General features: G+C 46.4%; 1 protein-coding gene across 1 annotated transcript; it reads left to right on the top strand.

Moving 5' to 3' along the window:
- The first annotated feature begins 17,781 nt into the window (after positions 1-17,781).
- XKR5 (XK related 5) lies at positions 17,782-51,159 on the top strand. Its single transcript, XM_075556430.1, has 7 exons — positions 17,782-17,864; positions 20,032-20,215; positions 27,985-28,169; positions 29,437-29,646; positions 31,488-31,657; positions 40,228-40,339; positions 44,742-51,159. The coding sequence occupies exons 1-7, from the start codon at positions 17,807-17,809 to the stop codon at positions 45,914-45,916; spliced, it is 2,094 nt and encodes a 697-aa protein (XP_075412545.1). The 5' UTR covers positions 17,782-17,806; the 3' UTR covers positions 45,917-51,159.
- The last annotated feature ends 20,930 nt before the right edge of the window (positions 51,160-72,089 follow it).

The raw sequence follows: 72,089 nt of genomic DNA, 5'->3' as shown, positions 1-72,089 counted from the left end.
CAACTTATATGCGCTCAATGATACGGCAAGTTGAGGGAATGTTTAACAGGCTTGTTACAGTGAACAGGGCTTCCACCATGGGACAAGTGAAGCGTTGTTCAGAGAAACGGGAAGCGTCCTGACACTCCCTCGAAGCCTCGGGCTGCGTGCCTTATCTAAAAGGCCTTGCTCGAACAGATGGTTTTCTTCATCCAAACCTACTGAACTAGAACATTCTTAAGTGTAAAAGGTACTCTTACTACAAGGAAGGCCGTAGCTGTTACCTTGGGTTTTTCTGCAAACCAAGGCTTAAGCAGACCGGATCTCCAACCAGGTCGCATTTCCAGCACTGATTAATAGCAGACTCACTCTATTTTCCCCTGTCTCAAGATGAGACTCCACAAGTCAGAACAGCAACGGGTGGTTTTGTAAGGTCTCTCTCTCTCTGGGCTAAATTCCAACCTCGAAGCCTGGCTCGTGATCCAAGTGAATTTAATGAAAGTTAAAAGAAGCTTCAGGTTTTACGCGGCACCCATAGGATTCCTTTTGACCCTGCGGCCTGGCAGAGACTGCTCAGGGTCACGCAAAGATCTCTCTCCCAAGTTTCCTCCGAAACAAGATGACCAGATAAGCCCCTACTCTCCCTCGCAGTCCCTGCCTTTTCAAGGATTCCTGGGGGAGGCTCAGTGGATCCCATTGGCTGAATTGCAATCACCTGGCCCAGGTGGGCTGATCCAGGCTTAATGCCCATCCTTGCCCACCAGCGGGAAAATCCAGCTTTGTCCTATGTTGGCGCTCCTGGGCATGTGTCAATGGACATCCCAATCCCCAGCCTAAGCTACCTAACAGTTTTGCTAATACTAAGAAGCAGGACTGAAAATAAAGCATAAAGCAAACACAGGGAAAATCAACTGGATTCTTGGTGACAAAATGTTTGTACTGGATTAAAAGGACACAGAAAGCAGACCATCCAAATATTCCCCCCTCCACCCCCATTTTTAATCCACTTTGAACGGAATTTTCAGTTGTTTGAATTGCAGGGTGAGAGATTTGGGGCCAGCAGAACCCCCTGCCCTTGAGTTCCTGCACTTGGTTTTGGTTTCCTGACATGATGACAGGGGGCTGTGCACCTTCAGGGGCGGTCTCTGCACTAAGAAGCTATGCCTTCCTACTGGCCGGGGAAAGGAATCATTTAGAATTTGATGGGGGTATGGTATGGTTTCAAGTCCCTCTAGGAATCTCAGGAGTCCTGGGACTTCTCCCCTCACCCCAAACCATTTTATTAGGACCTAATCCAGACACCATACTATTCTATAGTTCAATCACATCAAGCAGTATTGTACAATTGCCACCAAAATCAATTTCAAAACATTTCTTTATTCTTGAACTCTTTGATATCAGCTCCCCCTTAACCCACCCCTCTCCCCCACAGTAATTCCTCCCCAGGAACTCTTATTCTACTTGTGTGTATAAATAAGTTCATGTGTCCTGGGTTTCATATACTAGAAAATACATAACAAAGATTCAAGAAGGCTACCCACAATGAAAAATTACAAAAGAGATAAACCCCAATATGAAAGAAAAAAACATTAAAAACCACACAATATATTCAAACCCAAGTGTATCAGAGGGGAGAACAAGTGACAAGGTTTCCACCATTCAAGCATTTTAATCTACTCTAAGCATCTCTGTGATACTCATCTAAGAACCAAGTTATTCCCATCCTTCAGTTATGGTCAGAGGGAAGTCGCCAGAGGTATATTCCCTGTATAGATCCTGCACATATATTTTGGGCTTCAACTGTCATCCATAGCCTTCTGCACACCAGGATCTCACAATTTAAACTCTGATACAATTCCCTCATTCTGATTTAGATTACGTATATCATTTATAATACTCAGCTCACCGATGTTGGTGTGCTTCTTCCATGTGGACTTAGTGGATGACTCACTTAGATGGCTGCTTGTTTGGAAACAAGCTTTTAATACCCCAAATGTGAGGGGAGGTCAGATGCTCACAAGCATCTTCCCTGAGGACCATCAGTTGCCAGACTGCATGGGCCCCACTCCCTGCTCTAAGGACAATGGACTCCTGCAGTCATTGATTTGGTTCCTGTAGGTGGAGTTCACACCCTACTGATAATGGTTCCTATGGAGATCCAGAGAACAGGTCAAAGTTAAACTGCCATCCTAAATCTAGGATCCGCCCATCTTGTCACATGTATACCCCCAATCCCTTCTCTTCCTATTGCATGTATGTCCCTAGAAGACCCCCTTTCATTGTTGTAATATGTATAATGTAAAAATAACTCAGAGTTTTATATTAATTTTGTTAATTTTACGATGTTAAACTTTAATAACAAATAATTATTGAGAACTGATTATAGAGAACTGCTTATCAAAGTTCGCATTGTTGATCAGTTGTTAGAATCCGACCACCATTGTTTGGACTTAATGAACAATGGCATTTTCTGGCATTGGCAACGACGAAAACATTTTGTAACTGTCTCTCAGACGATACGCATCGTACTGCGTGCTAGTGCTAGTTAAACAAGTGATGCCAACAAATCAGCCATTCAGATCATTTATTTCATAAATACATAAATCTTCTTGAATTTAGCAGACAGTACTTGTATTATTTATATTTTATAGTGGCAGCAAAACGTCTAGCACCAGCCTTGAAAGTGACACTTAAGACTTACATTACGGCAGATTCAGAGAAAAAAATAATACAAGTTAGTGTCGTTATTATTGAGAAAGAAATATAGGATTAAAATTAAAATAATTTAAAATATATAGTTACTTTATAACAATCAAATTAATTTAACTTATAAACTAATAATAAATTATGTTCATGTAATTATGTACCTACTTGCTGTGTTTTTAAGCAACATGTATATAATAATTTATAATATAATTTTAAATTATTTTTTTAGATTTTTAACATAATGAGTAAGAAAAGAGGATGCAAATTAATTCAATGATTATCTAAGAAGTGAATTTCCTTTTATTAAAACCAAAAGTGATTACATGGTAAAATGCGAGAAATGTAATATTGAATTTTCTATTTCACACGGCGGGAAGAATGATATTTCAAAGCACTTAGAGACACAGAAACATAAAAGATATTTAAATACTGCTGCATCTTCCTCCAAAATACAGAATTATTTTCGGAAAACAACTTATGGAAACGAAGAAAAGAAATTAGCATTAGCAAAAGGACTTAAGCTTTTTCATGCTATTAATCACACTCATTCCTTCAGATCTATGGACTGTAAATCACAAGTTGTCAAAAAGTTAATCAACAAAAAATTTGCCTGTGCTAGAACAAAATCCGAGGCAATTGTATGCAATGTGCTTTCCCCATCTGCATTTTCAGAATTAAACAAAAATCTAGAAAAAATTAATTTTATATCCATATATCCTGATGCAACTAATCATAAGGATATAAAGTTATTTCTAACCATTATTAGACTTTTGATTCGGAAACTGGAATAAAAATTAGAATTTTAGATTTCATTTCTGTGCCCTGCGAAACTTCTGAAATAATTTTCAGTTCCATTATTAATATTTTGGGAAAAATTTTTAAACATAAAATGATTGCATATTGTGCAGACAACACAAACGCAAATTTTGGAGGACATGCGAGAAGAGGTAGAAATAATATTTTTTATAAATTAAACAAAAATCTTAATCTAATTATGCAGTGCACATAATACTTAACACCACTCAAACAGCTGCTGATTTATTGCCTGTAGATGTGGAAAATATTGTTATTAAAATATATTTTATTTCTATATATACACTGTGCATGTTGAAATGCTTAAAGAATTTTGTGAAACTTGTAGAAGTCAAATATCAGAAAATACTTGGATACAGTAAAACATGCTGGTTAGTTCTTTTGCCAGCTGTTGAAAGAATTTTGAAAATATACGACATTTTGAAATCCTACTTTCTATCACAGGATAAATGTCCTAGAATTTTAGAAGAGTTTTTTGAAAAAGAATCTTTAAAAATTTGACTAGAGTTTGTACACAATCAAGCAGCTCTTTTTTCAAAATGCTCTAAAACTTATTGAAGGTGACAAAATTTCAGTAATCAAAGTAGCAAATGAAGTTAATAATTTAAAATTTCAGTGTCAAGAGCGGTTAGAAAATAATTTTCTTCCATTAACTATCCATAATAGTATAAGCCAGCTAGAAGAATAAGGTGCCATAAATCATGCAGATATCATGAATCACATTACAAAGTATATAGTATATAGTAACTATAGTGCTATAGTTTATTGTGCCAGCCTGACCGATAAACACAAGTAGGATTAACTGAAGGGCAGAGGGATAAATGGCTTGCTTGTTCTGTGCCTCAGTTTAAAGGGGTACACTACCTGTGGGATGCCTAGCCTGTGGACTGTGTCGTTGTAAGTTGAGATCCCTTTAAGCCCACACGATTGGAATGTTCATCTCTGGAGCTGGGGACTGACAGTTGATGACAGCTGGGGACCTGCCTTGCAGTTTGCTGCCTGGGTATATATAGCCCTGCTCTCTCTACAGAAGGAGACTAGTAACTGGCAGCTCTCAAAAACTTGAAGGACTGCTAGTGTCTCACTGCTTTATAATTTAACTGTTACTTTCTTGTATTATCTATCTGTATATTATTTAACGGTTTATTTCTTGAATGATATATCTATCTTTATAAATATATTTATATATAATTACTAGCAATCGGGTTTGTCTCTCTAGAGAACCCTGTCCAATACATATAGTAACTATATAGATTACCTATAGTTATCTATAGTAACTGCATAGATTATTTAGAAGAGTGGACAGTACATTACAATGATATTGAACATTTTCATTGGATTACATTAAAACAAGAACTTAATTGGAATGATGTACAAAAATCATTTGATCATATTATTCAAAATTTCCCATAAAGCAATATTTCTGAAAATGATCTTTATAATGAGGTATCATTATTTTTAAAATATATTGATAAGGAAAAGGTTAAATCTTGAGCATCAGCAAAAATCACAATAGAGAACAAATGGTTAGAAATATTTCATCATTTTGAAACAAACCATGTTCCATACAATAATGCAGTAAAAATCGTGGAACATGTACTGTCCTTGCCAGGAACTAATGCTGCAACTGAACGTGTTTTTTCTATGGTTAATAAAGTGTGGACATCAGAAAAATCACAATTAAGTGTTGAGACTTTGAAAGCCATTTTATGTGTGAAATATAATTTAACAAATTCTTGTGAAAAATTTCATCACCTTTTAAACAACAGCAATCTACTAAAAATAATTCACTCAAATGAGAAAATATGCCAAAGAATAAAATAATACTATACATAATTTTTAATGTATTATATTTGTAAATTGTACTTATGTTGAAATTTTTAAAAATATTACAATACTATTTTTGCATTCTATGAAAATTTTTGTTGCTCCATATAGACCAAATTTTAAATCAAGAACACACACACACATACACACCCCGTCAATGGTGTCCCGCTTTACCAATGTTAAAATCTGGTCATCTTACCTATAGTGCAACCCCTTCCCGTGATGTATGTCTTTACCTGTAATTAGTGGGCTTTCACGCCCCCAAAGGTATATAAGCCTGGGTTAGTAATAGAGGCTCTCTCTCTGGTCTCTCCCCACTCTCTCCTTGGCTCCCTCCCCTCCCCTGTTTCCCTTTCCCCTTGTCTTCCTTCCCTTCCCTCTCCCTCCATGTGGACCACCAAGCAGGCCTGAGATGAGCAATACTACCATGAAATGTGTCTGACTCCATTACTTCTATCTCTCATGATCTTGATGACTTTAACATAATATATATACATCTGTACAATTGTGCTTACTGAACTGTGATCAGTGGTGGGGGGCTAGCACCCCCCCCCACTCATACTACACTCAAATACCATTCTATCTGATAGCTGGGCACCATCTAAATTCTTCACCACACTGTGTTCTAGCATCCATATCAACCGTGTTTCCTTCATGAGGGCAAGTATCAAGTAGGGCCATATTGTAAGAACTAATGGTTCTTAGATTGGAGCCAAGATTAAGTGTGAGCCCAAAATCTACTCCTGATTCTATGTTTTTTATCTGCCTTTAGCTTACATTAGAGACATCATTGCTAATTTATGGTAAGGAATTTCATTGATCATCTTCCCTGGAGAATAAGGGCCTCCTCTTTACAGTATCAGTGACTAATTTAAAAAGCACTATTGAGATGGGGAGATTAAACAAATATAGTCAAACTACATATGGCAATACCTGAATTATTCACTTATCTTTGAGTGACTGGATGCTATTTGCACAAACAATGGGAGTTGGTTGTCAGGCAGAACTTACAGTAATATTCATGGACAATGACCCTCACAGGTCTGCCAGAATAATACCTATCTTAATACAGAAAGTAGGTCACTGAAGGAGTAAGTCAATGTTCGCCCTCCTATGACAGTTCAATATTCTTGGTATAGCTGTCTGCTGCTTCTTCTCACGTCATGTCATTTCAGTCTTAAGTCCTCAGGTTACAGTTGTGTTTGAAGTAGAGTCTAGTTCATCTAGAGGGGTTTCCACAATGGATCCCTCTAGTCTGACTTTTGGAACACATTGTGTGCTCTGAAGGCATAGGATTCAAGGTCCCAGTGTTCTATGGCACTGGGCCTGGGTCCCTGAATCCTGGAGTTTCTTTTTTCTTTCTTTTTTTTTTTACATTTTATTAGGGACTCATACAACTCTTATCACAATCCATACATATACATACATCAATTGTATAAAGTACATCCGCACATTCTTTGCCCTAATCATTTTCAAAGCTTTTGGTCTCCACTTAGGCCCTTTGCATCAGGTCCTCTTTTTTTTCCCTCCCTCCCCGCTCCCCCCTCCCTCATGAGCCTTTGATAATTTATAGATTATTATTTTGTCATATCTTGCCCTATCTGGAGTCTCCCTTCCCCCCCTTCTCTGCCGTCCGTCTCCCAGGGAGGAGGTCACATGTGGATCCTTGTAATCAGTTCCCCCTTTCCAACCCACTCACCCTCTACTCTCCCAGTATCGCCCCCCACACCCCTGGTCCTTAAAGTATCATCCACCCTGGATTCCCTGGGCCTCCAGCTCCTATCTGCAACAGTGTACATCCTCTGCCCTATCCAGTCCTGCGAGGTAGAGTTTGGATCATGGTAGTAGGGGGAGGAAGCATCCAGGAATCCTGGACCTTCTTGAAGGGATGTTTGCTCTATTTTATGCCAAGTGTCCATGCACACTGATGTGGGGTTCTTCTGACTTTTCAATCAGAAGTAGAAGCAAGTTTGTTATGTAGTGGTCATCACCAGAGAACAACAAAGGGGTTACCTTTGTTATTACTCGCTCTGAGATGTACCAGACAGCACTTTGGACACAAGATGTGAATTTGCTGCTTTCTTTGTTGACAGCCAGTATTCCTCCCTGAGGCGCTGCTGTAAGAAAGCACCACAAATGGATTGGCTGTTAATAGCAGATCTTACTGTGGCGTTGCTTGCATTACATCAGAGCTCACCCTAGAGTGACTACAACATCACAGTGAGATTCATGGCCCAGCCAGCTGACACCTGGCCTTAGCTATCCCTTACACGCTCCAAACTCTTCCACCAGGAAGCGTACCTTTGAGCTTAACTTCATTTAAGATTACTCCTGGAGGCAGAACCCTAGCCTGGATTATTCCCTTAGCACTTTTATAGCAGTTTAATATTATTCCCCTTTTGGGAATATATCCATTTAACTTCATCAGCAACTCTCTGCTTATGACTACAAAAATAGCTTTAAATGAAGTTCAGTCAGAAAAGCCATGAGGAGTTTAAGAAAGTCTTTAAATGGGAGATACACGAGCAAAATATGAATATTTTAAAAATAACCATTCATTAGGATCATTCCATTAGGGCTATAATTCCCATAATAAAACAATGAATCATGTTAGGCATTCCAGAGAAGTAGTACTCAAATTGCTCTATAAAGGCAGAAATCTAAAATTAGTGAAAACTTCAAAATTGTCTCCATTTTTTTTCCTTCCATTTGTAGTTTTTCAGCTCTCCAGCAAGCACTATCTCTGCCTTCCTTTAGACTTTTATTGTGCTTGTAGAAGACTTATAGTTAGTAGTCTGCAGGTCATTTCCTAATTCTGGACATCGAAGAGGTGACTTCTTGAAACCAAGATTAAAAAGCAACGAGATTCATCAGGTAATTTTTTCACCTTTAATACTCACTATTATCAAGTTGATTCAGACTCATAGCAATCCTGTTAGAGAGAACACAACTACTCTAGTAGGTTTTGCAGACTGTAAATTTTTGCAGGAGTGGAAAGCTTCACCTTCCTCCCAAAGAGTGGCCGGTAGGTTAGAATTGCTGACCTTTCCGTTATCAACCCATTGCATTAAGCTACTATGGCACCAGGGCACTTTCATCATTGGTATTTAAGTCACAGTTTGCAAAACATAAACAAGAAGAGGATAAGATTACTAAGCACACCCACCTAAACCCACCTTATTCCCGGGGAAACACACTTTCAAATTAAGACAAAGTTGGGTATTCTTTATCCTCATCCTTCAACTCTCTGCGCAAAACAAACAACTTATTGTGAAATGTGAGTTTCTCTAGTCATTGAAAGATAGAGTGTACTTGATCAAATTTGTAGGATGTGTAGAAAGATGTGAACTATAAGCATTTCCTCAAGATTTACTCCCCTAAACTAGCTTAGAGGTGGTAATGATCTTCTCTAATTATGTCCATAAACACAATACCATTTAGGACTTCTAAATGTCTGCAATCCAGATTAGCCTAGATCTTGTCTCAGAAGACCATGGATCCTAGCTAATGGTCTGACAGCTGTAACAGAGTTAGGGATTCTTTTCTATGATTACTTTGTGCAAGGCAACATTGAATTAGAAATAGTCTTTGAGTACCAGAGTTGTGAGCATTGTAAACTGATCAGTCCAATCAGAAAAATAGAATCTACACTAGTTATTTCAACTAACACATGGAATTTGTTAAATGAGTGCTAGAGAAATAAAGATGAAAGAAACACTGAGGTAACAAGTGTCAAAGTGAAGTTGAGAGCAGATATCTTGTTTTGATTGGGGGTTGGGGGAGTTCAGGAGGTGGTTTCTTACTCATGAAATCAAATCGTTACTTTACGTAAATCCTCGACAGGACTTCCATCCAGCAAGATGGCAGACTAGGTAGGCAAGACACCAGGGCCTCTACAACAAAGACACAAGGAAAAAAATGAAACAGAGGCAGATGATAATTCTCGAATCCTAAACTTCAGAGGGGAGGATACAAAAGTGGATTTGATATACAAGGAGGTACAAACACACACACACACACACACACACACACACACACACACAAACCAGCAAAAAGCTCCACTAGATGGAGCTTTTGAAGTACACATTTTTCCCACTTGGCAAGTATTGAGCAAGTCACTGTGAGTTAGGGCACCCAGTGGCATCGCCAGGGAAGATTCTCTCTGGCCACAATGAATTTTTTTCATAAAAGCAGTTTCACTCACCCATGGATAGGGGAACAACTATGAAATTAAAATCAATGGCAAAGAGGGGCAAGGGGACTCTAGTGGTGTTGGACCAACAATAATCTAGCTGAGATAAATTGCTCAGGAGCAAATGAAGGGTGAGAGTAACAGTGGGGCATGAAGAAGGTATAAGGAAACAGAGGAAAGATCGAAGAAGCAAAACCATTGATAGAGGTAGAAACATAGGTATGTACATATGTAGATATATTAATTCCTAAAAATAGAGGTACTGAACGGCTTATGTACTTATATTTATATGGCAATATACTGAGGAAGTGAACAGACTTTGGGTGTCTACTCAAACCCTCCCTCAACACAAGAAAACTTTGTTCCATTAACCTGGAATTCTGTAATGTTCACCCTCCTGACACAATCACAGAAGATAAAATGGGTGCATAAGTAAATGTGGTGAAGAAAGCTGATGGTGCCTGGCTATTAAAAGATATAGCTTCTGGGGTCTTAAAGGTTTGGATCTACACAAGCGACCATCTAGCTGAGAAGCAACAAACACACATGGAAGAGGCACACTAGTCTGTGTAATCACAAGGTGTCAACAGACCAGGTAACAGGCATCAGAAGACCCAAAACAAACAACTATTTTGATGAGAATGAGAGGGGTCAGAATAAAGACCCAAAGCCCATCTGTAGACAATTGGACATCCTCTCACAGAAGGGTCACAAGGAAGGGACAAGCCAGCCAGGATGCAGTATAGCACCAATGAAACACAATATTCCTCTGGTTCCTTGAGACTTCCTCACCCCAATATCATGACCCCAGCTCTACCTTATCAATCTGGCTAGGCCAGAGCAGGCACACTGGTACAGACAAGAGCTCTCAACACACAAGCTAGGACAGATAAACCCCTCAGAAACAGAAATAGGAGTAAAGATTCCAAGAGAGTAGGAGGAAGGTGAGGGGAGAAGGGAAAGGAAAGGGGGAACCGATCTTAATGATCGATGATGTATATCCCCACCCAGACCCCAGAAGGGAAGAACAACAAAAACGTGGGTGAAGGGAGACAGTGGTCAGTGTAAAATATGAAAATAAAAATAACTTCTAAAGGGTCATGAGGGTGGGGGGTGGGGGAAGGAAGTGAAAAGGGGAGCTAATACCAAGGGCTCAAACTGAAAGAAACTGTTTAGAAAATGATGATGGCAACATATGTACAAATGTGCTTCATACAATTGATGTATGGATTGTTATAAGAACTGTCAGAGCCCCCAATAAAATTATTGTGTTTTTTTTTAAAGCCGTTTCGCTCAAACTTCATCTGTTGTGATGGCTGATTTAAGAGAACAGCATGGGGCTGTGAAATTTTGCTTCCTGCTTGGGAAAGATGGCACAGAAACTTGTGTTGTTTAACACAGCTTACAAGGACAGCACTAGGGGACAAACTCAAGTGTGCAAGTGGTTTTCTTGTTTCAAAAAAGGTGATATGTCGATTGATGACAAACTTTGTTGGGGACTTCCGTCAACTTCCTGAAGGGATGAAAATGTCGACAAATTCAGTGCTCTTGTTCTCAGAGACCAACAAAGGACGGGAAGTTATCTGCACTATTTTGTAGTGCGGTTCAGCAAACTTCAGTGGAAGATTTGTGAATGAGAAGAATCGATCGGAAATTTGTGTCTAAAGCTCTGAGTGACCAGGAATAAGTGGAAACATGCAATGCTTTGAAAGAACAACTCTGGTCTAAATAAAGGCATTTACATATGTAAATATATTTATATATGAGGATGGGGAAATAGATCTATGTGCATATATTTATAGGTTTAGTATTAAGGTAGCAGATGGACATTGGGCCTCCACTCAAGTACTCCCTCAATGCAAGAATACTTTGTTCTATTAAATTGGCATTCTATGTTGCTCACCTTCCCTACACAATCGATAAAGACAACGCAGGTACATAAGCAAATGTGGTGAAGAAAGCTGATGGTGCTCGGCTATCAAAAGATATAGCATCTGGGGTCTTAAAGGCATGAAGGTAAATAAGTGGCCATCTAGCTGAGAAGCAACAAAGCCCACATCAAAGAAGCACACCAGCCTGCATGATCACAAGGTGCCAAAGGGATCAGTTATCAGGCATCAGAGAACAAAAACATCATATCATTGTGTGATCACCTCCCTGATAATGATCACTGAAGACAAATAGGTGCAGAAGCAAATGTGGCGAAGAAAGCTGATGGTGCCCAACTATCAAAAGATATAGTGTCTGGAGTCTTCAAGGCTTGAAGATGAACAAGCGGCCATCTAGCTCAGAAGCAACAAAGCCCACATGGAAGAAGCACACCAGCCTGTGCGATCACAAGGTGTCGAAGGGATAGGTTTCAGGCATCATCAGAACAAAAATTCTTACCATAGTGAATGGGGGGGGGGAGTGCAGAGTGGAGACCCAAAGCCCAATTGTAGGTCACTGGACATCCCCTTATAGAAGGGTCTCGGGAAGGAGATGAGCCAGTCAGTGTGCAATGTAGAAACAATGAAAAATACAGCTTTCCTCTAGTTCCTAAATGCCTCCTCCCCAACTCCCACTATTATGATCCCAATTCTACCTTGTAAGTCAGGCTAGACTAGAGGATGTACACTGGTGCAGATAGGAACTGGAAACACAGGGAATCTAGGGCAGATGATTCCTTCAGTACCAGTGGTGAGAATGGCGATACCAGGAGGGTGGAGGGAGGGTGGGGTGGAAAGGGGGAACTGATTACAAGGATCTACATATAACTTCCTCCATGGGGGACGGACAACAGAAATATGGGTGAAAGGAGATGTCTGAAAGGGCAAGACATGACAAAATAATAATTTATAAATTATCAAGGGTTCATGAGGGAGGGAAGAGCGGGGAGGGAGGGGAAAAATGAGTAACTGATGCCAGGGGCTTAAGTGGAGAGCAAATGTTTTGAGAATGACAAGGGCAACGAATGTACAAATGTGCTTTACACAATTGATGTATGTATGGATTGTGGTAAGAGTTGCATGAGCCCCTAATAAAACAATAAAAAAATTTTTAAAAGAAAGAACAACTCTGAAGTGACCCAGACTTTTTTTCCCAAGGTCATTACTGGTGAGCAGACTGGGTGCTATTCTTAGGACCCCAAAAGCAAACATCAATCAATCCAGTGGAAAAAGTCATCGTCACCTCACCCCCTAAAAAAGTTCATCAAGTGAAATCAAAGATAAAGATGATGCTCATTTGTTTCTTTGATGTGAGGAGGATAGTGCATTTGGAGTTCATTTCACCAGGTCAGACTGTTAGTTCAGCTTTCTGTATAGAGGTTCTGAAAACAACTACATCACAGCATGTGACACAAAAGGCCTGATTTGTGGCAGACAGGGATTTGGTTTTGCTACCACACAATGCACCTGCTCACACGGCCATCTCAGTGCTCCAGTTTTTTGGGGGAAAAAAACCAGCATGACTCTCTTGTCCCACGCACATTACTCACCTGACCTCGTTCTCTCCATGCAACTTCTTTTTGTTTCCATAAATGAAGAGGGCCATGAAAGGACAGAGATTTGATGACCTAGAAGAATTAAAGAAAAAAACGAGGGAGGTGCTGTCAGAGATCCAAACCTATGAGTTTGAAAAGTATTTCCAAGAATGGAATCGCAGATTTGACAAATGTATTGAGTGTAATGGGGAGAACTTTGAAGGTGATACAATTGTTTTGCAAAAAAATTTTTAAATACATAGCTTTGAAAAAATTCCATTTTAAGGGGGTATTCTCTCATATACTGGGGGGCTCCTGAACAAAAGCACTCAGCGGGACACAGGCAGGTGAACTATTGTCTTTGTTGAAGCAAGGTCATCTTGACCTTTAGCAAGCAGCTTTCCATTGAGAAAGGAGCTCTGGTGGTGTAGTGGTTACACATTCAGCAGCTAGCTAACTTAATGGCCAGCAGTTCAAAAGCACCAGCCACCCCTTGGGATAAAGATGAGGCTTTCTACTCCCATAAAGAGTTACAGTCCAAAACTCCACAGAGAGAAATCTACCCTGTCCTATAGTGTCGCTATAAATCAGAATTAACAGCGAGTTTGGGGGGATTTGGGTTTTCCAGGGAAAGAGTGCCCTGATAATCAGCTCACTTGCTCAGGGTCAACCCTCGTGGCTGGCAGTGAGAAAGGAAATATATGGTGGGTGCTTACGATCACGCCAACCAACAACCATCAGGGTTGGATGCAGGATCCGGTGTTTACACCCTATCAATGCACATTCTTTAGCTTTAGGGATTTCTAAACCATGCCTCCCCACTATACCATCTGTGCTCCTGGTCTGTTTGTTAAACCCCTTGTTATGATTGTGGATAGGAACCACTGCTGTCCGAGCTGAGGCTATTCTTTGGGAACAGCAATCCTCTCTTCCTCATGGCGTTTTTCTCCTTCTTTTCAAAGCCTCTCCCCTAAGGTCAAGGCAGAAAACACTATGTGTTTATTCACATTGCTAAGGGCCCACAACAACAATCCTCTGCCGCACTTTTCAAATAATGGAATTTCCCCTGCTAACTTCTGGGATATTGGATACAGACCTTCCAATAACACGCAGGGCCAGGTAGGGTAGTGGGATGACCAAACTTTAAATAGAGAGGAAGAGTTCCACGATGAACTCTTCTCAACTGTGAGCAGCCTTTATAGTGAATTCTAACATAGATAAGCTTTCAGTTGCATATTCTCTTCCAGTACACAGAGTGTTGGTTTCACTGTACATGAATTGTGACTTCCTTTGCCAGTGCAACAAGGGAAAGATGGATCTGGGGATTAAAGTCAATATAAAGAGAGAGAGAGGATGTAGTAAGTAGCATGGAGTGGGAATTCTGGGGGAAGGATTTGAACCTAAAAAAAACAGAACCCAGATCTCAGAACTGCATCTTTTTTTTTTTTTGCGGCTTTTTTATTTCTTTCTTTTTTTTAAATCTTTTTATTGGGGCTCATAAGGCTCTTATCACAATCTGTACATACATCAATTGAGCAAAGCACCCTTATACATTCGTTGCACTCATCACTCTCATAATTCACCTTCTAATTGGGTTCCTGGAATCAGCTCGGTTTCCCTTTTTTTTCCCCATCCCCCTCCCTCCCCGATCCCACCCCTGGTCCCTTGATAGTTTATAAATAATTATTATATCTTATTTTACACTCCCCGGCGTCTCCCCTCACCCGCCTCCCCCTTGCCAACCTCCCAGAGAGGAGGTTACACATAGATCTCCGAGATCGAGATCGGTTCTCCCTTTCTACATGCCCTTCCCTCCTGGTGTCGCCACTCCCACCGCTGGTGTTGAGGGGTTCGTCTGTCCTAGATTCCCTGTGCCTCCAGATCCCCACTGCACCGCTGTACATCCTCTGGTATAACCAGGTCAGAACTGCATCTTTTTACCCTTGTATTTGTTCAGAGGGAAATAATTGACAGGCTTATAAACGGTTTTGAGAGAAAATATGTCAGCGTTCCTATAGGTAGTGGTGAATCGAGGCGATTAGAATCCTCAGGCGGGCCTTGAAAAGCACACGGAATATTGTGGATAGGGAATGCTTTCTTATCACTGACAGCATCTATAGGAATCACAGTAACACTTCAGGGAGGAATCAAATACATTGACTGTATAGTTGTTGTTGCTGTTGTTGTTTTACTTTCATAAATATCAAACTAAAAGTAAGAATTGCACAGATTCACTTATCACTGTGATTATTGCTGTAAATTGCTTCGAGTGCCCTCAGACGCCTGGTCACCAGCATTGTGCAGGGTAGAGCTGCATCAGGGTGTGCAAGGCCATCACCTTTCAGGAGCAAATGATTAGGCCTGTCTTGAGAGCTACCTCAGGTTGGCTTCTGATGGCTCAGTTAGCAGTTGAGCATTTAATTTCTTGTCACCAAGCAGCAAAGCCCACATGGAAGAAGCACACCAGCCTGTGCGATCACGAGGTGTCAAAGGGATCAGGGATAAGACATCATCAGAAAGAAAAAACATCTTACCATAGTGAATGAAGGGGGAAGTGCAGAGTGGAGACCCAAAGCCCATTTGTCGGCCTCTGGAGATCCCCTTGCAGAGGGGTCTAGGGGAGGAGATGAGTCAGTCAGGGTGCGATGTAGCACCGATGAAGAATACAGCTTTCCTCCAGTTCCGAAATACTTCCTCCCCCTCAACTATCATGATCTGAATTCTACCTTGCAAGTCTGGATAGAGCAGAGGATGTACACTGGTGCAGATAGGAGCTGGAGGCACAGGGAATCCAGGGCAGATGATACCTTCAGGACTAAGGGTGTAAGGGGCGATACTGGGAGGGTAGAGGGTGAGTGGGTTGGAAAGAGGGAACTGATTACAAGGATCTACATGTGACCTCCTCCCTGGGGGACGGACAACAGAGAAGGGGGTGAAGGGAGACTTCGGACAGGGCAAGATATGACAAAATATCTTGGGCTCATGAGGGAGGGGAGAGCGAGGAGGGAGGGGGAAAAGAGGACTTGATGCAAAGGGCTTAAGTGGAGAGCAAATGCTTTGAAAATGATGAGGGCAAAGAATGTATAGATATGCTTTACACAATTGATGTATGTATGGATTGTGATAAGAGTTGTATGAATCCCTAATAAAATGTTTTTTAAAATTTTGCCACCAAGCCCATACCAAACTGTCATATTGTCCATGCTGATTCATGGCTGGCCTAAAGGACAGGGTAGAACTGCCCCTGTGGGTTCCCAAGACTGTAAGTCTAGCCTCATCTTTCTCCCGCTGAGCCCCTGGTGGTTTCGAACTGCTGACCTTATGGTGAGCAGTGCAACAGTAACCACTATGCCACCAGGGCTCCCAAAGCCCTAAAACCCTTCATCATCCCCATGCTTAAGTATCATTTGTGTGATCATAGGTGTGATGGGATAAGGTATCAGAAAATGAGAAACAAATAATCATATCGTTGTGAAGGAGAGTGGTCAGAGTGGAAACCCAAAGCCCATCTGTTGATAATTGGACATTCCCTCAAGGAAGGGACGACTCTTCCAGCGTACATTGAAGCACCAACAAAATACACACACAGCATTCCTCTAGTTCAGCGGTCCTCAACCTGTGGGTTGCAACCCCTTTGACCCCCCTTTCACAGGGGTCGTCCAATTCATAACAGTAGCAAAATTACAGTAATGAAGTAGCAATGAAAATAATTTGAAGAACTGTATTAAAGAGTTGCGGCATTAGGAAGGTTGAGAAGCACTGTGTCTAGTTCTTCAAAGCTCCCCCCCACCCCACTAGCATGGCCCCAGTTTGAGCCCCAATCCTGATAGATGGGCTTATGTACACTGGTGCAGATAAGAGCTTTCGACACATGGAATCCAGGAGAGATAAACCCCTCAGAAACAATAATGGAAGTAACAATTCCATGGGGAAACAGGAAGGGAGAGGGCAAGGGGAAGGGGAATTATAGCAATGACGGATGCATAACATACCTCAAGGGGGAAAATAACAGGACTGTGGGTGAAGGGAAACATTGGAGGGCGTATGAATATATATATATTTTATTAAAGGTTCACAAGGGTGGTCGGGTGGGATGGAGGGAATAAGGGGGAACTGATATCAAGGGCTCACACAGACAGAAAATCTTGAAAATGATGATGGCAGCATCTGTACAAGTTCCTTTGATGCCATTGATTTACAGTGTTATACTGTCTGTAAGAGCCCCAATAATATGATCAGTAAAAACAACGAAACAAACTCTTTAAAAGCCTAGAGAAAATGTTTACACTTGGTGCATACTGAGGCCTTGCTGAAGTCTTAAGACAGGTTTCTGAGGTGGGAGATGGTGATGGATTTGTAAGTGACCTGCAGCTCACATTCTCTTTATTGTCCAGGCCACAGAATGGTTAGCTTTAGAAAGTCAATGAGCTATTGTAATCCGACTCCATATTCAGAAACAAACTCCGCCGACCTTTCTGCGGGCCCTGGGGCAGACATCCAGAAATACTTTCCGGGGGCTCCATTACTGGCAGTGGTGAGCAAGGCAAAAACCAGCAAGGCACTTAAGACCAATCAGATCAGACCACAAAATCCCGCGGTTGCCGGCCCCCCTCCCTTCGGATCAATTTGGTCAAAAAACGAAAAACCAGAAGCAAGGAAAAGGGCGCCGAGCAGCAGAACAGAGACGTTGAGGTCTCCCGCCGAAACCTCCCGTCCGCGGCCGGCCGGGGGAGGCGGGGCGAGAGGCGGGGCTGGGCTATGGGAGGTGGGCGGGGCCGGGGCGCAGAGCGCGGGCGCGGGCGCGGGCGGCGCTGTGGGCGCGGAGGATGCACGCGGGATTCCTGGGCTTCTCCGCCCTGCTGCTGGCGGCCGAGCAGAGCGCGCGTGAGTCCGGGCACCGCTCGAGGCGTGGGGCGCCAGCCCCTGCTCGCCTCTCCTGCACTAACACCCCACCCCCCGGCGCCCCAGCATGCAACCTCCCCTTCCTGTGCTGGGCGATAGCACCCGCCAAGCGTTGGTGGATCCCCACGAATGTGTGATCACCGCGCCCCAAGACTGGAGGACGTTTATCTAGCTCTGCCTTCCGGAAGACTCTTCGCGCTCAGCATAGGGCTGTGGGGGTAGATGATGCTGAACGATGGCTGGCGGACGAACCAGGCCAAGGGCCGCGGCGGTCGTTCCCGACCTCCTGCTGGAGGAGAAGGGGGAGGGGGTCAAGGGGCTGTTACTCACGTGCCGCCGCACTGGGGGAGGTGGCCTGGCGCGGAGTTTAAAATAGGGTAGAAAGAACCCGCGGGGAGGCAGCTCTGTCACCTGGGGACCTGCCCTAGAAAGCCGAAGCGGAGCAAGATGGCAACACTTTTTAGTGCCCTTCTGGTTACACTTCTTAACTCAGTGAACGAGGAGAACGGCTGTGCCCACTTCTGCCAGGATGCCAGCAATCTAGTCCTGTGCTGCGGAATAAATTGAGCTGCTCCCGGGGACGAACTGGTTCCTTGTTTCCTCCGCCCCTCCCCCACCCCGTTCTCCCGCGCGCTTTTTCAAGGAAAAGAAAGGCAGTGCTTGGCATCCCTGGCCCAGAAGAAGGAGCTGGTATTAAATGCTTCCAAAGCAGGCCTTGGACTCAGGACTGGGTGGGGAAGGGCCAAGAAATACAAGGCTCCCTGGGGCTCAGACACCCTCCCTTACAGCCAGAAGACTACCAGGTCTTCAGCAGTAAGTGGTCCCACGGTTCTGTTCCCAAGGTCCAAAGTTGCGCAGCCAGTAAGGTCCCCCATTTGAAATCCCCCTCAAAGACAGCTGCTATAATACATGCAAAGCATACCGCGCAGGCACGGGCGTGTAATGACAGTTCAATAGTGTTATTGATTAGCAAGTGTAGCTCCTACCTGAATTTGTCTCTTCCTTACACTACTCAGCCCTGCCATCCTCAAACCACACCACGCTTCCGTCCGTGTGTTTCAGTGTGGTGACCTGTTCGTTGCTGTGAGCATTACAAGTAAGGGCCAACTCACCCGGGGTGGACAGCCTTCAACAGAGCTTGCAGAGTAAGACAGACTAGATAAAGAGGCCTGTTGATCAACTTCCAAAACTTAGCCAGTGAAAACCATATGTACCACAACAAAAAAATAATACCCAGTCTAGACAGGTCATTAGGAAAGATAGTTAGAAAAAGACATATTTGGTAGCCGGCCAAGAAAAACCAGTGAACTGGATGTGCTTAATGGCTGTGATAACGGATTCAACGTGCCAGGCAGCATGAAAAGGACCTAGCGATGTTTTGTTCGGTTATACATAAGGTTGTCCTGAACTAGAGCCAAGAGCAAATACCACCAAAAACCCACTGCCACTGAGTGGATTCTGATTCATAGTATCCTCAAGGACAGAGTAGAACTCTGTTTCAAAGGCAGATAGCTTTATAGAGAAGAAAAGGTTTATGGTCAGAGCCATGGTGGGATAGTGTGCTACACATTGGACTGCTTACCTCCAGGACAGCAGTCCGAACCCCCCAGCCGCTCTGCAGAAGGAAGATGAGGCTCTCTGTTCCCATAAAGTTAACAACCTCAGACGCCCTGGGCTGCTGTGAGTCCGAACTGACTCGGAGGCAGTGGGTTTAGGTTGAACTTCTGCAAGCAGACTGCCACATCACTCTCCTGGCTTCGAACTGCCCAATTATTGGTTAACAGCCCAGTGATTAACCACTGTGCCAGTAGGGGTCTTACACCGCCACCACATCATCAAAAATAAGGGGATGGAGAGTCCCCAGAAGAGTAAGCCTAACAACTTTTTCTTTAAATATACAGTAAGTGCTAGGCATTTATTAGTGTATCTTATCCAGTAGCCCCCTTTTATGGACCATAGTGCCTGAGTTTTTGAGTGTCCTGGGGGCAGCCCTAGAGCTTGCATTTAATGTGGACTATATTTCCAGTTGGCTCAAGCCATCGAAGGTGCTGTGTTTAGCAGAAAGCCCTGCTGGTAGATTTCATATTGGCTAGCCAGCCTCGCCTTTCCTTCCAATAACCCAACTCATCTGCCTTCTTTTGTCCCCCAGGCCTCTGCACGGTGGTTTATTATTTCATCACTGGACAGCTTCTTTGGGGGTGGCTGGCCGCCTCTGTCCTATTGCCTGGCTTCTTGGTCCAGGGCCTGAGCTATCTATGGTTTCGAGCAGATGGACATCAAGCTCATTGCTCTTTGATGATTCTGCACCTTCTACAGCTTGGTGTTTGGAAACGGTAAGAACAGGCAACATCCTTTCCACCTGTGAGTCCCAAAGATTGAATTGTGAAGCATGGCTTCGTAGGTGCAATAGAAGTGCCTGTGCACACGTTTATCCTCAGAATGAGCCAAGTTCAGAGTTGGGACAAGGTCAGCAGTTACCACTTGTAACCTCTGCTCTGACATTTGCATCCTCCCTTCCAGCCTCTGCTCCCTTAATCCTCACTAACATCACGGAGTTTCTTCCAGGGGCAGCTTTGACCTTGATTTTGGTTGTTTTCGCTTTTGATTGTGCTTTGGGTGAATACTCACAGAACAAATTGGCTTTGCCTTCAACAAGTCACACACTTGTTCATTCGGGACATGAACTGACAATCCGCACCTGATACCAACACTCTGCCCAGTTCCTCCTTGGGTAGTTCCATCTGTCTTTCTTTCCTGCCCCTCCCTGCCTTCTGAGCTCCGTCCTGAGCAAATGCTGCCCTTTTCATCCCATGTGGTGGATGCAACTGTGACCTTCAGAGAGCTCTTCCTTGTCTTCAGCCAAATTCTGCATTCTTCCTGCTTGTTCACTGGTCAACCCTTTAGAGCCTTGTGGAGGGACTCATTTAAGGCAGTTCCTTTAGACACCATAGATTAGCATGGTTAAGGAAGGAGTTCAGAAGATGTGTCCCCAGACTACACGCTGGGGTTGGCCTAGTGGCCTTTGCATCAGGCCTTTGTTGTGGGAAAAAGCCATTCAGGAGCCAGTTCCGGCTGCTTTTTCCACTTAAAGAAGACAGCGGGTAGGGCAACTACCTGGTAGACTTACTGACTTGCCTGTGGTCCATAGGCAGCATGCAGGTTTTCTTTTTACTTGGGATAACAGAATCCAAGGACTGTCCGGAGCAATGTGGCAGTAGGTTTACCTGGATGTCAAACGTCAGCCTTCTGCTGCCTCAGAATCCCCGAGGGCTGCTTGGAATCAAAGTAGGAAACCCCAGAGACCCAGTGAGGGAGGTCTTAGGGCCCCGTGTTCACTCAACCAGAGGACAGGAAGCTGTGTAAGAAGGAATTTTCAGGTTTCCGATCTTGGGGTTGTGCTACTGTCTGTTCTTAGCAGTCTATGCCTTCAAGGTCTTAAGACCTTGTTTGACAGGATCGGAAATGAGTTTGCTGATTTCTCATCTGCACTTGAGGGGTAGGCCCTGTGTGCAGAACCAGCCTCAGAGAGGGGCCGTTCCCTTCCCACCTGGAGGAGAATCTCAGGTGGGAGGTGGCAGGTGCATCTGATGATGAAATCAAGCAGCCACCCTTGAATGTCATTTGGCCTCTCAGAGTTGGAACCCTAAATCTTTAAGGTCACCGCAAGCACATTTTCTGCTACAGTGGCTTTGCCCAGATCGGCCTTGTGTTTCCCCCAATACATAGGACTCATAATACTGGATGGGGAACCAAGAGATGTCTATTCTCTAGCCCAGTGGTTCTCAACCTTCCTAATGTCGCGACCCCTTAATACAGTTCCTTATGTTGTGGTGACCCCAACCATAAAATTATTTTTGTTGCTACTTCATCACTAATTTTGCTACTGTTATGAATCGGTGACCCCTGTGAAAGGGTCATTCGACCCCTAAAGGAGTCACGACCCACAGGTTGAGAACCGCTGCTAAAAGGATCAGAGCACCATGTACCATTTTCTTCTCAGCCTTCCCTTCAGCCCAGCAAAATAATAAAACCATGAGGGTGGGGGGTCTGGGTTTAACTTGGAAGCTCCTGTCAGGAAACACTTACTGCATCTTTGTTCACAGTGGGCGCCCTTCAGGAAAGATCGTCGATGGCCATGGTGACTTGAACATGCATTTTACCTCTCCAAAGAATCATTACCTAAGTATCAGACACTTAAGAAATGTATAATAGTAATTGTCAGAAAAATGGTCCTTCTCATCAGAAGACCCAAAACAAACCAAAAAAAACCATATTGTTGAGAACGAGGCGGGTCGGAGCAGAGATCCAAGCCCATCTAGACAATGACATCCCATCACAGAAGGGTCTCGAGGAAGGGGTGTGTCAACCAAGGTGAAGTATAGCACCAATGAGGCACAGGCTTCCTCTCCCCCCACTATCCTGACCGCTGTCCTGCCTTTCACTGCAGGCTAGGCCGGAGCATGTACACAGGTACTGATAAGAGCTCGGGATACTTGGAATCCAGGTCAGATAAACCCCTCAGGGACAGAAATGGGAGTAGTGATACCAGGAGGGTAGGGGCATGATAGGGAGAGGAGTGGGGAAGAAACCGCAGGGGAAGGGAGATCGTGATTGGTGTAAGATATGGAAATAATTTATAAAGGGGTAGAGGGCAGGAGGGAGGGTAAAAAAAAAGGAGCTGATACCAAGGACTCAAATAGAATGTAAAGATTTAGAAAATAAGGATGACAATATATATACAAATATGCTTGATACAATTGTTATATGAATTGTTATAAGAGCTGTAAGAGCCCCCAGTAAAATGATCTTTATAATAAAAACAGGACGGGGTCTTCTAAGGCTCTGTGAGGCGCTCTGGGCCCCCTCAAGCCCAGTGTCTCCTCCTGGGATGAGGAGGGACGTCCAGCAGCACTGCCTTATCCGAACTAGTACCGCCAGTTTCCGACAGCAGATGGAGCAACCTTCCTCCTTCTTCAAAGACTTCTTTACTTTGCTGTAGACATTTTAAAAATCAAAACGGTTGATGAGTGAAGAGACAATAGCTAGTCATCTATATCTGTCTTTTTGTTTTTTAAGAAAGTAGGGTGACATCATGCATAGTTGAGCGCAAGGCCAGGGCAGAAGAGGAAGAGGCTCCAGGAGATGGGTTGGCGGCGTCTGCAGCAAGGGGCTCCGATGTAACCATCGTGAGGACGGCGAAGAACGGTCAGTGGATCGTTCTGCTGCATTTTGGGTCGCAAGGAGCCGGAGCTGACTTTATAACACCCAACAACCCCACATCAAAGTACGCATCATTGAAAGGGATTAAAAAGGGAAATAAGTGAGAAAAGCCAAGGAAAGGAACCCAGATGCTTAGAAAACAAGATAAAAGTCGACTGGACCGTTGAAGAGAGGTAGAACACGGGTGCCCCCGAATTCTCTGGCGGCCCCCAGTCTGCCGGGAGACAGGTACTGCAGGTACTGTGTCCGTGCTGTTGGATGGAAAGGCCGCTTTGAAAGCGGGGCTGGAAAGCCGCAAATCTGTTCCTCCGCCTGCACCCAGCACAGAGGGCTCTTCTCGCCAGGCACACACTGGGTAGTGTAGTGAACGGCTTTTTACTACGTGCTTTTATAGTGAATTCTGAAAAACTCATTCTCATAAGGAGCCCTGGTGGCTAAATGATTCACCGTTACCTGTGAACAGAACGTCTTACACTCACACGCACCCGCCGCTCCGAGGGGGATTTGCGTGGCAGCCCGTTGCTGCGAGATTGACAGCCTGGGAGACCCTCTGGGTGCTGTGTGCCAAGTTGGAATCTACCCGAAGACGCAGGCTTTGTTTCTGGGTCTACAGTGGCGGGAGTCGCAATGCAGCAATGCACCTGCAGGTGGAGCCAAGCAATTGTGTTTTTCACAGCCCTGACTTGGAGACTGAATCGCTTCAATTGACATTTAAGAGGATTCACACGATTTTAATGATAGCAAAACCAATAAAATGCAACCTTGTGAGATAAAGTAGCTTATAAAAAATAAGGAATTTGAAACAAAAATATATGTCATATTCTAAGAAAAAGACAGAGTTTTCTACTCCCTATGAGAGTTATTGTCTCGGAAACCTACAGGGCCAGTTCTGCCCTGTCCTATAGGGTGGCTATGAGTCGGCACTGACATGATGAATGTATCGATTTGCGTCTGACTCGTCAATGGGAGGAATGCTGGTGGTTAGCGTGCTGAAGTCCTAGCAGAAAGGTCGGCGGCACAAACCCACCAGCCACTCCATGGGAGACAGTTGTGGCAGTCTGCTTCTAAAAGAGGCCATTCAAGGCAGGACAATCACTTGCTCTGTCTGGAGCAAGACTAAGGAGAATTGGGAAGAGGAGGAGGAGATGGAGCATGCGGTCTTTGCCTCCATGAATGGCTGCCTCTGTGCTCTGAGACCAGGAGAGCTGGATGGTGCTGACCATTTTCAAAGATTCTGTGGAAAAATCCTTCTCAAAAGGGAGAGCATACAGAATGGAATGTGCATTGCTCATAGACTCCAGGTTTTCTTCAGGTTGGATAAACTGAACCTATTGCTCTGAAATAATCTTTAAATTTCAAGCAAAAAATAACCCTCAAATCTTGTTAAAAATACATAATACTCAATACCGTTGAGTCCAATCCAACCCCATAGGACAGAGTAGAACTGCCCCTGTGGGCTCCCGAGACTGCAAAGCTTCACAGGAGCAGAAAGTCTTATCTTTCTCCATGGAGTGACTGGTTGTTTCAAACCCAACAAGTAACCACTGCCACCAGGGCTCCTAGAGACTCATTAGTAGGACATAAGCAAAGGAGTGCTTTGCTTTGCTATGGGTAAATTTGGACCTTAGAGAGAGCATTACAGAGATAGGGAAGGGAATGGGGAGAGACGAGGCTGGGAAGCCAGCCAGGAATCCAGATAACAAATGCCAGAGACTTGAAATGATTTAGGGATGAATCCAGCAGAAGTTAGTGACCTGTCAAATATACTTTTCGTTCTTGCCTCTTCTCACCCATCACTGTCCACCTGGGCTCCCGTGTCACTTCCCAGCAGCTTTCTTCTGTAGGAGGCCCCATCCACTGGAGTGGGATTAGTCATCTTCCAACTGATATCCATTTCTTTCCAGGGAAGTCCAATTACTCCCCAGCCTTACATCGCACCCAGCCATTCAATGATCTGGTTCCTTATCCCATGGACCCCATTCACACTCCTTTATACATGGCTTCCTCCTAGAGGTCCTCCTCCTGTCTACCTACCCAACGCTCGCCTAGTCATCTCTTTCTAGGAAGCCTTCCCTGACATGACCCTCTCCCCAGGACTTTCATCTCACCCATCCAAGCAGCTCATTTGAAACTGTTCTTCATACTTAACTTTTCATATGTACATGTTTCTTTCCACAGCTGGAGTTTGTGCTTCTAGAGTGCATCTTGAGCAGCCCGGGTGGCATAGTGGTTATCCATTGGGCTGCTAGCCATAACGTCTACAGTTTGAAACCACCAGCCACTCCCCGGGAGAAAGATGAGGCTTTTTAATCCCATGGAGACTTACAGTCTCCAAAACCTACAGGGGCTGTTCTCCCCTGTGCTATAGGGTTGCTAAGAGTCTGCCTCGACTCGATGGCAGTGAGTGAGTGAAAGAGCATCTTTAGTGTCCCTTGTTGTCTTCTGTAATCTCTGTTGCTGTGTGTTGTCATCTGCCATAAGATCAGCTCTTACTGATAGGGACTGTGTGTCCAACTGCCAGTGCCTGCTGCCACCTTCACTGTTACTAAGTGTGAGCCCATTAGTGCATCTAGAAGGTGATCAGAGTCCACTAAAAGTGCCCACTGGACAGAGGAAGCCTTCTGGGTGGCTCAGAGATGGAACTGCCACCTCTTGAGGACAATTGATTGAAGAGTAAAAGGAAAACTACCTTTCCAATGTTTTACATTTTGGAGGGCTTTAGAGATTTATTGCTGTTTTTGATAACTTTTTGGGGTGTTTTCAGTAAAGGTTTGCACAACAGTGTAGGTTCCCGTTTACAATAACAATTTCTACACAAATTGAGCAGTGGGCACATTGTTCACCTTGGGTGCACAGTCTTGAAGCTTCCATTCTGATTGTTCTTTTCCTATGAATCTGGATGCTTCTCCCCCCTCACATTCTCCTCTTTGTTCTAAAGAAGCTGCTGGCCTTTTGGTCTCAGGTATCTGATTTTTTTAAATACAGGAACTCAGTAGCAATGGGTAGTAGGGTTTGTTTTCTTAGCCCATCTGTTCTCTAGCTACAAGGTGGCCTTGGGGGCTAGTTTCAGGTCAAGGTTTAAAGAGCATTTCAGGTCAGTCTTCTGGGGGAATCCTCTGATCTCAAGTGGTCCAGTAACTCAGATTTGTTTTATTCTATGTTTTAGAAATGTGAGGTTCTGTTCCATATTTTCCTTGCCACTCTGTGCGAGTTCAGCTGCAGTGGCTATGATCAGACTTGTCAGTGGTGCTAGCCAGTCATCATCTAGTTTTTCAGATCTCAGAGTACATGAGACTGTTTATAAGTCACGTTTTACATTAAACTGCAATCTGAAAGCATGGTTTCAAAGCCTTGAGAAGAAATCCATTCCCTCCAGGATGCCAAACTGGGAGCAAGGAAGTTGCTCAGAAATCTCTCCTAGGCCCTAAGCACCAGGAGTAAAGCATCAACACACCCTTCTCTTTTGGATACAGAAATGTTGGCCACAGAGCAGACTTCAGCGTGTCCTTTGCAGAGCCAGGGTCTCTAGGGATGACTTTAAACAGTTTTACTGAGTGACCTTCAAGCAGTATCAGTAGTTAGCAACATAAAATGTCTTCCAATTTCCTTTAACTTAGACTACTAGGTAAAGCTTCACAATCCTGGGTGGATTTACTAGGCACGACTACCCATTAAGCAAGCATGTATTATAATGACCTTGTTCCTGCTGAGGAGTAGACCAGTTGGTAACCCATCAATTCCTGGAGCCTTATTGTTGGCTAAAGCCTTCAGTACAGCTGCGACTTCTTCCTTTGGCACTATTGGCGCTTGCTCATGTGCTCCCTCCTGAGATAGTTGAATGGTGACTACTTCTTTTTGGTACAGTGACTGTATATATTTTATTTTCCTCCCCATCTCCTCCTTATTAGTCATCAAATCCTAATCTCCTTTCCCCAATCATTTCTGTATCTGCCCCTTTCTTTCCATTTCCAAGCATCTTACCCAATTCAAACGTATGTAGTTATTGCTTCAACGATTATACAAGCTTGCTTTCTGGTCCTTTACTGTGCACGTGCATGCGCGGCGCGCGCACACACGTTCCTTATTCCAAGATTGGATATACTGTGGGCCCGCTGACTGTGTTTTGTTGAGTAGGATTATATGGGACGGTACCCTCCAAAATGGATTTTTTTTCAAAGCTACGTTTTTAAATTTTTTTACAAAATAACCTTACCACCTTCGAAGTACTCACCATTACACGTAACACATTTTTCAAATCTGCGATTCCATTCTTGGAAACATTTTTAGACTCATCTGTTTGGATGGCTGACAGCACCGCCCTCATTTTTTTTCTTCACCTCTTGCACATCATCAAATCGCTGTCCCTTCATGTCCCTCTTCGTTCTTGGAATCAAAAAGGTCAGGTGAGTAAGGTGTGTGGAGCAAGAGAGGCATGCTGGATTTTTGCCCCAAAACTGGCACACTGAGATGGCTGTGTGAGCAGGTGCATTGTCGTGGTGGCAAAACCAGTCCCCTGTGTGCCACAAATCAGGCCTTTCTTGTCACACGGTTAGACAATATTTTCAGAACCTCTAAATAGAAAGCTAGATTACCAGTCTGACCTAGTGGAACACACTGCAAATGAGTAGGGATACCTACTCATAGACCACACCCCGACCCTTACATTGGTACTGAAGTCTTTAGCTTGAAGTAAGACTTACTGACAGCCTTGTTGGTGACTGTTAAGTTTGTAAGTTATTCCTGAGCGCCTCTGGAATCCAGTATGTTTCTGGGTTATCCTTAGGAATGCCACAATCTCAATGATAAGACAGGAAAGGAGGATGTCCTGTTGGAGCCAGGCGCTGTCTGGCTCTTGATCATGGAGCCCATTGTTCTCCCGTAGGCACTGGGATGCTGCCGTTGCTGCTGTGTCTAAGGACTGGGACGGCCCCCGCCTGGGCCAGCTGCTGCTGCAGGAGGCTGACCTGTCAGCCCTCCGCCTCTTGGAAGCCCTTCTTCAGACTGGGCCCCATCTGCTGCTTCAGACATATGTGTTTCTGGCTTCTGACTTGACAGAGATCGTGCCAGGTGAGGAACTTTGACCACGGAGCCCAGAGGGACCAACTCGCTGAGGGGGGCAGAAGCACGTTCCTTTTTCAGCAAACCCCCGCAATATGAGTCTCCCTGCTTGGAAGAATCGGGGTGGTGCAAATGGCTAAGTGTTTGACTGACAGCTGCAGGTTGGTGGTTCTGAGCTAGCAGAACCCAGCAGAGGTGTCTCAGAACAAAGCCATGATCTGCTGCCTGCAAACTCTGTGGAGCAGTTCCACTCGCCGCCACATGGGGTCGCCATGAGCTGGCGTGGACTCAATGGCCACTGAGAGCAACAAGCAGCCGCGTGGCAGCATACTGGGATGCTGAAAATGGGCTTTCATTTGGGCTGTTTGGTTCACGAAACGTTGCCTCTTCTATGAAGTTTGAGTTCTGAAGTCTGCTCATGGGCAGAAAGTCTGTGTAGCCACATTTGCCTTCAAAAATGGCTTGGGGTGCTCTTGCCTTGGCTTCTGAGTAAGATCGATGTGCTAGTTCTTCCCAGAGTCAATGGGCTGGCTCTCACCTCAGCCCGAGCCTCGTGGAAACTGAGAACCGCTCTGTCCCTGTAACTGGACACGTTTCCCACTCCCGCTCAGCTTTGTCTTCTCCTCTTTGTTCTGTCGCTGCTTCGTTTCCTCTCTCCTCCCTTCTGTATGTACTCTTCCACCTCCCTCCCACCCTCACTCCTCCCCACCCTGCTCCTCACTAGCCCCGCTGCACCGCTCTGTTCCCTTTCTCCCCCCCCCCCCCCCCCCCCGTGGGGAGTGTGGCCCACTGATAATCGCTCGAGGTAAAAGCATACACGACGTGACTGACTGACTGACTGCACCACCATCCATCACATATCAAAGGACCAGTTTGACCTTCTGGTTTTATTTTACTAAGTCTGTTTCATATGTACTGAATTATAAAGGATGTCTGGGCAGCCTCCCCGGGCTCAGAAGACTGCATGAGCCGCTTAGTTAGAGACAGAGCTGAAATCAGAGGAGTAGCTGATCCGTGAGTTGGTGCTCTCACTCAAGGGTGTAGGCAGAGAGCGTCCGGCTGATTGTGGGGGAGCTCGTCTACTACATTATGTGGTAGTGATCTTCCTCTCTCCGTGTCGACACGCGTGGTGTCGTTGCAGGATTGTTATGTTCCCACAGGTGAACAGGCTTGGTTAGGGATAGTCCCTGCGAAGTTGGTGTCCCTCAGAAGAAATTCAATGAATGACTCTTGGTGGGGTGCTGTTGACCTTATGGTCTGTGTCCTTCCCTTCCAGGAGTGAGTGCCGTGTTCTCCTGGTCCTCACTGTCCTGGGCCCTAGTGTCCTACGCTCGTTTCATGGGCTTCATGAAGCCGGGTCACCTCTCCATGCCATGGGCTGCCCTCGTCTGCCAGCAGCTCTGGAGGATGGGCATGTTGGGCACCCGCGTCCTGAGTCTGGTTCTGTTCTACAGAGCGTACCATGTCTGGGTTTTAGTTGTTGGAGGTAAGCCAAGTTCATGTTCTAGTATTTTATTGCTGCATAACCAAAAGGAAGGAAGGAGAAGGGGAGGGAGGGAGAAAAAGAGAAAGAAAGAAGAAAGACTCATTGCTGTCCAATCAATTCCAAGTCATCGTGACCCTATAAGACAGTAGAGCTGCCTCTGAGGGGTCCTAAGGCTATAATCGGTAGAAAAGCAGACTGCCACATCTTTGCCCGGTGAGGATTCAAACCACCAACCTTTGCGTTTGGAGCCACATACTTAACAGCTGCTTCCCGGGGCTTTTCTGCCACATAACAAACCACCCCAAAAGGTAATGACTTAAAATAACCATGTAAGCTCTTCTCCCCAGCTTTGGCGTGCCACGCGTGTTTGTGGTACCATAGCTGGGGTCTGGACTCATGGGGGCCCCACTGCGCTGGACACGCAGGAAACCTTCATTTATGTGTGGGACACTGGAGTGGCCTTTCTTGTCACCAAAGTAGCTGGGACTTCTGTGCCCAACAACTGTGAGCGCCGAGGGAAAAGCAGTGGACACAGCCAGGCCTCCTCAAAGAGAGGCCCAGCAGAACTTCTGCCAGATCCCGTTGGTGAAGCCGCCCCGGCCAGCGTGGGTTTGTGGGACAGAAGGAGAGACTGCAGCTCCCCATGAGTGCACAGGGATGGCAGGGATCCATGGTGGCTACTTTTGACGAGACGCTTCCCGAGCTCCGCTATCCAGCCCTTCAAAGCCCCAGCGGGGTTTAGAACGTAGCATCTGTGGCCGTAAGGAACTCTTTCGTAACAGTGCCAAGTTATCTGTCTCGTGGACTGAAATCTCCTCTTTGGAAAAGTTGTCACTCACCCAGGCAAGAAGCCCCACCTTCTCTGACCCAATGCAAATATATACAATAGATCTATGATTTTTCTCAAAGTCTCCATGGCTTTGCCCCTTCATGTAGATGCTGAACCAGAGAGATCTGATTCTAGTAGAACAGCTGTGCGGAACCAAACCCCTCCGCTGCCCTCCGCCTGACAGAGCACAGACGTGCTGGCAGTGACAGGACTCAGCCTGACTGCCGGACAACTGAATAGGGCCTGTGTGCCCTTGCCAGCTGGGGCCGCTTGGGTCACCCGTGGGTGCATGCCACAGAAGGAGCAGTGTGCGCCTGTTTTCAAGCGAACTCGAGAAGCTGGAACTGAGAAGCCCGCAGGCCGAGCACCAGTGGTAATGCTTTTATTGGCAGAAATGCCCAGGTGTTAAGAGAGCGCTCCTAACGCAAAATCGTGCTGTCGAGTTTTAAACAATTCAACTCGCACTCCAGTCGGATATGATCCATCTTAACATGTAGGACCAAAAACGGTGGCCGGGCCTCAGAGAGTTCTTGCCTTCCAGTGTGGAGAGGGTTCGCTCCCACTGCGATGGTGGAGTCGCTCCTGAAGCACTCTGGATCCGGGCAGGGTGCGTAGATGGTCTTGGTGAGTGTGATGGAAACGTGCCTTTGGTTTCTCAGCTACGTTAAGAAGAAGCTTTAGAGGACCAAATGAGAACATAGGCGAGGGGGCTTCAAAAGCTCATGGGAAAATTCCATTTTCCTATAATCAATGCCATTTCCCACAAAATTTTTGAACACACCCGCCCACCCTGAACACCCACCCCCTTATATTGTGAAGGGAAAGCTGGGGGTTTTCTTGGGCCCTTTCCTGGCCTTACCCTGTCTTCTGGGTCAGGGCCCTGAGCAAGGCGCTCAGAGGGGCATGTCAGTGTCACAAGCTCAGTGTCTGTGTCCTTGCTGGATGCCCCCTCGCTGGGTCTCTCTGACTTCCACTGTGCCCACTGACCTCCCTGTGCTCTCTGACTCCCCAGGGTCCCACTGGCTGGTGATGACGTTCTGGCTGGTGGCACAGCAGAGTGACCTCATCGACAGCACCTGCCACTGGAGGCTGTTCAATCTGCTCGTCGGGGCTGTGTACATCTTCTGCTACCTTAACTTCTGGGACAGCCCTTCCAGAAATAGGATGGTCACGTTTTACATGGCAAGTGCCAATGGGTTTGTCAAAAGTTAATGTTGACTGTACAGACAGTGGGTGCAATGGACTTGTGCGCGCCCCTCTACTTAACGGTGGATAGCTTCATTTTAAGAGCATCCCAAAAGGCATTATCATCTTGAAACGTAAATGTCAGGCTCTGAAAACACTAAGCTGATATCTGGTTGCTCCCTAGTCACTGTGACAATGATAACTGTCGCCTATTTGGTGATCTCTCTTCTTTGTGTGTTTAACCGCTCTATCTCACGCCACCTTTTAAATGTAAGTAGAGCTCAACTCCATCGCACCAAGCATGCAATGTCCATTTCACTCAACCCACTTTTTTTTTAAGGAGCTTTTAGAGAGCCCTTTTATTTATTTATTTATTTTTTAATCATTTTATTGGGGGCTCAATAGAACTCTTATCACAATCCATACATACATCAATTGTGTAAAGCACATTTGTACATTCGTTGCCCTCATCATTCTCAAAATATTTGCTCTCCACTTAAGCCCCTGGCATCAGTTACTCATTTTTCCCCCTCCCTCCCCTCTGCCCCCTCCTACATGAACCCTTGATAATTTATAAATTGTTATTTTGGCATGTCTTACACTGTCCAATGTCTCCCTTCACCCACTTCTCTGTTGTCCGTCCCCCAAAGAGGAGGTTATATGTAGATCCTTGTAATCAGTTCCCCCTCTCTACCCCACCCTCCCTTCACTCTCCCAGTATCACCACTCTCACCACTGGTCCTGAAGGGATCATCCGCCCTGGATTCCCTGTTTCCAGTTCCTATCTATACCAGTGCATATCTGGTCTAGCGGATTTGTAAGGTAGAATTGGGATCATGATAATGGGGGGGGGGGGGCGGAGAGACGCATTTAGGAACTAGAGGAAAGTTGTATGTTTCATTTTTGCTGCACTACACCCTGACTGGCTCTTCTCCTCCCCAAGACCCTTCCATAAGGGGATGTCCAATTGCCTACAGAAGGCCTTTGTGACCCCACTCCACACTCCCCTTCACTCACAATGATAGGATTTTTTGTGTTGATGATACCTGATAACTGATCCCTCCGGCACCTCGGGATCGCACAGGCTGGTGTGCTTCTTCCATGTGGGCTTTGTTGCTTCTGAGCTAGATGGCCACACTCAACCCAATTTTTGAGGGTTCATCACTGAGTTCAAGGCATTGTCCTAGAGAGTATAGGAAACACCAAGCTGGCACAGAGCCTCCAGCTGCCCAAAGCACCAAAGCGCACAGTAGAAGAGGATGCATCCCTGCTTTTGTTGTCGTTAGATGCCGTCTGATCGGTTCCGACTCACAACGACCCGTGTGCCACAGAACGAAGCACCCACCCTGCACCGTCCTCACGGTTGGTCTTGTGTGGCAGCCACAGTGGTCACCCGTCTTGTCATGGGTCTCCCTCTCTTTCACTGCCTCTCTGCTTTACCAAGCATGTAGCGCTTCTCCAGGGACCAGTCTCTCCTGACAACATGCCCAAAGTCTGAGACAGAGTCTCCCCACCCTGACCTCTCAGGAGCATTCAGACTGTCCTTCTTCCAAGACAGGTGTGTTTGTTCCTTTGGCAGTCCCTGGTGCCTGTCTGTCAGTCTGTCGTACCTTGGTGGCTTGTGTGCTGCTGGCAGCTGGGTCACTGGGGTTTCACATGCCAGCAGGGCCACCGAAGCGAAGAGTTTTCAGCAGAGCTTGCAGACCACGGACAGACCAGGAAGAAGGCCTGGGCTGCCCACCTCTGAGGAGCTAGCCACCAGAGAGCGAAAATGTTCGGTGGGCAAAGGACCTGCCCACAGCACTTCCTGGTGGGATGACCAGAGACCTTGACTTGAACGTGGAATTCGAGCGAGGTTGAAGAGCGCAAAAGAGGGCAGATGATAGAGCCCAGCGGTTAAGAGCCCAGATGTTTGAGTCAGACAGTGTTGTGTTAGACACCAGCTCTGCCAGTGAGGCCCTGTGGTATGTCAGCCCAGAGCTTAAAGTCTCTGGGCCTGTTTTGTCATCAGCGCACTAAGGCAGAGTGCCACCTACTTCTCAGAGTTCCTCTGAAGGTTAAAGAAGGTCGCCCGGTTTTGTGAAGGCTCAATAACGTACGTAAATAATGGCACGACGTCAATAATAAGCAGTGGCTGTTGTTCACATCACAAGATAAACAGACCTTCAGCTGGCACAGGCAGTCCAGGATGGCGACAGGAGCCACGGTGGGGGCAGGAAAACGCACTGCTCATGGAGGAAAGGAAGGGCTGCGTGGTCCTCTCCCACATTCAGAAGAACTGTGGAGCCAGACAGACCGTCCATGGCACTTGGGATGTTGGACAAGTGACGGAGCCTCCTCACAACTCAGCTTCCATGTTGGAAAACCAGGAGTCGTAATGCCCCACTCAGAGTGACTCAGAGTGGGGACTGAAGGTGCTAACGCGCTTCCCTTGCCCCAGGGTGTCGATGGAGCGTTGATGTTCCCACCCACTTGCAAAAGCAGTTCATTCTTAGTCCGGTGGGCCTGTCCGGGCACTGCTGAAGCAGGAATAAAATGATGAGAGGCTTCACAAGGGGTGGGGTGGGAGGGTGGTAGTTTTCATCACTGTCACCCTTGTCAGCAGATCTCCCCTAAGGGGTTCAGCCTGTTGCATGAAGGAAGAGAAGCGGAGACTCTTCCCAGCTCAGCCACCAGCTCACTGTGTTGTGTGGTTAGGTGCTGTCGAATTGATGCCAGCTCGGAGCCACGTGGCAGAGGGCCACACACCATCCTCACAATTGCCGTGTTGTTTGAGCCTGTGGTTGCAGCCCCCATGTCTATCCATCTCGAGGTGGGGCTTCCTCTTCTTCGCTAGGTTGCTGAGCTTAAGGCCTTGACGAAGGACGACAAGCAAGCAGGTGCTCTGAGTGGAAAGAGAAACAGTGGCCCTGGGATCCCATCACACATGTACAGCCAGTCTCCCCAGCCACCACCTCATTGGAAAAATCACATCTCAATGGCCTAGGTGCCCAGTAGCAGCGTGAGAGGGGAAAACAGGATTTTAGGTTTCGACAGCCAGCCCGTTAAGGTTTGATACTCAGAGCTTTTGCTTCTGAGTTCTTTGAAATAACGTATTTGCTGCTTTTTCTATCCCCGTGTCTCTACCACTCCAAGGGTTGTGGATCGGGTGGGGTGTGTAAGATAATAGATGTCAAGCACAGAGCCCAGTGCCGAGCACCACATGGCAGGTCGAGATAAACAAGCATTAAGGACATCCATAGCCAAGAGGGGAATGCAAAGCTGTCAACCATTGCCACGAAGAGGCGGAAGAGCTTCCAGAACCACCCAGACAGCTAGGAGCCCATTTAAGGAAAGATTGTGGATCCCATTTGGGGGCGGAGACGAGAACCACAGGGATTACAGCCGTGGGAGTGTGGAACGGGCGGACAGATAGAAAGTCGATGGTGTCCACTCGGGCACTGCACAGAGGATGGGCGGACAGGACAGGAGAGTGCACGCCCCGCGGTGGGCAGGGCTGGCTGATCCCGGTTCCCTGACGCCGGTCAGCCAGTGCATGCAACAGACTCTCTGGACCATTATTCAAGAATCCCAAGCACCTTCTGATCCCATTTGGCTACGTGGCAAGACCCGAGGACTATACATCTGGGTAGATGACTGAAGCCCAGCGTCTGCACCTACATGCCTGAGAGCCAGCTGCTGCAGGGACCCACCATCTCCATGTGGAGACCTTCCTATGCCTGAGCAGCCTGAGATCTGCCCTGCGTCAGACGAAAACCGCAGTCCCACACAACGCCTGCCGCAGCCCTCAGAAGAGCCTGAGAGGCCCAGGCCCGAGGTTCTCAGAAAGTCTTTTGCACAGAGGCCTCAGTGCTGGGAGGCCGGCTCAGGGCCAAACCAACCACCAGCCCTTGACTCTGCGCTTACTCGTGAGCAATTCCGGAGAAAGAGGAGGCTTTCTATTCCCATGAAGAGTTTCTGTCGCTGGAACGCACAGGAGCAGTTCTAGCCTGTTCTGCAAGGTGGCTGAGTTAGGGTGGGCTCGATGGCAGTTAGGGAACACACCGCCCACCCCCATGGTCTCACCAGTGACCACAGGAAATTGTCAACGGTCTCCCATTCTATCGGAAGAACTGGGCCTCTGTTTTCCTATGGACCAGGTTTCTAGTGAACAATAAGTAGGAAAAGGGAATTGTGTTTCCCCAGATAAGAGTTGTAACTTGTGGAGTTTGTTGGCATTTTAGTCGCTCAGTTCATTTCTTCAGTCAGTGAACGTTTTCCCTCCAGGGAAGCTCATGATGACTTCCCTGTTCTTACCTTGAAATCCTGGGAATGATAGCAAAAACAATAACAGACAGCACGTGGGATTTGGGCCCTAAATTCACCATCTTATTCCACCTCCCTCTCACAAAACTAGAAGATAAAACTCAGCTTTACAGGATGGCACTGAGGCTCGGGAAGGTCCAGAACCTCGCTCACAGGCATGTAGTGAATTAGACAAACGAAAGCCATTGCCATCAAATGCATTCTGACTCACAGCCACCCTCGGGGACAGAGTAGAAGTGTCCCCCTGGGGTTTCAAGGCCATAGAATCTTGACGGAAGCCAACGTGCACATCTCTCTCCTTTGCAGCTGCCGGCGGGTTTAAGCCACCCGCCTTTCTGGGCCGCCAGTCGCCTAATCTCTGGGACCCTGTAATCAGACAGAGGCGAGATTGCAATGAATGGCTATAGACCTAGTGCTGCTGCGCGTGCCTCTCTGCCTGGTTCAGGGAATCCTACCTCGTGGACTTAGGATCGAAGAGTGGGAGGCACCAGCACGGCTGTTTCTAAACCTGGCTTTCACTGGTTTCACACGCAGGCAGTTTTCCCAAAGAGAGATTCCCAGGCCTCACCTCCTGCTATAATTCGACAGGCCTGAGTGGGAACCCCAAGCATCCACGCCGACTCATAGCGACCCCAGAGGACAGGCAAGTTTCTGCTACCATTGCACTTTAAGAGAGTAGAGAGCCCCCTCTTTCACCTCCGGAGTGGGGCTGCTTGTTTCGAACGGCTGGCCTTGCGGTTAGCAGCCCAACACAGCACCACTGCAAGATGGCGCCTAGGAATCCGTATTTGGAAACAGGCTCAGCTGAGTGTGATTGTCAGCCACACAGTGAACCGTGCATCTGTCCTAACCTTCCTCGGAGGTGGGAACGGGCCTCTAACTGTTTCCGTTTAAAGTGAAACTTGAACCTCTTTCACTCATTGATTGATCCACTTAACACACATGGGCTTCTTTGGTGCCAGAGAAGGAACTAGATGCCAGGGTGTGAGAAGGTCACACTCTTAAGTGTCTTCAAAGACACAAACCAATTAATGGAAACTGCTGAGATAAGAGAAGTGATATTATCAAAGTCCCCGAAGAATACACAGGCAGAAAGAGAAGCACGTCCTGGGAAGTCACTGTTAAAGGTGACCCTTCCGCTAGCTCTGTGAGATCAGTGAGATCTCGCTCCCGGAGGAGGCACGGTGGGGAGGTGGGGCTGGAAGGGCATCTTAGGTAAACTCACTGCTGTAGCGTCAGTTCCCACCCGTGGCAACACCAAGGACAGGGTAGAGCTGCCTGTGGGTTTCTGAGACTGCAACTCTTGACTGAAGGAAAGCTGCCTCTTTCTCCAGTGGGGCAGCGGTTGGTATCAAACTGCTGACCTTGCTGTAAGCAGTCCTCTGTGAGGCCCAGCTGTGAAAACAAAGGCATGGAGAAACTGGGATTTCACAGGAAGGAGAGTGCGAGCGTGGGGACTTCGTGCTGGAAGATGGCCTAGAAAGGAAGGTGGAGGTCAAATAGCGAGCAGGTCAGCTTGCACAGGCAAAGAGCAGGAACTCGGTCCTGAGGTGAAGGTGCTGTGAGGAGCTCAGCCCTGCAGTAAAGGGATCACTCTGGTGGCAGAGGAAATCGCCGAGAGATGGTGAAGAGGGTGGGTGCACACAGGAGCCCGGATAATAACTGAGCCAGAGCGTGAATGTGAGTAAAGATAAGAGAGAGGGCCGATGAGGTAGTTAGTTTATTGTGCCAACCTGGCCAATAAACACACGTGGGGTTAATTGAAGGGCGGAGAGATAAATGGCTCGGTGAGCCTCACCTTTCTAGTTCTCAGGTCTCTTGCTTTCTGGTGGTCAGACCAGGATGTAGCTCCCTTAGCCAGATCCCTGCTTCAGCTTGCAAGGCTCACTTCCTGCAAGACATCCCTGAGAAGAAGCCACATGGACCTACCCCGATGCAGCCCTGCGTGCTGGAGCACCCGTGTGGGGACTGCTGCCAGCGCTGAGATGTTTACACATTCACTGACTCGGCTTTCCTCCTGCAGTCGGCATCATTGCGTCTGTTTTGTGAGATGGAGGAGGACCTTATGGACTGGTATCAGACATATGGATTAATGGGTTAATGTTGGCCTTGTGGGTTTGGGCAGCACTGGGTTGGCATGTTTTCTTGATGTGCATTTAACCTTAAAAAAACTCTTATGCCTGAGTTTCTGTGGATTTGTTTCTCTAAAGTACCCAGACTAACAGCCAATCACAGTGATCTACTTATATGCCCCTCCCAGAGGTACAGAAAACAAAAAAAGTGGGTGAAGGAAGACATCGGTCAGTGTAAGACTTGAAAAAAATAATAACTTTTAAATTATCAAGGGTTCATGAGGTAGGGAGGTGGGGAAATGAGAAGCTGATACCCAGGGCTCGAGTAGAAAGAAAATGTTTTGAAAATGATGATGGCAACAAGTGTACAAAGGTGCTTGATACATGGATGTATGTATGGATTGTGATAAGAGTTGCCGAAGCCCCCAATAAAATGATTTAAAAAGAAAAGATAAACTTATTTTAGAATCCCTAATACCAGACAGCTAATTGGATGTGGTTAATTGAGAAGCAGAAAGAGAATGCCAAGTTTTCTGGATTGAACCACTTGGTAATGCCACTTAATACTGATGTAATACTTGTTGAACTTGTAAATAATGCCACCCAGAGTTCAAAGACATAAGCAGAGTGGATATGGTTAGGGAGAAAGATGGGGCGTGCTACTCCCGTAAAGAGGTAACGGTCTCAGAAACTCCCCGGAGCAGTTCTTCCCTGTCTATTGGGGTCGCTAGGAGTTGGCATCGAGACCATGGCAGTGAGTTTCGGTTTGGACCTGGCTGGAGCTGTGACTGTTGTCAGCTACCACCGAGTCGGTTCCAATTCCTCACGCCCCTGTGCACAAAGCCCTGCCTGCGCCTGCGCCAGCCTCACAGCTGTTGTGTCTGAGCTCATTGTGGCAGCCACTGTGTCCCTCATCTCCTGTTGTTCACCGGCCCTTTGCTTTGCCGCGCTTGATGTCATTTTGCGGGCCCGGTCTCTCCTGATCACATGTCCAAATTACATGGAGACGGAGTCTCTCCATCCATGCTCCTAAGGAACATTCTGGTTGTATTTCTTCCTAGACAGATTGTGTTTGTTGTTCTGGCGGTCCCTGGACATTCAGTAGTCTTCAAGAGTGCCCTGATTCAAATGTCCCCATTCTTCTGGGGCCTTCTTACGTCCTTGTAAACCTTCCACAGGCAGGCGAGGTCACTGAAAAGACCGTGGCTTTGAGTTGTAAAGTATCTCCAAATACAGTTTTTGATCTCTCTTCATTTGAATTTTTGAGAGATGAAGTGAGTCATTAAATTGCCTGGGCTTTAGACCAGTTTAGAGTAACACTATTAGAGTTTACACAATGTTTGCGTGTCTTTCAGAAGTAGTTCATAAACCAAGAACCTAACTCACTGCCATTGAGTGGATGCCAACTCATAGCGAGCCTATAGGACAGGGTACAAGTGCCCCTGTGGGTTTCTGAGACTTTATAGAGCAGAAATCTCGTCTTTCTCCTGCTGAGCAGCTGGTGTTTGAACTGCTGACCTTGCGGATAGCCGCCCAGTGCATAACCACTACGCCACAAGGGCTCCCTGAAGTATTTTGTTGACCGTATTTAAATATAGCATCTTTCAAGGGAGTCACGTTTGCTCACATAATGAAGAAACAGAGAGTGAGAAATTAGTAAGCCAGGCTGGGTCAAAAGGACAGTAAGTTTTCTGCTAGAGCTGTGCCCTCTGGACTTTAGAGAGGCCCCTTATTCCCCAGCAAAGATCGCATGCCTTGCTGCCACCTGCTGGTAGCACACCAAACAGCTTTGAAGAGGCAAAGTGTTGGGGAGAAATGGCAGAGTTGTTCATGGACATTCGTATTGAAATAGTCTCTTGAGGTAGTCTGTTGGAATCCTGTGACACTTCTGAATCTACAGAAATGGTTAATTATTCTGTTATGAAAGCAATCCATGAGGATTATATGAAATGGAAAACAATTCTTTTGTCTTGCTTCACCAAGGGCAGCCGATACTGCAGTTTGGTCTAAGTCCCTGTGCATGTGGGATTCTGCAGACATTGCAGTGAGCCATGTGGACACTGAGGAAACTCCCTCTCCCGTTCACACTAACCCTGCTTCGGGGGCCCGGGGCGATGGGATCCCCCTGGTGAGGCGCGCTCCCTGCTCCGTGCCCTCACAGGTGAGACGGCTCTCCCTTTGGTCTCGTAGGTAATGCTCCTGGAGAACATCATCCTTTTGCTGTTGGCCACGAATGTCCTCCAGGAGGTGTCGTGGAGCCACCTGTGGAAGATAGCGGGCATCATGTCTGGATTTCTGATTGGTAAGTCCCCTTTTGTTCCTATCTGGTTTTCCCACCGGGAATTCCATCGGCAGGAAACCTTACACTCCGGCTCCGTTTCCTAGAGGCCAAGGGCTGGGGCTCACTGCTCCATGGTCGGTGAGGCCATCACAGACCAAGGGAAGAGACCCTGAACTCAGGCTATTTCTTGACTCTGAACAAGCCTTGCTAGGCTCTGCTCATACCCTTCAGCAGAGCTAAGGTTGCTTGCTTCCACCTGCATTGCCTGCGTGAAATCCCCAGGTGAGGTGCCGCCTGAGCGTCTCATGTAGGCTCTATAACCCGCTTTCTTCAAGTCAGTTTTGACTCAGAGCGACCCCGTGTGAACTGCCCCATAGGGTTGTATTGGCTATCAGCCGAAGACCAGGCCTATCTTTCATGGTGCCAGCAGGGAGGGGTGGAGGAGGGCGATTCAAATGGTCAGCCTTGCAGTTAGCAGCCACTGTCCCCACCCCAGGACCCTGCCATACTGTTGGGTACCATTGAGTCGGTTCAAACTCCTAACAACCCCATATGACAGCTAGAACTTCCCAATAGGGTTTTCTGGCCTGTCATCTTTATGCATTGTTGGGCAGCTTCAAACTACCAACCCTTTGCTAAGCAGCTGACTAATGGAGAAAATGGTGTGAGGGCCAGGCCTGACCTCCTCTGGCTACCGTAGGGAGAAGAAGGATCCAGATCGGTACCAGCCCAAGGCCAGTTGCCACAAGGTAGGGGCCAGATGTGCTTCCACCCTCCAGCCTTCTGCACCTGTTCTCACACCAGCCGTCCGACCCACAATGTTCTACTTTTGTGCTGGGTTTAATAATTCACTGCAGTAGCCACACAAAACGCACAGGCCGTGCTCACGATTATGGGGGGTTATAAGTGAAGTTAACAGGCTACTGAAAGCCAGGATCAGCAAAAGGATACAGGCTTCGGTCCCGAACAGTCAGTACCTCTTCTCTGGCAGCAGCCAAATTACCCTCAGGTCCTCAGCTTCTCAGCTCCAGGGTCCCTTGGCCTCTGCCTCCCTGGGCCAGGAAGCCCAACTGCCAGTCTGCCGCACTGACTCGTGGTCTCAGCAGTATGGCCCCCCTGCTGCCTCTGTCCGCCAGGTCTGGTAGGGCAGGGCCCTGGCAGGTGCTCCATTGGCAGCTTGTCCAGTTTCTCGTTTCCTGTGTTCTCAAACCAGGGTGATGGGTAAACCAAGCCCCTCTCTTAGAGCTTCACACACCCTGTTTCCATGGTCTTAGCCAAGCATTTGGTTGGAGGTATTGAGACATGGATTGAAGAGCCTTACTTAAGCAATTTCGCTTCACCACAAAACTTAAACTGTTCCACCAGCAGGTCTCCTTCGGTGGGTCTCAGAGCCTTGTAAAACATGTATTTCACTCTAGTTGTTTATAGCACCTCACAATCTTTACCTCCTGCCTCACCCCCAAAGACTTTTTTTCTAGTCACCCATATCCTGAAGGAGGCCCTTAGGAGCAATGGGAGACCACACTGACCACTGGGGCTACTCTGGAGGCCCAGGGGGCTCTCATCCAGAAACAAAGAGACAGTTGTCTGCCTAGTTGGCTTCTTCTATAAGTAGCGAGGGCTTGGCCTGCCATGTGCTGTTGCATTTGCTAGGCAAAGCAAATTACCTTGAGCACCAGGAACCCTGAGAGACATAAGTATCTGTGCATGGGCTGGGAGTGATTCCTGAATTGTCTTACGAGCCACCTTGTCCTTGAAGCTCTGTCCCCGTTTCATTGAAGAGTAGGAATGTGGCTTGTTTGCATTGCTCAGCCAGGCCCGCAATTAAAATTCTTCTTTTGAGCTGGGAAGAAGGATACAAAGACATTCCTGTGCCCTTTGGCCAGTTTCCAGTTTTTCCAATGGCAACCTCTTGCAGCGTCCCGGCCAGGATATTGGCAGCGATGCAGTCAGGATAGAGAAAGAGCATCCCCATCACCCAGAGGAGTTCCAGGTTCGCGTTTGACACCCACACCCCCTCCAGCTGACACCCCCCCTCACCCGATCTCCCCCCACAGCCTTCCATTTACTCCCAGCAGCCATGACCCTGTTTCCCTTTCTAGAACTACATCCTCTCACAGATGCTATGTAAATGGAATTTAGAGTACGTAACCTCTGGGGACTGCCTTTAACACCCAGCACAATTCTCTGGGAGGAGAACTGCCCATTAGTGGCTACCTGCACCCCTGACTACCAAGTGTCCCTTGCCAAATTCTCCCTCTGTTATCATCCAAAAAATGTTGACTCTAAGGCCCAACAGCCCTAGCTAAAATCCTGGCTCTTCTGCTTTCCGTCTTTCCTGAGTGCCTCCTGCGAGTGAGCCTGGGACAGCGGCCACAACACTTGCAAAAGAGGTGGCCTCGGGAAGTGCATTTGTGTTGAGCAATGGTACTTAGTGCTTGTCTGATCATGGACAGCTGGGTTTATCTGTCTGGGCATGAGATTGTACAGAGTAAAAGGAAGAGGATGAGAGTTGGCTCCCAGGGAGATAGTAAGGATTTAAAACGAGGTGTGAACAGTGCCTGCTTCCAGGTAAAGACTGAGCACACAGTAGCTCCAGCTCTATTTCTCAAACTTCCAGCCCTGCCAGTTGTGTGACCTCTTCCCCCGTGTGAGACACAGAGAGCACCCAATGCGGTCAGCTTTGAGCTTCCTTTAGCTCTTTCACAGGCCTGCAGGCACAATAGTTAAGTGCTCCGCAGTGAACCAAAAGGTTGGCAGTTCAAACCCACCTAGAAGCTCTGTGGTGGAAATGCTGGTGGATCTGCTCCCATAATGATTACAGCCTGGGAAACCCTATGTAAAGGCTTTTAAAAACCTCACTGCCAGAAGGAGGAATGGAGAAGTGAAAGGCAGGGATAAAGTCGGATAAGTAGTGTTACGTTTGTAGGGATTACAATCAGTGACATTAGCAAAACTTGTAGAAATCGTTGGGTGGGAACAGGTTTGCTGTGCCAACCTTCTCCCGTCTCACAGTGAGAGGGAATTGACTGGGCTGCACAGAGCAGCAGCAAGAGCCCTGGTGTTACCCTGATTTGCAATTCGTATATGAAATAAACATCTATTTTTTTGTTGCTGACAAAAACAAAAAATTCAATTCTGACTCATGGCAACCCTGTCAGACTGGGTAGAACTGCCCCTGTGGGTTTCCAAGACTGCCAGTCTTTCCCAGATGGAGCAGCTGGTTTCGAACTAACACCTTGGGCGTGGTAGCAGCTTAAAGCATAACGCAGTACACCACCAGAGAAAACCTTAGAGCGGTGGGTCTCAGCCTTCCTAATGCCGCGGCCCTTTAATACAGTTCCTCATGTTGTCATGACCATAAAATTATTTTCATTGCTACTTCATGACTGGAGTTTTGCTACTGTTATGAATCTTAATGTAAATATCTAATATGCAGGGTGTTTTTACATTGTTACAAATTGAACATAATTAAAGCATAGTGTCTAATCACAAAACTGTATGTAATTATATATTGTGAAATATTGATGTGTTTTTCATTGGACCCCGAGGTGAGAACCGCTGCCTCTGTCACGTGGGGTCACTGTGAGTTGAAATCACTCAGCAGCTCTACCAGCCAGACTATAGCGATGGCTCTTTCACGGCCAGGTTCCTGACCCACTGGCTTATTTTCCTCAGCACTTACTTCAGGCCTCCTGCTGTTTATAACAAGCACCCTGGACCAAGGCACTGCATCCAGTAAAACAGGAAACTGGAAATAACGTGGGAGGATTACTGGAATGCTCTGTTAAAGAAATTATTGCCGTCGTCAACACTTCTGATCAAAATAAATTAAACTGACAACAATGTGATTAAGGTGTTTATGTACAAAGGAAGTGTTGTTGTTGGTCATGGAAATTCCTTGATCTGGGTTTTTGATGAGCATGTTTAACCTCTGTTTAGCTCTTACTTGTTTTTGAGACGACTTCCTATCCACCCCCACTCCCACCCCACCTCCCCTTTGGACTCTATCAACCAGTGTGTGGATGGTTGAAGTCTGAGCAGTGAATCCAGATCTTAGAAAATGAAGTTGATTCTTTCAACAAACACCGTGCCCTTATGCACCCATGCTGATCCCTATGCAGAGTACTTGATGGGAGCATCCTCAGGGAGGAGTTCATAGGATCAGTAAATATAGACTATATGTGTAACTGTTTTTTATTTTTTTCAAGTTTAGAGATTATTTTCATATTACAGAAGCTGGGTCCTACTCAGATTTCTCCAAAACGTCCTGTTCTGATGTTCTCTCCAGAGCCCTGTTTTGGCTGATGATGCTCCTGTTCTGATTCTCTGCCTGCAGTGGCCGGCGCCTGAGCATCTGCCAGCCGCAGGAACCACGTAAAGCTTCAAAGCCTATAACCTTATGCTCCTCGTTCTTTTCCAGGCAGCGTCTCACTGGTAATTTATTACAGCCTGCTCCATCCAAAGGCCCCAGACATCTGGCAGGGCTTCATCAGGAAGTCCTGTGGCATGGCAGGTGGTGATAAAGCAGAGAAAGGATCTTCTCCCAGGCCCGCGGCCCCAGCTGGGGAGAAGTTGGAGAGCCCCGGTGTGTGCCAAGTGGAAGACCCTGAGTTGGCATGTCTGGGCCCGTCCCCCCGTCCTTCAGAGTGGAGCCCCTCACAGGCGGGTCTGGGAAGCCAGGTCGCCGACGAGGACCCTTCCCTGGGACACCATCACTGGCTGTTGGTGAAGCTCGCCTTAAAGACTGGAAATATGTCCAAGATCAACGCAGCCTTTGGAGACGGCGGCACTGACTGCTTTTGCCCCACTGGGTGGCCATCAGGTCAGCCCAGCAGCCACCGCGACCACCCGAGGAAGCAGCTCTTTTTCCAGCAGGAGTCCCCCCCATCGCCCCAGAGCACCCACGCCTTAGAGAACGCCTCTGAGGTTAAAGGTGTCCCGAAAGCAGAACCCGAGACTTGGGACACGTCCCGTTACCTCTCTTTCGCCAGCAGTCATCACCACAGCACACCTACTCAGAACCTGTCAGGCGCCCAGCGGGAAGACAGCCCCGGGACAGGACCTGGGGCTTTGCCTGGTGCGGCCCTGGCCCACAAGGGCCAGGGCAGGGCTGGGAGTGGGCAGTTCAAAGGAGGGGAAGGACAGGAGGACTCCTCACTCTACTTCAGTGCCATCGTAGAGGGGCATGCATCGTCACCCCAACGAGGCAAGCTATCGCCACGGACGCCCCACTTGGGGAGGAGCTCCGTAGAGAGCAACACTGCCCAGGCAGCCTCCCCTCAGCCAGCTGCAAAACCCTTTCCGGTCACCCTGGCTAATATGAGCCCCATCCTAGGGAGAAGCCCAAGCAGAAGCTTCTGGCCTGGGACAGGCCTGTCCGGAGGGACCCCTGGACACTCAGAGTGTAGAGATAGGCAGGAACCCTCCATCGGGCTAAGCCTCCCGGCCTCGGTAGGCACAGGGGTACCAATGCCAAAGACTAGACAGAGGCTGGGGGATGAGCCATGCCGTACATCCACCCCCAAGTCTGCATCCATCCAAAGGGACGTCGGCTGCAGGGGAGGGTGGAAGCCAGAGACAAGTTTCTTCGTCTGATCGGAGTCATGGTGGAGCCAGGGAGCAGACCGGCAAACTCAACAGTTAAGGTTGGCGTGTGATAAGAGAAGTCATCTAGGGTGTCACAAACCCCCACTTCGGGCACTCCTGGCCAAGTCACTTGTCTTTATCTCCATCATGAGGGTGCATGATTAGGTGACTCCCAAGATCCTCAAGTGAACAGCACACACCATGGAGAATCAGGTCCGACTGCGTTCTTTCCAATGCAGCCCAGGAGGAGGGGGAAGACTTCTGGTCAAAAGCCTTTTGTGAACTCTGTTATCCTTTTTGCATCTTTTCTCCCATGGGGGAAACTCGGAGCTAATACCAGGAGGGAACTCAGAGCAAAAACCCAGAGTTCTCTTTTACTCTAGGTTCTTGTGAGCTAGGCTAGCTTCTCATCATACTTAGTGGTTATTAACTTCTCAAAGATGAAATCCCACCGCAAGAGAATACAAATTCCTGTTTGGGGAGTCAGTGAGAAATGTATGATTGTGATCATAAACATGAATGACACTAAAACTTCCCATGTCACTTTGGCAGGGCCTAGATGATATTTATTTTCCTTTTAAAATTCTCCATCCTGCTCACAGGCCAGCCAGTGGTTCTTTGGTCCTTTCTCTCTGCTGCTGATGTTCACTCCATTTCCTTTAGCTCCAAACTGACCCCCGCCACCCTCAAGGCAGTGTGAGGTGCTGTGGTTGATGTAACCCATCCTACAAGACTGGGAAAGGGCCAGTCTCTGGAAAAGACCATCATGCTTGGTGAAGTAGAAGAGCAATGGAAAACGAAGAGCCCGGGTGAGATGGGCTGACAGAGCGGCTGCAGAGAATGGGCTCAAACACACCAACAATTATGATGATAGGGCAGGGTTTCTGTCCATACGGCATACGTCCAGGCTAACTTGATGGCCTCTAACGAGGGACATAAATGCCCCTTTCTCTGGTGCTTTCCTGCTCCAACTCGTGGCCTGGAGGTCGCCCTGTGTGGTTAGGTACTTGCATCTTTTGGTCAAGCCTTTGTCGTTGGGCATGTAAGAGCGCTCCAGAGAAAGGCAATCAATATACAGAAGGTTGGGTGCTGCTTGGTAGTGGTCATTCTTACCCTCTCCCAACACCTTTGGGTTGGGGGCAGTACGGCGTCCCTACAGGGTGCGCAAAGAGCCCTGGTAGAGCAGTTAAGGGCTTGGCTGCTAACCCTAAGATCAGTGTTTTAAACCCAGCAGCCACTCATGGGAGAACGATGTGACAGTCTGCTCTTGTAAGATGTCTACAACTTTACAAGCCTTATGGGACAATTCTCTGTCCACAGGGTCACTCGGCTTGGAATCCACTCCATGGCAACAGGTTTGGGAAGGAGGCCACAAAGTATGCGTTCTAAATGCTTTGAATTTGCATTATGCTTTCAGGTTATCAGACTCTCCGATTTGCAGCCATTCTGGGAGAGTAAGTGGATTGTAGAGTCCTTTTAGTGCCTCTCCTTCCGAAAGAGCAAAGTTTATTAACAGCAAAGTCTTTCCGTGGCTCTCACGCTACTACAGTGGTTTCTCCTCTACCCATCTTTCATTGGGCTAAGAGCTTGGCCCTCTTCCTTGATTCCTGACGGACCCTTCCATTCTGCCCCCGGTTTTCTAAGAGGTGATGCTCAGGAGCCGGCCCGCCCCATCCTCTGGCCTGGCTGTACTCCATAGCCCACCTCTGTGATAGAGTATTTGCCTTCTGGAAATGTCTTCCTCAACTGAAATGCTGGTCCCTTGAGGTCTCATTAAGGGTTACAAGTCCTGACTTTGAGCTTTCTAGTGCCAGCACATGCAGGCACTGGGGAGTTTCTGGGTGAGTTAATTAATTGGTGACTGATGGAGTCATTAATTGCTGTTTTAGTGCCTACCCTGTTGAAGCATTTGTGCCAGGAGAAAGGCAGGAATGCGTTATAAGGAAGCTGCTCATCCTCTTCAAGCTTTCTAACCCTAAAATAGGCTGGGGATTAGAAACGCTGCTGTTACTGTGCATTGACGGCATGAGGGCCACAGAAGTCAACAGGGCCTGTTCTAGTCTCCCAGGGGCCCCTAGAGCAGCCAGGCCTCTTGATGGCTCCTCATTTCATGCATCCAAAAAGTGTGCCCTTGTGTGGTGGACAGGGTCAGGTAAAATTCATTTATTAGAGAAAATTAACAAAGGGGCACCTCATTGACTGCCTATCACAGGGTACAAAACTAGGACTATCAAGCAACACACGACTGTGTACCCATGGCACTCAGCAGGGAAGTATATCAACATCACTCGTCCCGTCTCCTCTGAGCTCGATGGCTGTTTTGCCTTAGCAGCAGTGACACGATGCCATCGCTAAGGACCTGTGGAGGAGAGCTCTGACTCTCCCTGCCCACCTCGGATCGCCACAGAGAAACAGCAGGACTGGGCGTTAGATCTGTAAAGCTGGTCTCTATAGAGGTGGGCAGGCCGTCGCTGGAGTTCCTTGCAGACAAAGCTGGCGACCACTGCGCCGCAAAAATACTTTGGCGGAAATCTTAAGGTGGGCAACCTTCAGGCCAATGGTTTAATGTCCTCGCCCAGTTGGTCAAATGGTTGTGCATGAGCAAGGCATGGGGGTCTTTGTGGTGAGAAACGTAATCATTGGTTTTATAGAATGTTCTTTCAGGCACTTCAGAAAGAGAACCCGAGAAACCAAACCAGATTCTCACCTAACCCAGGCCCGTCGAACCCAACCCAAGGTCTTACAATGCAGCACTTCACCCCACAACCCTAAACCCCAGCTGAGTGGCAGGACCACCAGCAACTGTGCCCACTGCCCAGCGCAGTAGAAAGGAGCCTTGTATGAGCCAGAGCCCTGGGTCTTTCCCCTTCGAGTCAGGTGCGCCAGTGCCTGACTGCTCCTTTGCTGTCTGGGGACAGCATGACTGGACAGAGCATTATGCTTTTACCCCTCGATGTCCTCTTTGTGGTCAGGCTCATGGCACACAAACATGGCCTTTGGAGAGAGCAGCGTTAATGGGCTTCACCCAAAAACCAGAATCACACCTGTAGTCGAAGAAGGTGGGCTTATGACTTGCAGCAGTGAACGAATCCACATCGTGGGCACCCGCACCATGGTGTGTCTCCGTGAGAGGGTGTGCTATGGATTGAATCAGGTCCCCCTGCAAATACGTGTGGTAAATCTGACCTCTGTGGTTACAATCCCATTTGGGAATTCCTTGTTATGTCAGTGTGGCAGGCATCTCTTGAGATGTGGAAGGGATTGGAGAAGCAAGTGAGCAGAGCTGGAGGAAGAGTGATGCCACACCCCATGAAGGTCTCCTTAGGCCCAGGGAGCAGAAAATGAAAAGAGAAGGGTCTTCCTCCAGAGCCCACTGAGAAAGCCCGCCCTTAAAGCCCAGCACTATGACTTTGGACTTTGAGCCTCCTAAACCACGAGAAACGACTTTGTGTGTGAGTCACCCACTTTTATTTCTGTTATAACAGCACTAGATATCTTCCCAGACGCAAGTTTAGAAAGAACTGATGATAGGCCTTGGGTGTTGGTTGTGTGATTTGGGAGAGGGCCTAGGAGAGCAAGGGTTTGCGCCAGCTTGGGTGCAATTCTATGATTGGGTATCACGATGAACCCCCTCTCTGGGAGTGCGGACTAGAACAAGGATAATATCAGCTGTCGTTGGGAAAGCCACGGAAGTCATTTGAAAAGTGGGCCTTGGGTATTTTGTGAGCTGCCCAGCAACATCGTTTGCTCTTGCTTTGCCACGCTCTGCTGGACTATGGGATGGTCTGGGTCCACCAGAACAGCGTGGATGAATAGAATGTCAGACCCTGTGGTAGTTACATAATCTGGTGTCAATTTGGGACTTGAGAGGATTAAGCGTGAAGGGGTGGAGTCTAGTCTGTCAATCGGGTCATAGCCAATGAGGCCTCTGTGGGCATGACCTTTCCCTGAGGAGTCCGAGATTTCCATCTTGAAGGTGGAAGACACTCTCTCCCTGCTCACTCCCTGAGACTGCTCTACTGACAAGACACATGGTGCTACGCCCTGGGAGCTGGAGAGGCCACATGGAGCTACCCTGATACAGCCCTAGAAACCAGAAAAGCCACATAGAGACCCGTGCCAGCACCGAGATGCTTATGATGCCCTTTATCCAAAGACCTTCTCCCCACTGCCCTCTGGTCATCCTGCATTTGGTGTCATTATAGGTGTTTCGTGAGTCTGAAGAGGACTTTATAGATTGGTATCGGGAATATGGGCTGTATATCAGATTGATGGGCTTGAACTAGACTGGGTTGGGATGCTTTCTTAATGTACAGTTACCCTTTATATAAAACTCTCATACACATATGAGTGTCGGAGGATTTGCTTCTCTAGTCTACCTGGACTAACACAGACTGGTTCCTGGATGGGTGGTAGGGGTGGTTGTTTTCCCAGAAAGTTAGTAATAGTTCTGTAGCTATTTGTTAGGTTTTTATATAGTGTATCAAACCAAATATAACAAGATCATATCTTTTCTAGGGTACTGCTAACAGTGTGATCAAACGATTACAGTTGTGTGTTTGGGTCGGTTTGCCTTTGTGAGTTGGAATTGGGCCACCTGTAAGCAGTTTGGATTTTCTACGGCGTAAGTGCAACGTAAGAGAACTTGAGGAAGACTTTGACTGTTTGACAGATGTCCAGCCTCATCAGACTGTGGCCCAGCCACCAAAGGTTGACACGACAGTGCCGGCCTGGCTCTGCGTATTCCTCAAGTTACCTGTGAAGTGCCTTCATTCTGCTTCATGCCTCAGGTGTATAGAAAGCCTCTACCAGTGTTTCTGTGAGTTGGGATGTACTCAATGCCAGTGAGTTAGAGAGTGAGACCATGTTACAAGATATTCAAGTTGCATAGCGACTAAGCGAGAGGCTGTGAACTGATAGGTCAGTGGTTTGAACCCACCACCTGCTCTGTGGAAGAAAGGTGTGGCAGTCTGCTTCTGTAAAGATGACAGCCTGGGAGTCCCTGTAGAGCATTGTGCTGTGTCACATCAGGTGATCATGAACTGGAATCCTTCACTGCTCCTTTCTCAGGCCACATACACACACACCCCGCCCCACGGAATAGCCCCGCCCCATTTCCAGGATGACCCACACCACGCTGGGGAAATGTTGTCTTGTTAATGCCCCTACTTCAAGACATGACCTGCTGCCCAAGACTTGGAAATGCTCCCATCACGCTTGTATTTGCCTGAGGACATTTATATCTGTTGTAGCTGCCTGATACTGTTCTTGATTAAAAACAAAAAAATCTTCCTTGGTTTCCGTTTTCTTTTTTTTTTTGTGGGGGGGTATCTTACAGCTCTCACCACAGTCCATCCATTGTGTCAAGCACATTTGTACATTTGTTGCCATCATCATTCTCAAAGCATTTTCTTTCTACTTGAGCTCATTTTTTAACCTTCCCTCACAAACCCTTTATAATTTATAAATTACCGTATATACTCAAGTATAAGCCAACCAGAATATCAGCAGAGGCACCTAATTTTACCACAAAAGCTGCATTAAAAATGTTCTGAAAAGCTTGGCTTATACTCGAGTATATATATATATATATTTCATGTCGTACATCAATCGCTGTCTCCCTTCACCCACTTTTCTTTGTCCCCCTGGGGTGGGTGTTATACATCAATGTGATCAGTTCTCCCCTTTCTCCCCCCCACCTTCCCACTACCCTCATGGTATCACTCCTCTTATTATTGGTCCCAGGGAGGTTATTTGTCCTGGATTCCCTGTGTTTCCAGCTCTTATCTATACAGTGTACATGGTCTAGTTTAGCTGAATTTGTAAGGTAGGATTGTGGGGGGGGAGAGCAATAAAAAGCTAGAGGAAAGTTGTATGTTTCATCGGTGCTATACTGCACCCTGACTGGCTCATCTCTTCCTTGTGACCCTTTTGTAAGGGAATGTCCAAATTGTCTACAGATGGGCTTTGGATCTCCACTCCACACTCCCCCCTCATTCACATCGATATGATCTTTTTTGTTCTAGGTCTTTGACATCTGATACCTGATCCCATTTACATATCATGATCACACAGGCTGGTGTGCTTCCATGTGAGTTTTGTTGCTTCTGAGCTAGGTGGCCGCTTGTTTATCTTCAAGCCCAGATGCTATGTCTTTTGATAACCAGGCACCATCTGCTACCTTAATACTAAACCTATATATACTTGTAAATCTGCATACCGGACAGAGAGCATTCTGACTCATGATCAGCGTTTGTCGGATAGAACTGTGCTCAATGGGGTTTTCCGTGGCTGTCAACTGTCACAAGCAGACCACCAAGTGGTTCTTCCCAGATGTCCCTGGAGAGGGGTGGGGGTGGGGGTGACTGACAACCTTTGAGTTGCAGGGACAGTTTGGCCCTGCACTTGTAGGGTGGCTTTGTCTCAGCAGTGAGTGATTCAATTAACAGGCTCACATTTAACATGGTGGGCCATGCAATGATTCCCTAGAACCCCCAATCCACTGTCATCGAGTTGATTTGGGGGTTTCCAAGTCTAAATCATTACGGAAACAGAAAGCCTCCTCGTTCTCCCACAGAATGGCTGGTGGGTTTGAACTACAGACCTTGCAGTTAGGAGCCCGACCAGTAACCCACTACTCCACCAGGACTCCCTGTAGGGAACAACAAAAGGACACCTGGTATCCGTAAGCACCACCGACTGCACACATTGCCGCCACGGTCACCTTGACAAAAAGCATGGGAGCCGCTGCTCTGCTGAAGCTCCAGGCAGGTGGGGTCCATGTCCATCAACTGACAGCCATGTTCTCTAACTGACAGCCTGCCTCCTGTGAGGGATGGCAGAACGCCTGAGCATTCCTCACTTCTGAAAGCTTTCATTGTGGTTAATAACTAGAGGTAGTGCTTTCTAAAATGATTTACACCCTTCTCTGCTGTCTTAAGACAGAGGGCTCCCAAGTCTCAGATGTGACTGGGCTGTAATTGAAAAACAGATGCAATCAGAAGCTTAATAAAAGGGTTGTATACGAATTGATGGGACTGAGCTACAGAAGCCAACAAGGGCGGTGAGTGGGTGGCACTATTGCTGTTCGCACCTGTCGGGTGAGGACAGGGAGCTGCTACTGAAACCCGGAGAGAGGCGCAGCGGGGGACACGGGAGCCGCGCCTCGGCTCTTGGGAAGGACTGCAGCCACCCCATAATGGCCTGGCTAAAAGGACTCCAAGGAAATAAATGCCTTTTCCCAGACTCACTGTCCTCGTGTCTGCTGACAGCAGCATGGGCAGGCCGCTGGAGGAAGCCCCAGGGAGTGCAATCGTGGCATGGAATAATAAAATGTGTATGAATTATTGAATGGAAAACTTATTCCATAAACGGTCATCCAAATCACACACTAAGTTTTACAAAATCTCTATTCAACTATTCAATACACAAGGGGATACCAACAAAGTTCACGGGAAAATTGATTTTTTTTTAAAAAAAGGAATGACCCCTAGGCTGTGGCCTTTCAGAATGTTTGTGTCTGCTTTTCATAACTTTCCTCACTCTACATGTTATAAAAATAAAACTATTTTTATGTATCTAGAGACTTGGCTTTTGGACTATTGATAAATATCTTCCTATGGTCTTTGAAGGTCTATTGGCTACATTTTGGTGACATGTGAAGGGCCTTTAAAAAATTCACGGAAAAATTCCTTTTTTAAAATTCCATTTTCCTGTGATTTGGATGACCGTTTATGAAATAAGTTTTCCATTCAATAATTCATGCACATTTTATTCCATGCCATTGATTACAATCCCGACCACATAACAGCGTTTCTCCCACAGCCTCCCTGTGTTCCCTGTGTTTTCTCCTTTGTCCGGATCCCTTCTGGTCTTTGGAGCTTTAGCTCTGGGCAAATGCTTCCCTTTTGACCGTGAATGATTGATGGCTCTAAGTTGTGTCTACCTCCCTGGAGCTAATGTTCACCTTACAGACCTGTTGATTGTTTAGCTGAAGTTGAGCCAAAGTTGAAAATCTACCAGTCTCTCTCCAACCAGCTAGCCTTTGCTTGATTGTTTTTTATTGATTTTTGAGTTTTGTTCCACTTGCGTCTTGAAGGGTAGTTAAGGGCCGTGGTCTTAGGGGATCTACCAGTCTCTAACCAGTTAGGCTGGCTGTTGTTTCCACACTATTCTCTCTTCAACTGTGATCCGAACAATCAGGGCTACTATGGTGGAGGCCATTGGCCACTATCGAGTTCTTGTGGCCTCGAAGTCATGGAGGTTTAGGTTTGCTTGGTACTTTCATCTTTTGAAGAGTCCTGGTGGTGCAGCGGTTATCTGTTGGGCTGTGATGTACCTGGTCAGCAGTTCAAAACCACCAGCAGCTCTGCAGGAGACAAACTGAACTTTCTACTGCCGTAAGCAGTTACAGTCTCGAAAACCCATAGCAGGGGTCACTCCGAGTCAGCATTAACTCGGTGGCACTGGTGAGTTCATCCCTTTTTTGGGGGGGGGAGGGGTTGTATGTTATTTTTTAACACATCTTTGCTCTGGATGAGAAGACCAGGAGTTGCACCTTAAATGACCACTTTTAAGCTCTTAAAACCCCGGTTGCTACTCCCCAAAGTGGGATGTAGAGCATTGTCAGTGTCCGGTGAGATGAGTGTCCTGGGATTATAAAAGCCTAGGAGAGAATGTTTGAATATCTATTTATAAACACTACGCATAGTGTGTAACTACTATGAAGAAGAATCAGATAGGACTCTTAGATTAAGTTTCTTCTTAAAAGGATGCTGTATTAGTCCACCTTAACAAACAGCATTGAAAAGAAAGAAAGGACATGTCTTCAAGCATCTGCAGGCCTCAGCAGTCTCTTCTTGACTGCAGGCTCCATCCACTTCACACGTCTCACTCTGCGGCCCAGGCTAGAAGGACGATGTCCACGCCGGTTCTTCTGAAGGTGGACATCAGAAATTCTCAAAGGGTGTGTGGGTAGCATGATGTCTCTTGAGACTGAGACTCCTAATTGGTACCCTTCTATATCCATCTGACCCCAACGAGTCACGTGGCCATGCCAACTACTTTAAGGAGGAGAGGAAACCCACTGGAGATGAGGGGAACCCACTGCCCTCTAATCTAAACAGTCTCATAGCGTTTCTACAAAGAGTTTCTGAAACTATTAATCTTCCTGGAAGCGGACAGCCTCATCTTTCTCCCCTGGAGGAGCTGGTGGGTTTGTCTTCATTAAACAATCACCTATGTCATTTGTGTCCTCTTTCTCCATGATTATCCTGAGTCTTAGCAGCTAAAAGAACTTAAAACACTAGACACTTGCCAAAGGTTCTGAATTTATAAATCCAAACATAGAGTCGAGATATTCCCTAAAGGTTCAATATTTATAAATGAAGAAATATAGAAATAGGAGGGGGCTTCAAAAACTTCATGGGAAAGTGGAATGGAAGACTAAATGAACTATTTGAATCCCCTACTCAGTGTCATCTGAAAGTTCTGCTTTCAGAAAGCTAAAGCAGGCTTGACATGTATTTCCTCCAGGGCTCCGTCAACAATTGTTTTGGCTCTTGCACTGGGACTGTTTGCTTTCATTTTTTGGTTATAGTTCCTCCTTTCTTATAATTCCAGTCATTCTACCAATTCCTAAACATCAGGAATGTTCACTTATTTGGAAAGGCTATCAGAGCAACTTTAGAGATTTAAATAAGAAGATCCAGAAATCAAGGCCCCTTCACAAGATCTTCAACTTTGGCTCAACTTCAGCTAAACATTAACATCAGAGGTCCTCTCCACCTTCCTTCTCTCTCCTGCGCCCTTCACCTCTTTCAGAACAGAGGAAAGAACCTCACTGGGCACAGGCAGGGCCTGCTGGGCAAGGTCTAGTGGAAAGCCTTGGCAGCAACCTCCTGTGAGTGACTGAGTGCCCACACACTGGATCGTTCTGTGAAGGCCTCCAGACGTTCCAGGATCCCTGACCTTGTGTATGTTACAGGACTGTGGTGGGTTGGGTTTTTCACAGTTTACTCAATCATGCCAAGCTTGGGCCTTTTAAATATATTGAGCACTTGCCTGAATGAGTTCCCAGGCTAAATGCTGAGTACACTCAGGGTTTTATTATTTTGTTATTGTTATTGTTTGTTTGTTTTAACACTCACATTTTAATCCCTCTCTTATTTTTCTGTCCTCAAATTTGATTCTTCTATCCACACCATGGATTTTTCTTATTTTCATGGTATTTTTCCAAGGGAGATGACCAACTGGGTTTGTTTGTTTTTTGTTTTATCATTCAGGTAAAACAGTTCATATCCATGACCTTGTAGGGTATGCCTAAGAAATCTAAATTAGCCAGATCAACAGATCTTACCCTTGATTTTCCGAAGAAGAATCTGAGACCCAGAAAGATGAGATGATTTCTGTAGGGTCACAGAGTTAGCTAGTGTAAGGGTGGAGCTAGAACCCCATTCTCTTCTTTCCCGGAATTACTAAACTCCAGGCCCTTCAGTGGCTGACTGAAAGACAGGTACACAAAATCATCAAAGGGAATAGCTGTTCGTTTTAGCTAATAGTTCATCTTTCAGTGTAAATTAAATACAAAGTATTGTGTTCACAACCACAGTTTAGAGTCTGAGTATTACCCCTGCTTGACCTGGCTTGATCATTTGCTGTTTGTTTTCTCCCACTTACAATTTAAAGATTTCACAAAGGAAAAAAATCCATATTGTTTATCATGCTCCCAACCTCATCCCTGCCTCCTTCCATTCCTTTGTCCCCCATCTCAGCTTTGCCAATTTGTGGACAATCCTGAAAAATCTCTCCTGTGTGGGAAGCCTGAGCGTGGCTTACTCCAGCTGGGAAGAATTACATGACAGCAAGATTTAGACCCCCGTCTATCATGGAAACCTTGATAGGCCATGTTGGCATTAGAGTCTTGCCACAGTGAATACATCTATGTGGTCAAAGTGATGGAGTTTTCCATGGGAGATTTCCTCCCTGAGAGATGTTAACTTGAAATCTCAAGCATGGTTTTCATTTTAGAACGGTCTCTCCCCTGGCACTTGGTATAACTCAAAACTAATTATTTTATGGACTTTAGTAGTCATGATTAACCAGGGAGATAGTCATCAAATTGAGTTTTGGAATTGAAGGGTGGAGAGAGTGGTGATGGAGGAGATGGATTAGGGAGCTTCACATTCTTTCCCAAAACTAACCATGAGGAGCTTTCCTTTCCTGGGAGCCACACTGAAGGTGAATTGGGCTAACTTGCAGTGACCAACTCTCCCAATTTACCTTGAGGTCTTCCCCAGGCCATCTGTCAGTTTGTCACACTGCGTTACTTGCAGCATGTTGCTTTGAGGCCGGAAGCTATGGGCCAGAATTCCAAAGACCAGCAGGGTCACCCATGGTGGACAGATTTGAGCAGAGCTTCCAGGCTAATGCCGACTAGGATGGAAAGTCTGGCAACCTACTTCTGAAAATTAGCCAATGAACCCCTATAGATCATAATAGACTAATCTCTGATAGAGAGCTGGGAGACTATATTGGGGAGGAGCCCCTAGGTAAGAAGGCACTAAACCATGGATAAGTATGCCAGCAATCATGCAGATGTCATGAAGCCTGTCTATGGATCCTTGCTGTACATAAGGTCAGGATAGTCAGAGCTGACCTGACAGCAATTCACAATAGCAAGTCTTAGCAGCACAAGTCTTAGGAAACTCCATAGTCCCAGGAAAACCACGCAGTTGGTCATCCTGTGTGGTATGGAAAATAGAATCAAATGTGTGGAGGAATGAAAAATAACAGCAGACTTATGTAGTTTAAAGGGAGTAGCCAGGCTTTTAAAGTAAAAACCTTTTGAAGGACTTAAAAACTGAGCGTACTCAGCATTTAGCTTGGGAACTCATTCAGGCAAGTGCTCAATACGTTTAAAAGGCCCGAGCTTGGCATGATTGAGTAAACGATGAAAAACTCAACCCACCACAGTCCTGCCACACAAGGTCAGGGATCCTGGAACATGTGGAGGCCTTCACAGAACGAGCCAGCGCGTGGGCACTCAGTCTCTCACAGGAGGTTGCTGCCAAGGCTTTCCGCTAAGCTTTGCCCAGCAGGCTCTGCCGGTGCCCAGTGAGACTCTTTCCTCTGTTCTGAAAGAGGTGAAGGGCGCAGGAGAGAGAAGGAAGGTGGAGAGGACAATTTGAGGATCCCATGTCCTACAGAGTAGAACTATACCATAGAGTTTTGGGGGGGTGGTTTCCATAAAGTTTTGTGGGATTGTTTTTTTTTTGCCTAACTCTTTACAGAAGCAGACTACTAGACGTTCCTCCATGGTATACAGAGGTAGATTTGAACTGCCAACTTTTAGGTTAGTAGCCAAGCACAAACCCTTGGTGCCACCCAGGGGCCTACCCAAATGAGCAGATGCTCCTTTTGTTTTCTCATGTGGAGTTTCGCAGTCACCCTCAGAGAGGGGGGAGTCAGGAGGCCCTCTCCCTCAGCTCCTCCTCCACGTCCTACTCCCTGTTGTAGATGCTGCCTCCCTGACTCGCCCCAAAGCATACCTACCGGATCCTGATGGAGGGTCAGGCTTGTTCTTACTCATAGGTCTCATAGCCATTTCTCCAGAGCCATCATATCCATGTGGGGAAACAAAGCGTTTTGCCCTTAGGGCACCAACAAGTCTGAAACCTCGCCTATCCAGGCTGCAGACAGGGACCTCCGCCCTTCTCGGGCTTCACAAGCTTCCCGGGTGCCATAAGGACCTCATAAAATGACTCAAGCAGTTTCTATCTAAACAGTAGAAATCCCCAAAATGTCAGTACCTCGCCTTCCCCTCTTCTCCCTTCTAGGAATAGTCAAGGGCAAGGGGTCAATACTACTTGTTGATTTTGTTTGTTGGTTGGTTGGTTTTAAATCTGAGGCACTTAATGCTAAAATTTTTCTTAGCTATTCAGATCCAACGTTCCATTTCAGATGTTTTAAGTTTGGAAAGGATTACCTCCCTCCCACCCCCCAGTCCTGGGGAAGTAATACGATTAATCTGAGTAATGGAGCTAGGTGGAAAAAGGTCCAAGTTGAATTTTGTAAGGTTAAAAAAACTTTCAAGATCGTTAGCCATCTATTTTAAATAGCTGTCAGTTAAAAACTTAATCTGGCTTGGTTTGGACTTGGGTTTAAAGTAAATAGCCGACTGCCTTCTCTCGTTTAATGCATGGCAATATTTAGCCACGATCCTAAATCGCAAAGGCTCGTTCTTTGTAAAGATCCACATTGCACTGACATGGTAATGCACCGAGCGGCTGTAGATCTTGTTTGCTCTCATAATGAGCACATTCTGCAGTCAGCAGTTTTAATAGGCACGTATTATGGAGTTAAGAATACTCCACATTATAATGTTTTGCTTTGAGAGCTAATGATATTGTAATCTCACATAATTCCCAACCAAGGGTGGAGAATTGCGATGGAACTTGTACTTAAAGCTGCTATTTCAAGCTGTAAACAGGGCTCCCTGCAGGGACTCTCCTCTGTGGGCTCGTGGAGTTGTGGTTTCAGTAGGTGGTGCTCTTTCCCTCCATCAGCCCCATTCCCCAGCCTTTCACAGAAACGCCCTTCAGCCTGGAGCCTCTGTTCTCTGGCCTGGTTAGTGGATGAACAGTCATACACCTATGCAGCCCTTGGGGACAGTGTGGGGCTTGTGAGCACATACCGGTCCTTTTACATCTCCCCAGTGACTTTGTTGAAGCTGTGCTGAAGGGTTTATTAGGCTAACCAGGTGTGCAAATGTGTCTGTTAGGTGCTGTCAAGTTCATCCAGCAGATGGAAGCACCGCCCCGTCCTGCTGCACGGTCCTCACCATTGTTCTGGCAGACGCTGTCCCAACCCCTTTCATTGAGAGTCTTGTGCAAATAGTGACCTATTGTCCCTCAAGGAGCTCCTGGGTGGTACAAAGGGTCAAGTCCTCATCGGCTAGCCAAAAGGCTGGTAGTTCAAACCCACCCAGAGGCCTGGCAATCTCTGGCGGAACTGAGGTCACCGCAGTGAGAACTGGCTCGATGATAACTAACTCACAGCATTTTCCAGAAGAGGAATGCAACGGACTTCAGCTGTCAAGAGCAAGCGCCCCCAGTTTGAAGTCAGTACTCATGAAACATCCCACCAGTGACTGCCCACGAAGGTAAACGGAGGCATGCTTGTTCTTGGGACTGGACATTTACTTTCCTCCCCTGCATTTTCTATAATCAGCCTAGTGGTGATTTTTATTCTGGGGCCCGTGAATCGGGCCCCACTGACAACATTTATTAGGAGAAAAGCTCATCTTCTGAGTTTCTTTTTTTTTTAACATTTTATTAGGGATTCATACAACTGTTATCACAATCCATACATACATCAATTATGTAAAGCACATCTGTACATTCTTTGCCCTCATCATTTTCAAAGCATTTGCTCTCCACTTAAGCCCTTTGCATCAAGTCCTCTTTTTCCCCCTCCCTTTCCACTCCCCACTCCCTCATAAGCCCTTGATAATTTATAAATTATTATTTTGTCATATCTTGCCCTGTCTGGCATCTTCCTTCGCCCCCTTTTCTGTTGTCCGTCCCCCAGGGACGAGGTCACATGTAGATCCTTGTAATTGGTTCCCTCTTTCCAACCCACTCTCCCTCTACCCTCTCAGTATCGCCCTTCACACCCCTGGTCCTGAAGGTATCATCCACCCTGGATTCCCTGTGCCTCCAGCTCCTATCTGCACCAGTGTATAACCTCTGCTCTATCCAGACTTGCAAGGTAGAATTCAGATCATGGTAGTTGGAGGAGGGAAGAGAAGCATTTAGGAACTGGAGGAAAGCTGTATTCTTCATCGGTGCTACATCACACCCTGACTGACTCCTCTCCTCCCCTAGACCCCTCTGCGAGGGGGTCTCCAGCAGCCAACAAATGGGCTTTGGGTCTCCACTCTGCACTTCCCCCTTCATTCACTATGGTAAGATTTTGGTTTTTTCTGATGATGCCTGATACCTGATCCCTTCGACACCTTGTGATCACACAGGCTGGTGTGCTTCTTCCATGTGGGCTTTGTTGCTTCTGAGCTAGATGGCCGCTTGTTTACTTCTGAGTTTCTTTAGGACCAGCAAGATCCGGGGTTCGGCTCCCTTCCTAGGATGGTCCCAGCTCCCCTGGTCAGCTGGAGGTGCCAGGGCTCTAGGGAGTCTTTTCACTGCTGGGAGTTGAAAACCATCTTCTCAGCAATGAGGCAAAGCCTATTTTTAGTCACTTACATATTTACTTGGGTACCTATGTGGGTCAGGCCCTGTACCAAGTGCTGGGGACAGGCAGTACAAGTCCTGAATGCCAAGCGAAGTCGCACACAAAGGGCAGCCTTGCCTCCTTCATAGCACTGGCGTGAGGGTCAGAGGAGACCACATCCGTGAATATGTTAGCATATTTCTACCCGCATGTTCGTTTGGGTTTGTTAGACGAGCATGAAGTATATTAGAAATATAAGGTTTCCCGTGTGGTCACTTCATCTTGGCTTGGCATCTCTTTCAAAGGTCCACCTGCCTTCTGACTGGATGCATCCGCTTTGGGGTCAATCCACCTGAGTTTGAGTCCCGACTCTGGTCACTTTCTAGGTGTGTGGCTTCTGCAAGTTGCTTAAATTTGAAGTTTCCTTGACTAGAACAAGAGTGAAAATAGCAGCTTATAGTGCAGACTTGTGGTAGGATATCACCTGAAGTCAAACATGCAACTTTTAGCCAATTAGTCGGGCACAGGTTAAAAAGATCAGGTCAGTGGGGGTGACACAAGTGGTTAGGAAACAATGACTAGCCTAAAGTTACTGCCGTTGGAATCTACCCTTGGAAGACAGGCGGGTGGGCGATCCACTTCGGCGCGATCACAGCCTGGCAAACCTGTAGAGCGCGTCTATTCGGCAACGCGTGAGGTCGCGTAAGCTGGTATGGGCTCGCCGTCCTCTGGCTTTGTTCTGCTTTGACTGACACGTGGGAAACGTTGAGTAGGCATGATGTCTTTTCTTCACAACCACGTATAAACACACCGTCTTTCTCTAAGACATTGACATCCCCCCCAAAATCATTTGCAGTACGCACTTGGGGCAGCCTGTCTCTGCCTGTGCCCCCAGGAGCTGCTGGTCCCGGGCAGAGGCAAGAGCACAACCAAGCTCTCGCTGCCTCTTCCAAGCGTTCACTGTCAACCATTTTTGGCAGAAGTTTCCAGATATTTGTGAAGCAAATGTGAAACTCCTAAAAAAAAATCTCTTTGGGTCAAAGGGAAACAAAAGGAGCGACTCATTTAGAATTTCTTTAAGGAGAAAAAAGTTGGAAAGGTTACAGTTTCATTCTGGTCCAGAGAGTTTCTGGCGGGCCTCTCCTTGTTTTGTTTGGTAGTTGGGGGCAGCAGCAGCGATACCATCCACCCAACCATCACGGGGTGCTATGCACTGGACCATGATCTATTTACTGAGAACTTTTTAATAAATAAACCACAGCCTTGAACCCATGTGCCCTTATAAGCCAGCCAGTTCCCAGGGGACGAGTTCAGGAGTTTTTATGGAGAAATACTATGTTCTCATGTGAATTTTATTAGAAATCAGAGACTTGAAATGCATCAGGCAGGAAATTTATGAGGTTCCATGGGAACCATCCTTCATGTTGTCCTTCTGGGTTAATTTCCTTATTCACATAACATTGATTTACTTTGCAAATCTTCATCTTGAGCAGTATCTCTGACTTCTCAGCGAATTCAAGCCAGCGAATTGACTTCTTGAACTTTTCACGTTCCATGTGTCCTCTTAAAATCAGAGAGATACTTATGATTGTTGATTGTCCATCAACGGAATTCCCAAACGTCTGAGAGACACACATCACAGTCACCCATGGAACCGAGCAGGCCTTGACCAATGTGCAGGGATGTACAATCGGGAAAAGGTTTTTGACAGCCACATCTAATTCTTGAAAACTCTAACCTCTCCATGTAGTAACTTCTCCTGATACCTTTTCAAACTGTGTTCTGTGAAGTTCCTGGTCAGAATTTCACTCTCTAAAAACCCTGTTGTTTATCATCATGTAACCCAACTTGGAAAATAGCCCACACCCAGAATAGATGTTTGTGACGGTGCAGAGGAAGTGTTCTCAACAAGTTTTTATGTGGGGCCCGTGCCAACATTTCATTAAACTGTCTGTGTTAATGGGGTGAGGAAAGACGCCAGGGCCGGGACTGGCCTTGGCCGGAATAGAGAAAGTTCGTGGCACAGGAGCTAACCTCGAGTTAGCCCAGCTGACCCATTTGCCGCCTTTTGAGCTTAACTCCTGGGCCAAGTCCCCAAACGAGGTACTTTGTCTTCGCATCGGTGAGTGCAGTCCAGACTGTCATAGTGGATATGTTCCCAGCTACATATTTGCCCCGAGGGTTCCAGTTTGTGGAGCTCCCATCACGGTTGACTTACCTTTCCCTGCCCATCACCCCTGGGACCTGGGGTGCTGTTGTCAATGAAGCTAGTCCACCAGCCAAGCCGTGTGGTTAGAACTCACCCAAAGCGCCTCCAAACCCAGGCCTGGCAATCTGCTCTCAAGGGGCCACAGAGCCTGAAAGCCCCTCTGGAGCCATTCTCCTCCACACACATGGGGTTCCAAGAGCCGGCATTCCCTCACTAGCACCTAACAACACCTGGCGAACAGCTCCCAGTCCCCCTTTTAGAAAGGCAACTAAACAGGACACGATGCAAGGAGCATCCCCATTGCTGGACTTCACATGGCTGAGAGTCAGGGTCGTTCCCAAGCACCAGGATCAGGGTCTGATACCAGCCTCTGTCCAGCCCCTTCCTTTCTGTGAATTAATGGAAGTTCCTCACTCTTTCTTTTCTCATTGTTTTGGTTTTTTTAATCATCACTCTTTCAAAATGCACATTTAATAATCATCGTGACTGTCAATTCTTCTTTTCTAAGTGTTTCCTGTGTGTCAGACTCTGTGATACTTTATATATGTCAGCACATTTACTATTCAAAACAAATCTATAGTTGGTCCTTTTGTTATCCTCTAGTCCTTGGGTGGCACCGTTTTTTTATCAAAAGTTGACATTTTGGACTCACCTAGAAGTACTGAAAAAGAAAGACCTGGTGGTCTGCTTCCACATAGATCACAGCCAAGAAAACCTTGCACAGCAGTTCTACTGTATACCACGGGTGCCCCACGAATCAGGATCGACCCCCAGGTTACAGACAAAGGGTGTGAAGCTCACAGAGGCTATGTAAGCATCCCATGATCACACAAGTTGAGGTGACTCTTGCCCTTCCCTGCTGTGCCTTATCGGTTCAGGACAAAGCACCATTTTTAAGCCATGGGAGAAGTCAAGAGTTGTAAGCTTGACCCTCTAGAAGTTTACTACCTGGTTTCAGAAATCAGAGTCTCTACCCATACCCCCCCTACCCCCCATGAATGCAGAGTAGAACTGCTCCGTAGCCTTTTGGGGTTGTGACCTTTCAGAGGAAATAGTCACCCCAGGGTCTCTGTCTCCAAACACTTTAAAACATGCTGCCTGAGACCCAAGGTAGATAAACCCATCAGAAACAGTAATGGGAGTGATGATTCCCTGGCATTATGAGAAGGGGTGGGGGAGAACTGACAGCAACGGTGACTGTATAACCTCACGTGAGGGGAGTGGACATCATGATTTTAAGTGAATGGATTCATTGTAGTGTGATTTGGCAAAATAATAATAATGTAATTTATTAAGAGTTCAGGGGGGTAAGGTGGGGGAGGGAAGGGATGAAGGGGAGCTGATATCAAGGATTTCAAGAAAAAAGAAAATGGATTGTAAGTGAGGGTGACAACAATTGTACAACTATGCCTGATCTAATGGAGCTGTGGACTGTAATGATATCTGTAAGATCTCCTAATAAAATGTGAATATATATATATATATATATATATATATATATATATATATATACACACACACATGCTGCCACCTTAACAAGCATCACAGCAACAAAGCAGACTCATTGATGTGATGGACACATCCTGTAGGGGGCAGTATGATAAGACGGAGGGCAGCAAGGAAGGCTTCCTGGAAGAGGAGGTTTGGCACCCAACTGTAAGGGCAAGAAGTTGAGTGTTTGGCCTAATGGCAGAAAGAGGGGGCTAGGGCCTTTAGCTTTACTCGGCAATTCTGCCTTTAGAGTCTTCCCTCAGCTGGCCTCTTGTTCCTGAGAATTGTTAGCAAATAGGGTTTCCTCAACCTCAAGTCCAGCTGGGTTTTGGCAGGAGGCCAAGAAAAATACCCACTGCATAAAAACGAGCCTTATATGAGATCCCCAGCCACACATCACAGGGAATGTCCTGTCTTTAGAGAGTGCTCCATGGACACCACCTCATCCTCTTCTCAGCTTTCTCCTCCGGGAGGCCCCAGGGGCCCCTAGTGACATAGTTTGCTTCAGTACCACATTACCAATTGGTTCAGCCTCTGCAGCACGATTAGAAAGGACAGACTGATCTTGGCAGGCCACAGGCCTCCTCTGGCCCTCCGCTGGGGCATTTCCAACTGCCACACACAGAGACAACTTTTCCAGTCGTGGGAAAAACCTCGGTCCCCTGGGATGAGCTCCGGAGAGTGGCACCCACTAGATTAGAGACAGGAAGGCGTGGGCATGCCATGACATGGGGGAAGACCACAATGTTGACAGAGAAAGCATGAGAACTCCCGGGCGGCTTTGCCATGGGTACAAGTCTCTGAACAGCTCAGCTCGCAAGAGGGTAAATGGCATTCATCCCGCAAGAAACAAAAGAGATACATGCATCACATTTGTGATTCCAGACAGGCAACTGATGGGCACATTCATTGCCGGCCAGGCCAGAAGGTCCTTGTTAGATCTAAGCTTAGAAGGTTACCTCTAAGCCAAATGGTCTCAACCGTCTTTTACCGGCTTTGCTCTTAGTCAGCTGCCATATGTGGGCAGATAGTGTGATGAATGTCCCAAGGGGGAGTTTTCTTTTTACAGAGAATACTCAAATATTTGACCAGCCTCTGCCTAAGCAGGAATCAAAGGGACTTGAGAAGGTGAACAACTGTCTAGAGACTTCCTTTAAGGAAAGGTCGAGATTTAGGTTAAAGAAGCCACTACGATCTTTGGGTGATGTGTGTACTCCAGACACTTACTACTTCCTCCATTCGCTGCCTGACTTTCCTCCAATCGATTAAGCTGAATGCAAGAGGACATAGGTCAATGTCACCGAATCTGAACTCTCTGAGCCAGAACAAAGTAGAAAATAGATTCATTTTTGGCTTCGTGCAGAATAGTTGGTCAGTGTTGGGCTTTTCCCCCAATATTTATTAATCTAATGACAGGACATTTGCATTGGGGAGACAAACTCTTTTTCTATGATTTTAGTTTCAACAATCTTAACCTAATTTGCTTTCTTGCTTGCTTTCTTTATTTTTTAAAATCATTTTATGGGGGGGCTCTTACAGCTCTTATCACAATCCATACATCCATACATTGTGTCAAGCACATTTGTACATATGGTGCCCTCATCATTCCCAAAACATTTTCTTTCTACTGGAGCCCTTGGTATCAGCTCATTTTCCTCCTCCCCCTGTTCCCTCCCTCATGAACCCTTGATAATTTATAAATTATTTTTGTTTTCATGTCTTGCACTGACTGCTATCTGCCCAGAAGTCATTTTTATGAGCAAGTCCTCCAGGCTGAAAATTCATTCACCTTACAGAAGCTCTGGCTCCGACGGGAATAAGGACCTGAGCACTTCCAGGGGGCATTGAAAGGCCTCCCTTCGGGTCCTCCTTTCCCCGGCCACCGGCTCTCCTGATGCTGGTGCTAGTACTTGGCATCGCATGGCTCCCAATTCCTGACGACCTCAGAGTGCAGAGTAGAACCAATCTGTAGGATTGGCAAAGCTGCGACCTTTCAGAAGCAAAATACAAAGGTTGACTTCTGAGGTCTCTCTAGATGAGTAAGAACTTCTGACCTTTCATCTAATTGTCTTTTGTTTTGTTTTTGGTGACAACTAGCGGCCTGTTTTCCTGCAGACTCTCAAAAACTCACTGCCATCCAGCCGATTCCAATTTTCTTGCAGAGGTGATGGTAAGGAGAGCGTGAGACATTAGCTCTCTGAACTCATGGCGCTCATCTGCTTTGCTCACTAATCTTCAGGACTCAGGATAGTGCCTGGAGTGTGTAACTCCTCAATTCACATTAACTGAATACATTTGTCTTCTCGGTGCCTTTGTTTCTGCAGTGCAATGAACATATACCCAAACCACCACTGGCATCCACTTGATTCTGACTCACATGGCCCCCATGTGTGTCAGAGTAGCATCGCTCTCCACGGGGCTTCCAATAGTTGTGATCCTATGGAAGTGGGAGATCCGCAGGCCTTCTTACTCCTGCATCACTGTGCAGACTTACAGTCAACCTTTCGCTTAGTAGCTGAGTGACAAATATGTGTGCTACCCAGAGATCTAATGAAATAATAATACAACCTCAGCTATTCCACATCCATTGTGATGAGAATAATATTTCTAGTATCAGAGGCAAAGTCTCTAAAGCGGAAGTTCATTGGAAATTCAAAATGGACACAGAAGGCCATGTGCTAGACTGTTCCATTTTTGGACCAACGCCTCACACTAACTTGTCAAGACCACAGCGATTACAATATGGCTCATTAACATAATAGATGTTTATTGCGCTGGGCTGATAGAGAATCAAATCTAGAGATGCTCATCTATTTTTAAGAAAGAGCTTTATATCAAGAAGGAATCAAGCATCAATGAAACATCACAGCCCAGTCCAGATCAAGCCCCTAAGTCCAATACTAGTCCATGAATCCCTCTTTGCAATGGTGCAGCATGCAGGAAGATCACAGGCCAGTGGGTGCAGAGTTGTGTGGATCCAATGGCAGTGGCCGCATCACAGGGCTCACGCAGGTCTCAGCATGGCTTATCAATAGGAAGATCAAGACAGAGAGAGGGAAGTTCCCAGGACCCTCCTTATGAGAAGGCCATGCCCACAAGGAGTCACCATCAGTCACAGCCTGACTGACAGCCTAGATTCTACCCCTACACTTTCATATATCAAGTTGGCATGAAATTAATTTTCCTAGGCTTCTAGGAGAAAATCACTAAAGCAAACAAATTAATTTCTTTGTAAATTTATATTCTTCATTGTAAGTGGGGCTCTTTGTGGGTTTGGGTTTCTTATTCGGTGGGGAGTGGATGTTTGATTTATAATCCCCTACTTCCTAAGACATTCCCGACCACATTCATCTGAGCTGAGCTCCCTTACTTTCCAATGTTTTCTTATTTAAGATGTTCTGAATTCTCACTCATGCTCTTTCTTTGTCTCCTTTCAGATGAAATAATGTACCTATTTTTACAAAAACCAATCTCTTCTTGAGATAAATTTTCATTCCACTCTTACTCTTCACTGCCTGCCAAGAATATTCCTCTACTTCTCTTTCTTTAGCTACTTCCCTCATGATTCAAAGAGTGGGGGGGCCATCACTAAGGAATATTACTTAAGCCTTCCCTTGGTCCTACGTACATCTTCGTCTAACCATCTTTCTTTTGCGGTGCCTTCACCTTACACAAGAGTTTTCTGCACTGACTTCTGTGCTTCATCACCAACTACTACTCAATCCTTTGACTTAGTCTCGATCCATAGGTTCCCACAAAACTACCAGAGATCTCAGAATGAACAAATTCACAGGCGTTTTCTAGTCTTGTAGCTCATAGAAAATATATTTGATCTAGAAGGAAGAGAGACAATCTAATCTAACCCTCTCTATTTTTAAAATGAACCAAGCTAGTACAACCTGCCCCCAAATCTCAGGAGCTACAGCAAATCGCGTGTCTTGCTGTTTGTCATACTTTGGTCACTGTGAGTTGCCGTGATGTTAGAATCTGTCACCAGTAATTCAGATACCAGCAGGGTCACCCGTGGTGAACAGGTTCCAGTGGAGCTTCTAGACTAAAAGCAGACTACGAAGAAGGAATAGGCTGTCCACATCTGAGGATTAGCCACCCAAAGCTGTCTGTACAGCACAATAGCAGCAGCACGTTGCCATTGTGCCAGATCATGAGCCCCTCGGGTCGCAGAGCATTAAAAGTACAACTGGGATGAGCTGTCTCCTCCAAGTAGAATTGCCTTAGTGATCTGGAGAAGCGAAGCTTTGGGGACTTTAATTGGCTGATGGGGCACAACCCAAAAGGAGAAGAAAGAACTGCAGACATCCATTCCTAATCACAACATGAACTGTATGAAATAGGAAACCATGAAATTCAAGGTCTGAAATGCAATGAGCTACATAAAGATTAATATCCTAGGTGCCTTAGAGATGACATGGACTGGTATTGGCCAATTTTATTCATATAACCCTATGGTTTTCTATGCCTGGAGCGAGAGATTCAAGAAGAATGGCATCATATTAATTGTCACAAAGACTTCTCAAGATTTATCTTGAAGTATCACACTGTCTACGATAGGATAATAGCTGAATACCTACAGGCAAGTCAGTTAACCCAACTATTATTCATATTTAGGAACCAAGCACTAATGTTAATGATGCAGAAATTGAAGAATTCTCCAAATTCTTTGTCAGTCTGAAATGGATCTAACTTGCAATCAAGATACATTGATAAATAAGGATGCCTGGGATGCGAACATTGGAAATAAAGAGGAAGGGTCGTACTTGGAAAATATAGCCTTAGTGTTATAAAGGAAAGGAGCCCTGGTGGTGGAGTGGTTACGAGTTGGGCTGTGATCTGCATGGTTGGCAGTTTGAAACCACCACCAGCTCCTCTGTGGGAGGAAGGCTGGGCTTTCTCCTCCCACAAAGTCTCGCAGTTGCTGAACCCACAGGAAGGTTGCTAAGAGTTCTCATGGACTGGATGGCAGTGAGTTTTAATAGAAAGGAAGATAAAGATTGTATGATAGGATTATGCAGGACTAACGACTTCTTCATTGCAAACACCTTTTTCAACAACATAAATGGCAGCTGTACACATGGACCTCACCAAATGGACTAGACAGGTGTCAAACTGACTACATCTGTGGGAAGAGAAGATGGTCAACATTATCCACTAAAATGAGCCCAGAGGCCAACTGTGTAGCTGACCACCAGTTGCTTATATGTAAGTTCAGGTTGAAGTTTAGGGAAATTAAAATGAGTCCACAAGAGCCAATATATGGCCTTGAGTATACCCCACTTGAAGTTTGAGAACGTCTCAAGAATGGATTTTACACATTGAACAAGAACGATGAGTTGTGAGATGAAGTCAATAAGATGATACATAAAGAAAGCCAATGATTGCTGAAAAGATCAAAGTAGATGTCAGATGTCTGAAACTTGCTCCTGAAGTGAAATAAAAGAGCCAAATAAAAAAATGTCAAAGGGCAGTAACAGAGGACAAAGCAAAGCACTATAACGCAATATGCACCAAACTGGGACTGGGAAACTAACGGGGAATTTCACTCTGAGAGTCTCTCAAGCTGAAAGAAGCGAAGAAAACAATTCCAGCTTAATGTTGCAATATAGATGGATTCGGTGGACAAAATATTGAATGCCTCAAGAAGCATCCCCAAAAGATGAAAGGAATACACAGAGTCCCTGTGCCGAGAACAGGTCGACATCCAGCTCTTTCACGAGCTAGCTTAGGATCAATAACTAATAGTATTGAAGGAAGAAGTTCAATCTGCACTAAAGACATGAACAACAACAAAAAAGACAGAGCTCCAGGAAGTGACCAAAAACGAAATGAAATATTTCAACAAACCAATCCAGCACTGGACACACTCACTCATCTACATAAAGGATTTGTTCCCACACCAAAGAAAAACAACCCAACACAATGGGGAAATTATTGAATAATGTCATTAAACGCCCATGCAAGTAAAATTTTGCTCAAGATGATCAAAAAAACTGTTGCAATGGTTGGTTGCAACCGAGAACTGCCAGAAATGCAAACCAGATTCAGAGGAGAATGTGTCATGAGCTGACAGCAGGTCAACCTTGGCTGAAATCAGAGGATAACCGGAAAAGCATTTGCTTGTGTTTGCTGATTCTGCATAGATCAGAATAACCATGTAAACATATGGAAAGAAAGGGAATTTCCGAACACTTTGTGATGCTTACAGGGAGCCTGTACATGAACAAGAGGCAGTGCTTCAAACACAACAAGAGAACTCTGCACGGTTTTAAATTGTGGATCCTTTCACCATACTTGTGTGCTGAGCAAATAAATAGTTGTCCATGTCGGACCACAGAAAGGAGAAGGTGGCATTAGGACCATTGCCGCTTTCGCGGACCTTAAGTCCATTCCAACTTACAACAGAGCAAAACATGACTGAGTTCTGCACCATCCTCATCGGTGTTGTTACGTTTGAGCCAATTGCTGCAGTCACTGTGTTGATCCATCCCCCTGGGGGTCTTCCTCTTTTTTTCAGACTTTCTATTTTATCAAGCAGGGCGTCCTTTACCAGAGACTGGTCTCTCCTGCGACCATGTCCACGGTACGGAAGACGATGTCTTCCACCCTCGTTTCGATGGAGCATCCTGGCTGTACTTATGTCAAGACAAATGTTTGTTCTTCTGATAGTCCACGGTGCTTTCCACCTTCTCCAGCAGCACCGTAGTCCAAATGCATCAGTTCTTCTTCTGTCTTCTCTAGTCATTGTCCACATTCACATGCATGTCAGGCCATAGAAAATATCATGACTTGGATTAGGCACACCTTACTCCTCAAGGTGACATCCTTGCTCTTCAATGCCTTTAAAGAGGTCCTGTGCGGCAGATTTGCCCAAAGCAATGCCTGCTTTGATTTCTTGACTGCTACTTCCAACAGCATTAATTTGTGGGTCCAAGTAAACTGAAATCCACAATTTCAATCCTTTCTGTGTTTACCATGATGTTGTCTATGGGTGCAAGCATGAGGATTTTGGTTTTCTTTACAATGAGTTGTAATCCATACTAAAGATTGAAGTCTGCTGCCCGCCCCCCTCCAATGGCTGCAATATTGGATTTTCAAGTTTTCCCCACTTCCACCAAGCAAGGTGTGTCATCTGCAAAGCACAGGTTGGTAATAAACTTTCATCTAATCCTGATCACTAGGCATTCTCAAACTCCCTGGAATTGAGTCTATTCCAATTCTGAGCTACCCTACAAGACAGGG

Source organism: Tenrec ecaudatus, chromosome 8 (assembly GCF_050624435.1).
Source record: "Tenrec ecaudatus isolate mTenEca1 chromosome 8, mTenEca1.hap1, whole genome shotgun sequence".
Lineage (NCBI taxonomy): Eukaryota > Metazoa > Chordata > Mammalia > Afrosoricida > Tenrecidae > Tenrec > Tenrec ecaudatus.
Note: the sequence above shows the minus strand (reverse complement) of the source record. Positions and strands in the feature narration are given on the sequence as shown.

What these genes read in the sequence shown, in the direction of transcription:
- XKR5 (XM_075556430.1), top strand. Translation starts at nt 17,807, where the DNA reads ATGCACGCGGGATTCCTGGGCTTCTCCGCCCTGCTGCTGGCGGCCGAG. An exon ending in CAGCTTGGTGTTTGGAAACG is followed by an intron (nt 20,216 to 27,984) that starts GTAAGAACAGGC and finishes GTTCTCCCGTAG; the next exon opens with GCACTGGGATGCTGCCGTTG. An exon ending in GGATGGTCACGTTTTACATG is followed by an intron (nt 31,658 to 40,227) that starts GCAAGTGCCAAT and finishes TTGGTCTCGTAG; the next exon opens with GTAATGCTCCTGGAGAACAT.